Raw genomic sequence first — 68,900 nt, 5'->3', positions numbered from 1 at the left:
CAATGTTTTCCTCATTCCTCTTATTTCTGTAGGGTAATTATGTCGTGGTGAATGTTTTATTTTACCTCATTCATTTCGAAAAATCGATCTAAGTTTAATGGACACATAAAATACCAAACTTAATAGAAAGCTTACGCTAAATTAACAATTAGACCGCTAGACACACCGACACAATGTTATGGAATGTTAAGCTCCATGAGAGTGGCAAAAATACCCCCTTCTACCGCGCATACTAATCGAACATGTTAAGTACCTTCTAACGACAAAGAAAAACTTCCTCTGCATATCCAAACTTTTTAGCTCGAAGTTCTCGATTCTAACTAGACTCTAAAATCACAACCTCTCGCTCGACTTTGAGTCGAAGCCTTACATTTATCGGGGGTCCAACCTCCTCCAAGGAAGGAAAAATTGACAGGCTTGCATCTCGACGATTATCTATTTCTCAACGTGAATTAGTTAAGCAAAAACGCGAAGATAGCTATGTAATAAACGTGGTTGCAGCAACCGCCGTTCTGCTCATAAGCCGCTCCAGTTTCTCGTTCAGCTAAGAGACTCGGGCCGCATTAAGTCGATCTTGTTACCGAAGTGCTAACTTGATTCGGGTCTCTTGACGCAAGAACGGTTTATACGTAGCAAGGTTATGCAATCGATGTACCGATTGAAGGATTCAGAATGCCTTCCGATTCACTTTTTTTTTTTTTTAAATACTCAATAGATGAGCCCGCTTTAAATTTTCAATTGTGGAGGAAAAAAGGGCAATATATATATTTTCTCAAAGATGATGATGAACTGAAAAGCTGAGAGGCATTTATACTTAGCATCCAAGCATTGGTTTCATAGCACTTGCAGCTTTTTTTTTTTTGGGCAGGGACAAATGAACGCCTGGGTTTCTTATCAGCAATGATTAGAGAATTCGACATGATTGATGGGGGCAGTAGCTTTTTCCCTCCCTCTCTCCCTTAGCAAGCAATCTATCTCATTACGGCCTCACGTGCTTCCTGGATAAAGATAAAAAAAAAAAAAACAAGAAAGGGGGGGACGTCATCATTAAGGGGCAGTTTCGGTATTTGCGCTTCCCCCTTTTTCTTTTTTTAGTAATTTTTTTTTGTTGGATTAGATATTTGTTTACCTTAGCCCCATGCCTCAATCGACTGCACACTTGTTGCAGTGGAAGTAGATAAGGTTTGCCGGCTGCGTCTTCGACATCAATGTGGAATCCCCTAATTGCCCTCCTTCCTCAATGACGGTTCTCGTGCGCTGGTGTGAATTCAGATTATTAATCCTTGCTCTTAATTAGAAAATTGTCCCTCTTTTGAAAAACAACGGGGACCAATTTGAAAGCAGACTTGCGGTTCACTCTTTCTTTGTCCAATCAGGTACACCATCGAACACGTTGCGAGGCTGGAAACATAGTACAGTAAATAAATGTGGTGGGACTTGGGAGTTTCTTTGATGTAAGTATACGCAACTTCTCATTCTAGTCGATACGTATGTATTTCGATTCACTCATGCTTCCTACAAAATGACATTCTTGATCTCCGAAATGCGAATGCGTCTTTAGGCTCCGTTCGTGATCCATTCTTTTCTCGAATTCAAATATCACCGAAATAGGAGAATTGAGGAAAAAGAAGGGGAGGAATGTTACGCGGACTAGGACCCCTCCACATGCAAAAAAAAAAAATCCCAATTCCAAAAGGAAAGAAAAAAATAAAAAAATCAAACTTTGAGAGAAATTTCCTACATGCTTTCGTCATATTTTCTCAGAGTCAAAACAGAGGAAAGAGACGTTAGGTTAGGAGATCGATTAAACAAAAGTATGTCTCTTCAGATTCAAACACCGACAACCCCAATTTCTTATTCAAATCCATCCCTGGTTTTATCCTTTTCCTTGAGGGAAAAAAGCTCTTCCCACGAGAAGGTGGGGGGAGTCCGTCCGGCGTCCAATCTACTCGGCCCGAGGGGCCCGGGTCCGGGCCCATGGTTTGCGTCGTCTCGCGCTCATGTTTCGAATTACGACGAGCACCCCCCACCCCCACCTTCCCCGCGCTGCTCGGATAAAGTACGGCATCATCTGGCGCTGGCTTCAAGTGGGGGGAATCTTAGATTTTGATACCGGAGAGAAAGAGAACCGAACCGGGTTTGGGTTCCTAGGGCTCAGCAGTTCGGTCCATTTCGGAATCTTGGTTTCGATCCAAACAGGAAGGATGCCGCGGAAATGGGTCGAGCTCATCTTCCGCATTGAATGCGAAAAGAACCCCAGAAATCTCCCACCTTTTTTAATTTTTTTTAATTTTTTTTTTGGGTCGTGACCGCCTAGGAACCAGGGCTTTTCCTAGGATGAAGAACATCGGAAACCTCAGATTGATTTAAGGAGATAATTAAAGCTGTAGTTTTAGCTTGGTCGGTTTGATTCTTCTCTCTCTTTTCATGTGGGGTGCCACTGCTACTATTCAGAACGCGAGGTTTTTGTTTATTAGTTTTGCGGTGGTAGCTAGTCGATTAACTTATGTCCCATCCACACGGGCCACAAGGCCTTCTGCCTTTGTCTGTAATGCCGATGTTGTTTCTCTTTGTCAGGCTCGCGGTTAGAGGTTCGGGAGCTCTTCGGTCGCGGACCCGTTTTTCGCCTCGCCCGAGTTCAAAGAAACACGGTGCGAAAGATTCGGGGGAGGGGGAAGGGGAGGGGGACCATCCTGATGAGAATGTTATTAGATTCATACACGCTCCTGTAAACTATGATTTCTTCCATACTAATCAGAACTTATTCGAACTGCAATCCTCTCGAGATCAAGATGCGTGGGCCGATTTATCTTCGCGTGCTTTAAGCATAGCCGATTCGTGGGCATGGCTTCGTGATTTGTTTTCGCTGCCCTCGGTTTTTTGGTTCCACCTCGGTCGATGTTCCTGAATACGCATTCCAAAAAAAAGGAGAGGGCCTTGGTTCCCGATCTTTAAGGAGGTCGGACTACTAAACTTACTATAGCTAACTTCAAGGGATTGGCGTTTCAGTGTGGATTAGGATTAGGATTAGGATTAGGCACGGGCCCGGTATCTATAGATCGTGAGTCCTCGTGCTACCAAGTGCCGATCACCTCGGCCGCCCGCTCGTGCTTCGACTGGCTCCTTAAATGGCCATCGTTGTGGTCCTCAAGGTCGGTCGGATAGTTCGTGGGTCGAAACGTTGGTTAACCTCATCGCTGGGTCATGGGAATTGATTTGTGGCTGAAAATGGACTCGCGAGCAAAGAAAATATTCGGATCTGGGCCAACTCGGTCCACTCTCTTTGGGCCTCCAGGACGAGGCCCAATTTGACCCGAGGCTCCGCTCCTTAATAGCCGTTACAGAAATCGGTCTGGACACCTCAACGGTCAAAAATGGAGAGGGCTGTTTGGAATTCAAAAGAGGTCTGCACTATAAACAGTACCGCCCCGCTTCCCAACGGTCGAATTCTCCATCTTCAGCCCTTCTGCTATCTCCCTCCAATCCATCTTCATCCCTCCCGCTATCTCCCTCCAAAAAGAGAAGTAAATCAAGAAACTGAAGAAACTGAAAGTCTAACCGAAATTCGTCGGCATGGATGTCATCGAGAGTCCCTCCTCTTCTTCAGCTAAAAGATCTCCCAATGTGAAGCCCTCTGTTTCTGGTATGTCTCTCTCTTTCTCTTTCTCTCTCTCTCTCTCTCTCTCCCTCTCTTTCCGAAATGCTTGATTGTTCTCTATGCACGTGAATGTTTATTTGCCGCCAAAGACAAATTGATCAAAGAGATTTTCAAGAAAAAGGAGGAGCTTATCATCAGTTTGTTGCTTAACGAGCTGAATCGTGTGTATGAATGATGCAGATGAGAAAGATCAAAGTCTTCATTTTCGGCAATTAGGGTTCTGCAACACGAAGAATCCTTCACCGAAGAAGAATCTGCCCTCTGGGGGAGCTTCAAAGGTTACTCCTCCAGAGAACAAGGTCTTAACAGAAAGAAACAGATCCAACCACCCAGTCGGAAACATCCCCATTTCCTATTCAGAGCCCGTCAAAGCGAGCCCCAGCACCAGCGGTTCCAAGATATCCCCATCCTCGTCGGCCGATGGGCACGGCAAGGAATCTTTGCTTCCTTACGGACAGTACACGAATTACCTATCTCCGCGGCCCCAGTTCCTCCGGTACAAGCCAGATAGGCAGCGAGAGTTCGCGCTTCGCCTGGAGAAAGAGAAAGAGGTGGGGAAAGGAAAGGAGGGATCAAGTTTGGGCGGGAGTCCTAACGAGACGGGAAATGTCAATGGAGAGGGAGCTGGCTCGGTTAGCTCCTGTGACATTCTGAAGCTAGAAGGGGAAGAAGATCATGGGGATAGTGATGATGAAGTTGAAGAGGAGGAGGGAGAAGAAGAGCAGAGAAGCTCAATTTGCCAAGAGCTACTCAAGACCTTGCTTTTGCTTGTAGTGCTGGTATTTCCAGCCTCATCATATATGTCCGACATGAACTCAGCTTCGTCAATTTCACACGAAGTTGGGGTCAGTGAAGATGGGTACTGGAGAATCGAGAATTTTACATATGAAGAAACTGCTTTACATGGGAGAGCTCTTGGGCTTGGATGTGGCTCAAACCTCATGAATCATGCACGTGAATCTGAAAATGAAGTCGGTTTTTTGGTGAAGAACGTGGACAGTATTGATGAGCTTGAAGATCAAGAGGAGGTGGTTGAATTCGGGCTAGGAGCTATTGAAAATAGTAATGACGACGGAAATGAGGAGGGATTGGCTGTGGTCGATGTCGGGGAGGAACCGGAGCTGAGTTTGGAGGACAGTTCTCATACTGATCAGGGAATTGTTAAACCAGATGAGGTTTCTGATCAACTGACTGAAGGTTTTGAGTTGCAGCAGAGCAAAAATGCAGAGAACTTGGACTTTGAAATTCCTACTGCCTTGGATATGCAAGCCACTCTGCCATGGGAACCAGAAACTCAGACATCGGTGCGAATTGAAGTCGAGAAAGAATGGGGAAGAACTGATGAGGAAAGTGGAGTAAATTTCCCCATCGGAAAGCCTGAAGCAGAATTGAACAATGAAGTGCTTATGGTTCGCATTGGAACTGAGTCGATTTACAATGCTATAATTGGTTTATTAGCTGTGTCATTGGCGATTTCCGCAGCTTTCCTCTTCCGCCTGTTCTCGAAAGGCAAAAGGAATCCAGCCAATCCTGTTTGTTCTTCTCCTTTGAAGAAACAACTGTGTCCTGAACCTGTGGCTGAAGAAAAGCACGAGCCGCAATTCCAGAAGAAAGAACAGGACTGCACCGAGCCACTTGTTCCAAATTCAATTAAAGATCCATCTCCCATTTATGCACCGGAGGAAGCCAGTGCACAGTCTAACCAAAGTCGAGCACCGAAAATCGAGCTGCTCGGAGAATTCGTGGTCGGAGAGCTGAGCAGCTCGCACAGGAGCAGAGAAGTGAAAAGCAAGATGATTGGCAAAGTCGAAGAGAGCACAAATTCTGTGTCCACGGATAAGTCACGTATCAAAGTCAATGTGACACAGCCGACTTTCTCGGGATTTTCTTCCATGGACTCCCCTTCACATGGAAGCTTCACTGCTGACAGGAACTTTAAGAAGCCACAGGTTTGTGTCAATCCTGGAGGGAATTGCTCAATTGTGCTTCTAGCCATTTCAGATCTATCGCTGAGTCGCAGTTCCATTCATTTTAATTCACTTTACTGAACCCTTTTATACGCTCTGAATCGAGGAACTTTATCAGAAAGAGAGTGAATAGGGAGCGAATCAGCGGGAACTTTAGATATAGGACACCAATGAAAGTAAATGAAAGAAAATCATAGTCTGTTCTGAACACCAAGAATTGAGTATTCTTAATTAATTAACACGAATGCTTTCAATTGCTCAAGCAGGAGGATGGAACAGGAGAATCGAGGACGGCTGTTGCAACGTCTGCCAGGAGATCTAGCCGAATTCAGAACACTCCGGTGAGGCGATCTAGCCGGATCCGGAACCTAGCGATTCAATCTCCATAAATCTCATTGCTCTCAAATCAGACTAGAACAGCAACCTCTGTTGCTTCATTTTAGTACTTCGGAAAATCAAAAGCTCGACAGCTCCAGCATTCTTTGTTGTTCTTAGGACTTTCATTTAGCTTTTGTACGTTCTTAGAACTTTCATTTAGCTCTGTATGGCAGTAATATGTATCCGTGCTACTTGTTCTGCTCTGCAAATTAACCAAAACTTCAATGCCTTGGTTCAATCAAGTTATCAATGTTTGAGGAAGGAGCAAAGTGGATTCTGCAAACTTAGCACAGATCGTCCAAAATTTCAATCCTTTGGCCCAAACTCTGTCAGTGCTGCTTGGTTAGATCTCTCTTTGCAACTCTAAAAGTCCTCAACTTTTTAAAGAAAACCTTTCTTGCACATTTCACTGATCTGCGCTCACAAAAGATAAGAAAAAGAAAGGGTTCTAAAAAATCCCAAAACAGCAAAATCAAATTTTCCGACCGAAGCGTTGGAGAAAAGATCAACCACTTCCGATGCAGTGACCCTAAGTGAAAAATGACAAAACTTTGGACGTATCATGCAAAAAAGACGACTGAAGACGGAAAGAAGGAATGTGGGGAAGATGATTGTTGAAGAGCTCAATGGAAAGTTGAGCTCCAACTGCCCACCTTCCCCTTCTCGATTTCGCAGAGATCACCTTTCGGCGATTGGCGCACCTTCGTCGCGCCACGCCGATACACATTCTCTGCTAATTATCCAAAAACCACAAGAGAAAGAATCCCAAAATCTATTACGAAAACAATCGAATCGTCAGTCGCAAACAAACAGCATGCTCATTTCACACGAGACACGGAGAGAGAAGGAGACAGAGAAGGGAGAGAGAGATTTGGTCTCGGGTAAGGCCGGGAGACGGCCAATTTAAAAGGATGGAGGAGGAGGAAGCAGCAGGGTTTTGGGAGCGGCGGCCGAAGAAGAAAGAAGAAGAATCCGCCGTTACCAGGCCTTATAGCATTTCTCCAAAACCCTAAATTTTGGGCCGGGCCCAGGGAAAAAAGGCCTTTTAAGTCATCGAAACGGCCCATGAGCCATATACCTGATTTCTTGCTTGTTTTAACTTCTTTAGCGGTTTGACCCAAAAAAAAAAGAAAAAAAATTCTTCAGCGGAGAAAAAGAACCCGGCATGTGTACATAGATATATTTTTACCTACGTAAGTACGTATGTATGTATCTCTTTAGGTAACTTGCGCAACACGGAAGAAATGAAACCACTGTAAAGTTCCATGAACTCAGAGAATCAGTCAAGGGCACACTGAAGATTGCGCAAATGCTGCGGAAAATGGATGCAGAACAAGAAATTTAAGAGCCCAACAAAGCAATTTAGAAACTTAAAGTGATTCGAAAATGTGGAGTGCGGTCATAGCATTGGCGACTAGGAACATTTGATGAACTCTAGCACAACCCTTGATTAAGGCCAGAAGGAATTGGCAGAAATTTGTGAGGTCCCCAAGGAGGGGGGACTGGGTCATCCGACAGATGCAAGCTAAAATGAGCTCGAACCATGTCCTCCATACGAGGAATGTCAAAATCTAAGAGAGAGACGTTCGATAAAAAAGAATCGCATAAACGATGCTGCTGGCCGACTTGCTGCTGCATGGAACATCGTATATACAGGCCATCTTCTTCTTGAATGCAAAAAAGCCGGGCAAATGCCAACTGCCAAGTTAGGATTCCTTGAGCTTGGATGTGCATATTAGTATAATCGAGAAGGGCCGGCCGAAACACGTTGAAAGAGTAACTAAAAAATGCCTTCATCTGCAACGAAAGAACAGTCAGAAAATCAGAGACAGGAAACAGGATATCTGGTTTGGCACATCTCAACGAGTGTATTCCAAAGCATCGTGGTTATCCATCCTGTGTTAGCAGGACTCACCGTCATTGTCATCTGCCATGTTGAAATCGTCTTCATCATCATCGAAGTCTACATTCTGTAACATCAGATGAAATCCATTACTGGTAAAGTTCTTTAATACAAGAAAAAACGCATGCTCTCGTATTTTATCCTTTCTTACCAAGCAAAGAAACATAGAAACAAACTAAAGGAATCTATCAAATCACAGCAAGAGTTCATTAGTGAAATTGCAAGTCCATCCACTAGCCACTGAATGCTTTCGTTTTAACTGTATCTAAATGTCTCTCTACATGATCTCACATAGAGGCTGGTTGTCTACCAACCAACCAGCATGATAAGTTAGAAATTTATAATTTTAGAGTTTGCCCATCCAAACAAGTCTATGTTGATAGAATCTATTAGCCAATATTATCTTCTTCTGGCTAGCAATCTCTGTCGCAAATATGAATGGACCGATTCCCATTGTGAAAGGAAAATAAGCATGAACATCAGATCTGTGGTTCATCTCCAGAGTTTTGTTCATAGTATTTGGGACCTTTGGTGACAAAAAGGAACTCAATTCCAGGGGATTATTTCTTGATCAATGAGCAGAAGCAGATGTATTCATGAATTGCAGTTTTTATTGTTAAGTCATACGAAATCAATACTTGCTAATATATTCACGTTAATTCTGAACGAACCTGGTTGTAATCCCCATCATCACTAAATTCTTCATCAGCCTCCTCCACTTCATCATCTTGCTCTTCTTCTTCGCCTTCTTTCTTTTCCTTTTCACCTTTCTCTTCTTGGCCCTACAAACAGGGACAAACTATCAAGTTAGGCTACCAGATAGGATGCAAAAAGGTCAGAGAAGGCCTTGAATGCTAAAATTGTGTATGTTTGAAGAAGACAAAGAAAAGGGGTAAACAGAGGGATCCCTGCATAGTAAAAGTTTTTACCTGATACTTCTGCTCAAGCTTCTCAAAGAGATCTAGCTTCTGCAAGCCTGCAAAAGGACATTCATGTTTCATCAAAATCAGTTCTGACGGACCTAATTTAGGAAAGATGGAGACCAGACTTTACTAGCAAAGAGTAATGGTATATTGCCAAAAAACAGATGTCATTCACCATGACCCCAGGAACTCTCAGTAAATAAAGACAATCTTAGCATGAGCACTAAGAAGCACGAGCTGTTCCGCTGATACAAGAAATAAAGCATTCAAATGCCATTCATCCTTAAAATTTGTGCGTGAAGTATATACGCAAATCTATGCATCTGCTCACCACCTTCAAGGCTGCACAAATTTTGCAGAATCCCAGAAATTTGTAGTTTTTTGGCCTCAAAACACAATTTATGAGATTCTCCTTAAAACTATAATTAATTACATTGATGTGCTTAGTAGCGACTAGAGAGAAACCATCATCAAGGCAAATAGCAGGGCAAACATTTGAAGCAATTTTCTCAGGAAACTGAAAACTCAGAATTGGCGAGATCATAATCAAGTGTCATTTATCATCAAACCTGACTCTGGGAAGCAGAATCTCAGAAATTTGTAGTTTTTTGGCCTCAAAACACAATCTATGAGATTCTCCTTAAAACTATAATAAATTACATTGAAGTGATTACTGATTAGTAGCGACTAGAGAGAAACCATCATCAAGGCAAATAGCAGGGCAAACATTTGAAGAAATTTTCTCAGGAAACTGAAAACTCAGAATTGGCGAGATCATAATCAAGTGTCATTTATCATCAAACCTGACTCTGGGTTCCACTGCACCTTTCTCCTCTTTCTCCTCTGTTCCTCTCGAGTATCTACTTATTGCATTAACAAACAAAAGTCAGAACGTGTTGACAAAACCAAATAAAGCAAGCAAAGTTAGACACTGTCGGGAAGAATAATCTTTCAGATTGCAAACCTGCTACAAGTTCCCTGGGGAAATTAGAAGCATTAGCATCTAGGAACTGCATGAATGAATCACGTGTCGGCTTGGCCTTTATCTTTTCCCGGTCAGAGAATCTCTCTATATCGGTGCTTTGGCTTGCTAAAAACACACACGTACAACGTGATAGACGTGGAAGAGCCACTAGAATTTTAATTCGAGGGGCATCAAATTATTCAAATAACTGTCTTGAAATGATGAAACGGTAGATGCAGCCGAAGTATACTTGAAGTAAAAACAGTCAACGAGAGAAGGCTAGATCTATGTAAAACAACCAACTTCGTTCAAGAAAATGAGTGCCAACATCACTCAAAGCCAAATTTATGCGAAAGTTACTCTCTCATTTAAACAAATCTAAAGCAAGCAACTCTGAAGAAAAACTGCTCACCGCTTGAAATGGTCTCTTCAAGGTAATAAGGAGACGATTTCCAGAAATTTTGTAGCCTTGAACTCCAAACTACAAGTGCCCTTTCCTCCTTAGACACATCTCGCACTGCAGGTAAATCGACATCCTGCAATTACACACAAAAGAACTTCACCGTATATATAAAGAACACTCTTAACCTTCAAAGGAAACTTCAACTGCTGCAAGACGAAGGGGAACGGCAATCCCAGTAAACAAGAACAAGATATAACTCACCGGGAAAAGAACAAAAGGCTCTTGCTTGGCAAAGGAGGTGCCGCCACCACCGCCAAATCTCCCTCGGCCGCGGCCGCGACCTCTAAAAGCCATGGATACCCTGAGAAAAAGACAGTCAGATGCTTATGATCATAATACACGTGAACCAAGTGAAGCGTTCGTTCTGATCAGCCGCATGAAGAAGTACGTGTCAACCGCTTCCGCGACCCCTCAAAATCCAGTCGCAAAGTTCAGAACCCTGTAGCTAACCGCTTCAGCTTCGTCCAGTGCCGGAACAATTCCACGCGTAATCCAAAGAATCAACAAAGCATTGTCAGAGGCATTTCATCGAACACCTGCCGTGACAAACGGTCCTCTGATCAGGATTAATCCCATCAAAGGAGAAAGTGGACGCTGCTACAACTAGTCACCATACACGAAGGATTCGTTGTGGATGGGGTGATATGTTGAGTGTACACCATATGTGCGTGTCGAAAATCTACTGGGTGTGATTGTACGAGAGACTGTAATGGTGTCTGAGCGGGAGGGAAGGGGGAGGGAGAAAGATGCAGTTTTTTCGAGGGTTAATGGCGCGGAAACGCAAACTGATACACGGAGACAAATTTATCCCAAATGCAGTTTTTGGAGATCCGGATCGCTTAACATTTTCGTGATATGCATAACATTACTCAAATCAGGCCGTGCAAATAGAAATGAACTATAAAAAATGTGTTGATATTGTGGAAACGCAAATTAGCACGCAGTGATAAATTTATTTTAAATTAATTTTTTCACTATAAAAATTTTTAAATTAATGCATCGTGGTAAATTTTATTTCAAACTAATTTTTTAATCCATAAAAACTTTAAATTTATAGACCTATGACAAACTAAACCTCGATTAGTTTCCATTAAATTGAATTTATATCACAAAAAACTCTAATATAGTAAATATGTGAAAAACGGAGGATAAAAATCTCAAACTAATATTTATGTCAATTGTCATGTGTCATGTAACTCAAAAAATTAACTGTAGAGTTTAATAAAAATTAACAGAGAGTAAATTTATTACAGGTGTATTGGTTCTTTATTTTTAGTGGTCAAAAAATTAATTTGAGGTAATTTATAGCAGACGTAGTAGTTTGAGTTTTTCGTGATATTAACATTTTTTTAATTTACATTGGGACTACTTTTTTTGGGGGGTAAAAAAACACGGTTCAAGTATTTTAGATTAAAAAAACACTTGTTTTTCTTCTTATGTGTATTTTCATGTCATTACTTAACCATTTTTTTTTTTTGCATGTACGCAACACAGCAATTCATCACACGGCACAGCAAGTGTGTATGCTGCGCATATAAATACGAAATTTAGTTTGTATAAATTTTAACACATAATTAAGTGCACGAACTATCACAATTATTAACTATTTAGCTACAAATGCGTTCCTTTGTTATTGGTAATGAGTTAAAATATGGACACCTAACCCTATTTGTAAAATTTGCGCAGCTATTCTTAACCTTGCATTCTTTTATTAAAAAATTTTCAAATAAAGGTCCGAAATGCTCTCACTTTCTCAATAAGAGCTCCAAGTGAATTTTATTTCAAATAAGGTCCCAAAGTGGCCATGAAGTCTCGAAAAAAGGACATGATTTCAAAGACATCTTCGTCATTTTTTTTTCTTTTTTATTAGTCTTTTCCTTTTTATGTTTTATTAAAAATTAAAAAAGGAACACACACACAGCGGAAGGGTTGCCATTAGGGGTGTCAAAACTAAACTGAAAACTGAACCAAAACCTAAACTGAACTGAACCGAATCGAAATTTCACACATTTCCAGTTCAGTTCGGTTTCGGTTCGGTTAATAGTAAAAAAAATTGGATAGTTTCACAAGTCAATTTGGTTCAGACCAATTCAATTCAGATCACAGTTTCTTTTTCCTTTCCTTTGTGCGTGCTCTCTCTCCTCTCTCACTGTGCACTCTCTCTCCCCTTTTTCTACTTTATTCTCTCTCTTCCTGTCTTTGTGCTCTCTTTCTCTCTCCTACTTTTTTCTGCTTTAATCTCTCTCTCCCTCTATCTTTGCGATCTCTCTCCCCTTTTTTGCGTACTTCCCCTTCCCCCCCTTTTTCTTCTTCTCTCTCATCAGCGTAGTGGACGGCTTCTTTCCTCTTCTTCTCTCTCCCCCTTTTCATCTTCGTGCTCTCTCTCATCAGAGCAGTGGATAGTTTCTCTCTCCCCTCTCTCTCATCGGAGCAGTGGACGATTTCTCTTGCCACTTTCTCATCTTCCACACGATTCGGCAAAACCCGGCTCTTTCAATCCATGGATATTCTGTGGAGTAGTGGAAGAAGAGACCAGCTTCAGCCATGGATGAGTTCCGACCAAATCCAATCCCTTGGCGACAGATCTGGAAGTGAGGCACCGGGCGGAGGAGACGGCCAAGCTGGAGAAATGTGGCGCTGCGACTCCAGTGGCAATGGCAGAACGAAGCGTTGAGGTTGGGCTCGTGGTTGCTGACGAAGGGAAGGCTGGCTTTCATCTTAACCATCATTAGCATTTTTTTCTTGGAGAAATCGAACCAACGCACAAAAGCAATAGAGATCACAAACAAAAGAAAAGAAACGAAAAGAAGAAAAAGGGAAAAATATAAAAATAAAAATCAGAAATTCGAACTGAAAACCTAACTGCACCGAACCGAACCGAACTGAGTTTTTCAGTTCAGTTTGGTTCAGTTCAGAACAAGTTTTGGTTCAGCTTAAGCAAATTTCTTAATGGTTCGGTTCAGTTCGGTTTTCTAAAAAACCGAACCGAACCGAACCACTGACACCCCTAGTTGCCATCACCCCACCGCCACGGGAGAGAGGGGGGGGCACGAAGGCCTGAACCTCGCCAACCAGAGCAATACAATATAATATCAAATGAATTATATCGCTTTAACATAAAGGTATAAATATTAGAAATATTCATTTAATCAACAAATATCATAACAAACATCAATAGTCGATCCATTGATCAATCTCCATCATGGCAAACGTCAATAGTCTATTCCATCGACCAATATAATGCTCGACATCACTCCATCGACTACTATAGTACTTGACATCTAACTATGCGGTCACATTTAACGTTGTAATAAAGGCAACCAAGTTTGCCTTTTTGGATAGGTCTACCACCTATATCGCTCAGTGGTCTGGCATAGAAGAACATCTTGACAGTTTCCATACTTCCCCTCAACGAGTTCTAATCACACCGACATGAGCATAATCCATCAACCTCAACTTCCACTAATTCACAACCAAAACTAGACAACCATCTCAAGATTTAATTTCAATGGCGTGAACATGTAACTTTTCACGATTCAATTAGTAAAAAATAATACCTTTATAAGCCATATTGAAAGTCAAGGACTTTTTGTAATTCTTTTACAAAAGGTTTCGCAAACAATCTGCAAGCAATCAATCTATACTATAATCTGCAGATAAGTTTCTATATCAATTATACAAACAACAATAAATGCAAGATCATATTTATGCAAGAGTATTGTCGCGACCTAAAAATCAGGTTTCTAGGTTAATGAATTATCGAGTTAATTGTTTAACTAACCTAACTCGGACTCTCTTAAGTCCATACCACATCGCAACTTAACATGCAAAGATATTTGAATTGGAGTCGCCACTAATCATTTTTAGTAGGTCGATTAGAAATCTAAGTATATTAGCGGGAGAACTAAATTACTTATACAAACCGGAGATTCTAAGTCCAAGGACTTGATTACGCTAGATTACTCTAACGCCATTTCGGTACCATTTTATTTCATGAAAATTTTTTGTTAGGCAACATTAATTGATTTTAACATAAGTCACTAACAAAGGTTATCATACGATTGCACAATCAATTAATTGAGCATCCAGGTAATTGCGGGAAGCATACGCAAAGATAAATAGTTCTCACTTTTGAATTTTCGCTTTTTAGTGGGATAAAGACTAACCTGTTTGTAATGCATGATTTAATCTAAGATGCAAATGAATTAAATTAAATGCAAGGAAATCCTAAGCATGCATATGAAATTAATTTAACTACATGACTAACCTAGATGACATGCAATTAAATGAAACTAATGTACAAATGATGTTACGGTCTAATTAAATTGACTATATGACTTACGAATTAATTGAAGACCTAAACATGCAAATTCTATATGATCTAAACCTAGCATGCAAATGGCATGGCAAGCTTGTTTTAATTTTGTATTTTTGGATTAATGAACGACCCTAAATGAAACTATGTCTAAGGATAATTATCTTACATATTTTAGGGTTTAAGTTTGCCTAATCCCCAACATATTAAAGATAAATTATTTTAGAAATGAAAATCTACTCAAATACGTGGATTCTATCCTAGAATGCAAATCTAAATTAACTTATTCTGAAATTAAATTAAACGTGCAAATATCTAAATGATTTTAATTTAAGGATGCGAATTTATCTAAAATGCAATGCAATATCTTTTAGAATTTTAAATATCATGCAAGAGAATATTCATTCTAAAGATATTATACCAATCAAATCAATCAAGAAAGTGGATATCTCAATCGATTTTTTAAAACATTTCGCAAATATTTGAGTCAATCTTTAATTCGTAATCTTACGATTAAAGATTGAACTCAAATCCTTGCTCGCGTGGCAAGTTGCGGATTAGGAGATTTTCCCAATCAATCACATTTTGAATGATTTTTGATATCATGAGTATCTTCAAGGAATTTTCAAAAAAAGATTTTGAAATTTTCAGATTTTATTCCAATCAAATCTTTCAAACTAGGCAAATCATATATTGCACAACAAAAATCCCAAAATATTCAATTTAGACACGCCATCCATCAATTCAGGTGATTAGATCTAAATCAAGCAACGGAATTTTAATATATGCAATCTAACATTCAATCCATGCAAAGTAGGCAAAACAATATTTAACACATTCAAATTAGGAAATATACCTAAAACTGCAAGGATGTTCTCCAATTTGAATTTACTCCGAAAAATTGCGATCCAAAACTTGGACTGATCGGCTCGGTACGGAGGCTCATGAGATTCGGTGACTGCAAAGAATCGCTTTGCTTGAAAGTTCGTGGGCTTGGTGCTAGTGCGAAGGAACTTGCGGAGCCTAATCTTCCAAGGATGCTGTTTCCAAATTTGAATCTTTCCAACTTGCGGATCAGGTTCGAGGATGGAATCGATTCGGCGGGGCTTGCACAATCACGAACAACTTGTGGTCTGGTGACCGGCTAGGGTGGTGCTTCGAGTTTGATCGAGGACTGCTTGCAGTGGAGACTCAATTATGCGCCTGTTGGTCCCAGAACACCTGGGCGCACCAGAAGTTCACAAAGGCGCTAGGAACTCGTTGGGACTATACTGCAATTCGATCGAGGAAAACTCCCTGATGTTTCACCAATGGACGTGGAGTCTCGTGTGTGAAGCCCCTCCACACATGGACGTTTTCCTTGGCTTGCTCCTTTGTGAGTCTTCCACCAAGAAGAGAAAAGAAAAAAGAGAATGATGCTCTCTCTCTTTCTTTTTCTTTTCTTTAGCTTCTTCTGCATGTCAGGTGGAGAACATGGATGAAGATGAAGGGATGATGGGCGTAGGGTCTTCACAGTGGCCAAGAATTGCTTCTCTCAACCTCACTGTTTCTCATACGTTTCTCCCTCTCAATTTTCTCTCTCAACGTGGCTGTGCGAAACAATTGTGTGGCCTCCACCTTTTGAACGTGCTAAGGTGTCCTGTTTATAGGCACAAGAAACCCTGAAAATAATCGCTGAGATAACGATCGTATCTTTTCAGTTTTGCAACATATCCTGACTATCAATTCTGGTTTCTATGTGATCTCTTTTCAAACCAACAAATCTGATCAAAACCCCTTCTCTAACTACCTCAGCCCATTTCCTCTTGATTCACGCCCCCAAGAACCATGCCTATGTGACAAAAAATCTCAATAATAAATTGTTTCGAATTTCAATCAATAATTTAGGCCATTTAAGAAAATAATAGACATCTCCAAATCCTCTTTCTCCGCGCACTTAGCCCTATCCGTTTTATCTCGTCCATCGTCGGTCGAATGCAACTATATGCATGCTATAAAAATAAAATAAAATGAACTAAGTGCAAACTATATACAAGATGATTTAATTATCTGTTTGTAAGGACCAAAGTAAATTCCTAAATTTTATGCAAAAGTTAATCACTAAAAAGGATGGCCAAAATTTAGGTGTCAATAAGTATGTTTTTTCTTAACTCATAACATGTATAATCCATTTCGTTTTCTAGACATGAGTTTACAAACTCAAAGAAAAGACAGATATACTGGCTTGGAAAAATCGAAAACCAACCTACGACGAAGCATTCAAATGCCTAACAATTAATCAAAAAAGCATTATAAAAGATCAAGTAAAACAATATTCTAATGAACGGCTTGGTTAAACTAAGTCTATTTATCGATAAAACGATACTTTCGCGCCACCAAAAAGCTTGCCCCATTGTTGTCCGCTATGCGTAGCTTGCGCGCTAAATTTGTTTGCTCTATAACTTTCTACGTGAATTCTGTTTCATGCGAATTCATAGTAAGCACAAAGCCTTTTCAAAGTATTACAATACCTCCGTCTTGGCCAACAAAATTTAGCTCCGAAAGTCATTGTTCAGCATGTACGGCTAACTTCAAAAATTCGTTTCAAATAAATCGTAAGCTCAAATCAAGTTCTGTAAAATTCGTGTTGTACCTTCACAACACCCTAAACCATCATCTCTACGTACATATGTAACCCGACAACTTGTCAATTGGACCCTGCAGCTCAAGATCAACATAGTTTCGAATTTTGTGCCTTAACTTCGGAAATTATTCCGAATAAACGTATAATACGCTTGATGCTTAGCCGACATTGCAATTTGTAGTTGATTTGATTTCGGCTCGTGAACGCGCGAAGATTTTTCCTCTCTCTCTCTCTCTTTCCCTTTTTCCCTCTCGTGGCCGAGTAACTGCTTCTTTTTCTTCGTTTTCTCCGCTGGTCGTGCTTTTTCAACGAAGCCGTTCGAAGGTAATTAAAGAGTGGGTTACTGGGCCGAGCTTTACCAGCAAAATAATGGCCTTGGGCTAGGCTATGGGCCCATGTATTACTGTTTCAATGTCTGAGTGCCTAAGAAAGGTTTTGTGCTATGTCATCGCTGTTTAAATCCCTCGGACCGAGGCAAAATAACATTAGTACGCGAATTATAATATACTGTTTCTCCATTTCTACAGAACAAGTTGAAACAAAAATATATTTGGTAACATAAATTCATTTTTCTATTTCTAAAACAAAAATTTGTTCCAAATATAGATTCGAAACAAAATTGAAAAATTAATTTTCAGCTTTTCTGTTTCCAAAATAGAAACGAGAAAGAGAGAAAAACATCAAAAGTGTCAAAAAATATGTACGGCACTCACTTTAATACCAAAAGTTTCCGCCGTATCACTTAAATGCTTCCAGCTATATATTCCGGTCAAAATTAATATATAACATTTATAATTAAATTTTTAATATAAAATGATATTATTTTTAAAAAAATTAAGTCCACATGGACTTCTCAACTTTAAAATAAAATAAAATAAAATTAATTAATATTTAAAAATTTTCTAAAAACAAAATTAAAAAACAAAAAATTTTAATTACATTTTAAAATAAGCTTAAAAATTTAACAAAAAAATTAATAAAATTTTAAAAGGGGAAAATTAATTTTTTTAAAAAAATTAAAATTTTTAAAAGATGGAAGAAATTTAAAAATTAAATATTAAAAGGGGAGGAAATTAAAAAAAATATTTAAAAAAAATTTTCAAACGAAATTTGAAAAATCTAAAAAAATTAAAAAGATGAAAACTTTAAAAAATTATCCTAGTTCTTCCCCAACCCCCCTTTTTAAAGTTTTTTATGTTAAATTTTTAAGCCTATTTATAAATTTAATGTAAATAAAATTTGTATTTACAAAAATATCTTCTAGCAATTTTTTAAATCTAATTTTAATTTTTTATACTTTTTTTAAAAAAAATTTTGCTTTTTATAAAAAATTTGCTTTTTATTTTTTATTACTTCTTTTTTCTACTTTTATCTTTTTTTTTATTGCTAACTGGGCCTCCGGTGAGCTATGTTAGCTTCAACTATTAATAAAAAAAATACCACATCAAATTTCCAGCTGAGTAGATTGGAGTTGGCACTTAAGTGATTATTTAAAAAAAATTGGCACTTAAATGATCGGGTTAATATCACGAAAAACCTCAAACTGATACACTTATGACAAATTTATCCCAAATTATTTTTTTGATTATAAAAAATCATAAATTAATACACATGTGACAAATCTATCCCAAACAATTTTTTGACCACAAAAAATCATAAACTAATATATCTGTGATAAATCTACCATAAACTAATTTTTTTTATTGCCAAAAATCCTAAACTGGTACACCCGCGACTAATTTACCTTTCGTTAAATCGGGTTAATACCTTGAAAAATCCCAAATTGTTACACCCATTACAAATATAGGATAAAAACCCTAAACTGATATACTTGTGAACTGTCACGTGTCTTCGACTCGAGAATTTGACGGTTAGATTTAACAAAAACTAATGGAAGGTAAATTTATCACGGACGTACCAATTTGGGGTAAAATTTTCATAAGTGTATCAATTTAAGGTTTTTTCTGGTAAAAAAATTGTTTGGGGGTAGATTTGTCATGGTTATACCAGTTTGGGATCTTTCGTGGTATTAACCCAAAATAATGCAAGGGAAGTTTTCTGCACTAAAGTGAGCACGTGCACAACTTTTGGCGCTCCCGATGTTCTTTGTGCTAAATCATTGTTGTGTAAATCTCTCGGACCGAGGCAAAAGAACATTAGTGGGGCAAATGATAACCATGTTGTTTCTCTATTTCTATTTCAAACCTATTTATAGAATAAGTTTGGAATAGAAATCTATTTAGCAATGTAATTTCATTTTTCTATTTCTAAAACTAAAATTTATTCCGGAAATATATTTGAAACAGAAATGAGAAGTTAATTTTCAGCTTCTCTATTTACGTAACAAAAACGATAAATAATAATTCTTCTCATCGTTCACTCTTTCTCTCTCCGTCTTGGTCGCCGATCGCCGATCTACCATTCGTTGGCCACCGATCGCTAATCCATCGTTCATCGGCCTTCAATTGTTGGTTTGCCGTTAGATTGTTTGCACGTTCGCCATCCACCAAATGCCGATCGTCGGTCCACTAATCCGCCGGCCTCGGTCACTAGTCCGCCCTTCATCGGTTTGCAAATCGCTAGTTTGCTGGTGACGTCTCTCTCGCATTGGGGTTGTCGGTTTGCCGATCACCGGCCACTAGTCCGCCGTCCATTGGTTGCTGGTCCACGATCCGCAGGTAGCAGTCCGCTAGCCGCTTGTTCAAGGGTCCGCCAATTGTCAGCAAACCTAGAAATTTTATGCATTTATCAAACGAATTTCTATTTCAGGAACATAAAGTTAGTGTCATTATCAAACATGTTTACTTGCTTAGAAACTTGTCCAGAAACTAGAAATAAAAAATCCTTTTCTCGTCAAAAATTGATTCCAGAAATAGAACGATTATCATTTACGCCTCAAAAGTGCCAAAATTGTTGTACGGCGATCACTTTAGTATCAATTTTTTTTCGATTCACTTAAGTGCCAACGTTTTTTAAAAACGATCATTTTAAGTGCCAACTCCAATCTGGTTGGTTGAAAATCTTATGTGATATTTTTCATTAATAATTTAATCATACGTGACTCTTTGGAGGATCTAGTCATCAATAAAAAAGCCAAAAGTTAAAAATAATATTAAAAAATAAAGATAAAAATTTTAAAAAAAGAAAGGAAAGGGCTTGTATCGGCGAGAGCTTGCAAAATTTTATTTTAGTTTTACTTTTAGCTTATTTTTAAATTAAATTTGATTTTTTAATAAAAAAAAGTAGCTCATTTTTAGGTTTAGAAGTCTACGAGGACTGAATACTTCACAAAATTTACCATGGACTGTTTTTTTTTTTAAAATTGCCACATAATTTTAAAAATTTAATAATAAATATCACGTAACGAGTTTGGCTGTAATTTATCCAATTTTGCACTTAAATGATCATTTTTTTTTCGATTTGACACTTAAGTGAGCCGGTGAAAAACTTTAGTATTAAAGTAATTGATGTACACAAATTTTGATACTGCTGACATTCTTTTGCCCTCGAATTGGAGTGATCACTATAAAGTGGTGGATTTGTATTTCATTGATTTCCCTTTACAATATGCTAAAGCTCTTGAAGAATGCCCCCGAAACCCTTCTTAGCATGATGCTTGGAGAACTCAATTTTCTCGGCCGTTTGCCTAAAAGAGTAAAGAGTCTAAAGACCAAGAAGAGAAGGCTAGTGAGTCCGGCCGACAGCAAATTCGGCATTTCAACGAGGATGCAACTTTCGACAAAAAAAAATGGTTAATATTATGAAAAATTTCAAATTGATACACCCGTGATAAATTTATCATAAATTATCTTTTTGACCATAAAAAGCTCAAACTGGTACATTTATAATAAATTTACCCCAAATTGATACGCATATGATAAATTTATCCTTAGTTAGTTTTTCTTAAATTTAAGCGTCAAATTACCGAGTTGAATGTCACATAACAGTTCACGAGTGTGCCATTTTGGGATTTTTACCCTCTATTTGTCACAAGTGTATCAATTTTGGATTTTTCGTTGTATTGACCCAATTTAATGAAGTATAAATTTATCACGGGCGTATCGATTTAGGTTTTTCGTGATAAAAAAATTTAATTTTAGGTAGATTTGTCATAGATGTGCCGGTTTAGGTTTTTCGGTGGTCTAAAAAAAATTTTGGGTAAATTTACTACAGGTGTACCGATTTGGATTTTTCGTGGTTAAAAAATAGTTTGAGATAAATTTATTACGGATGCATCGGTTTAAGATTTTTCGTGATATTAATTTTAAAAAAAAAAACAAGGGTGCAACTGTAAACACTGGGCACACAACCCGAGAACCGAAAATAAAAACAACCAAATGGGGAATTGCAGAAATATGCGAATCCACAGGGACCGAAGTGCAAATAGAACCTTCTAACAGACCTGCTGCTCTCGCTCTTGCGTCGCCATCTTCAGCGCCTTGCTTCCTGAAACGTCATAAACGCACTCACCGTTTCCCTCTCAAGCTAAAGCCCTAACTCTCTCTCGCTCTCTCGCCCATGGCAGAACTCAGTGAGCTGACTCGTCACATTGAATCATACGTTGACACTTCTCGCTCTCCGAGTGAGCAGGTTAGTTGCTCTGTCTCTCTAGCTTCGTTCAGTTGGATTCCGGTTCATTGATCTGTTGTCCGTGCCCTGTGGATGCCGATTAGGAAAGATACAGAAAGTTTAATAGTTGTAGTGAGGTGCAAAACCATGTAAAGTTTCCAAATTGAGTGTAGACTGTCTAAGACTCGCTTCTTTGGCATAATTAGTTCACTAAGGCGAGTGAGTACGGATTTTACGAGTCTAATTGCTCTTGTAAATAAATGTACCATGCAAGAGGATTAAAAGTTTGAAAATTTATTGGCAATTATGTACAGTGAGCCGGCCCGAGGACTGACTTTTAGTGTGGCGACAAGGGATTTTGATGGGAACTGGGAGTTCTTAGACGTTTGCTTTGTTTTGTAGTTTGTGATTGCTGTCAGAGAAATAATTTATGTCTCCTTGAGCACCTATATTTTCGTTTTTGGATTGAGAAATTGGGTCTGGTTTGTTTTGGGAAATAATTTCTTCCTAAACTTGTTGGTTGCTGGTTTTCTAGATAAATGCAGAATAACAGTGCTCGGTTTTAAATATTGTGTTATAAATGAGAAGAAGAATGAGAGTTCATGAATGGCTTTAACATTCAAAATTCAGCAACAAAAGGAGAGCATACATATAGACGTGAAGACAATGTCCAAAACTTATTTGTAACAATAGAGTAGAACTTGAATGAATAATATGTTTCACAGTGAAAGAAAGCAAAAATAAAAGCTGGAAAACCTGTCTAGACTCTACGTCTGAATTCCCCTGACAGTTTCAATGAACTGTGTGATGAATCCTCTATAAGAAATGAAAAGAAAGAAAAAAATGGAGATATCATGGAGTATATTTGTCCATACAGTTTTCTTTATGCTTTTTCCTTCTGTTAGTTTTCTTATTATCCTGCAACAGGTGGCAAGTTTACGGGCAATCACTTCCCTTTTGAAGAAGAATCTCCTACCTATAGAGATACTGGTAACCTCCCTTTCAGATTCTCTCCATAAAGGAGAAACGCAAGTTACTCTATAACCTGAATCCTTTTACCTTTTTTGGTTTGTTTGGCTAATGCTCTCCATTTTTCCTGTTATAGGTCAGAGAAATGGGCTTGTATTTGACAAGTACAGATAGTGTTATTCGCTGTAGAGGTATATTTCAGTGACTTTAACATGATAAATTGCTAACATAATTGTTTTCTTTCTTATTCCTGGGTTATTCTTGTCAATTTTTACAATTTTGTGTAAGCTTGTGCATAAAAAGTGGATCAGCATGCAAGTTGGTGGTGAATTTAGTCATTTGAAGCGTTTTGACTCCTTTTGCAAATCTCATCGCTGAGCGAACTAGTGCATCATTATTTTTTGTATTTCATTTCACATCCAAATTTGAAACAAGCTATCTTAAGCGCGGTCTCGATCTTCAGGTATCCTTCTCCTAGCGGAATCGCTGGACTGTCTCTCATCGAAGCCTTTGGACACATCCACTATCCATAGCTTGATAATATTCTTTGCAGATAGACTGGTGAGCAAAGGACTTTCTTGTATACAGGAAATACTGAAGAATGTCGTTGTGATACTTTTACTTAGGATCATATTTCATCTTTGTTTATCAGAATCCATTTTGTTTTCTTCCCTTTCTCCTTATTTCCAACTTTTATTCTGCTTTGGAAGTGGGTTCTGGAAAATCAAAGATGTAACAGGCAAGGTTTGCATGGATCTTTCATCATCGTTCCACTTTAGTAACGCCTGAATGTGCATTGTTCCCTGTAATTTGGATCAATAGAGATTGATTGAAGAAATTGTTGGAGGTTTAACTGGAGCAAATTGTAATAACTCTTTTTAGCAAAATGGATTAATTAATAGTTTGCCGGACATTTCTTTTTTGGTTGTTTGTTCCAGAGGAACTTTTGCTGAAAGAAAGTCAGATTTTTGAAAAGAACAGATCATAAATTTAGTTGTTGTTTAGATATTGTCATCTTATACTTGAGATGACGAGATCAACTGTACAACATATTTGTCATTCTTGACTGACAACTTCAGACTGGCTCGAGTTACCTAGTTGGATTGGCTGAAATAGGATTTGCTTGGTGGTTTAGTCTGGTTAATCGGGTGAGCTGAGTTCAGTGTTGACTTCATCTTGTTTAATCACTGGTCTGACCAGTTTGGAATTGGATCAGCCCAGTTTTAAGTTTGGGGTTTGTCATTTTGGCTTTTCATGGAGATGGGGGTGAGATAGGTATGACGCCTCTAACCTTGATTTTTGATGTATTTGGAGATTCTACATTGGTTGGAGTTCTGCTTTGCAATTGCCTTGCATATCTGCAACGGGCAACAAAACAATCAAACTAGGCTGCATGGGCTAGTTGGTGGAATCGTAACTGGGACGCATTGGTCATAATAAGTGTGCTGGCAAGACCACTGGGCTAATATGTTGGGCACATCACTGTATGGCATATCTTATGTGTAAAATAACTAGTCTGATGTCACAAAAATTTAACCATAGTCTGACTGATTGGACTACCAAGAGGTGATCTGACTGTTGGTACGACCTGTTTAACTTAACTTCCGATTCCAATTGGACACGAGACTAGTCTAGTTTAAAGAAAAAGATTTACACTACTAGATTGATGTCTATATTGATTAACTTGTTTGAATGGCTATGCCACATAAAAAGAGTTGCTGATTCATAGTGAGAGGATGCTTGGGAAAGCCTTCGTTCTCTCCTTCTTCTTCTTCTTCTTTTTGTTTTTTTTTGGTGAAAGGGAGGGGGAGGGCTGGGGGGAGGGCGGAGAGGCGGAAGGTGTAGGAGCTTGTAAAAAATCCATTGAATATGCTATATTGCAGGACTTGGTTGAAAATTGTGGTAAATTTACTGAATGTGAGTTTTTGGAATGCGTGGGGTCAAATATTAGTATCAATTATATTATCTCATTTCTTTAAGTTTTAGTAGCACAAAGCTTCGCTAGATGTGTTGTTCTAAAAGCTGGTGGCATTAATATAGTGTGGGAGAGAGATAAAAAGATTGCTGTCCATAAACCATAGGAAGCATGGTTGTCCAAAATTTGCATTTCTGGTGGCATTGGGATCATAGAGGGAGAACTAAAGGACATATTCATGCTTAGTTTTGGAAATGCCAATCGTGGTCTGTGGTTGTTTTCCTATTCTCTTTTGGCTGTTTATATATGTTTCTCTTATTTCTGTATAAAACAATTTGTAGTCAGAAGAAAAGTAAATCATACTTGTATCAGGCGGATTGGAAAGCTTTGCGAGGTGCACTTGTTGGTTGCTTGGCTTTGATGCGGAGAAAGGATGGAGTGGGCATAGTAACAATTTCTGATGCATTGGCTGTTACGAAGTCATATGTGCATAATCTACATGTCCAGTCCTTGGCACAGCATGATAGAATGGTGGGTGTTCACGTCTAATTGTTTGAACATCTGAAAATTCTTGGCCAAATAAAAGTAGTAAAGCATTTTCTTTCTCAATGTTCAGCTTTTTTCTGGAGTCTTGCTTACTTGGTTTTACGTATCTATATTGCAGCTTTGCTTTGAACTTCTGGAGTGCCTGCTGGAAAATTATCCAGATGCCATTGTTTCAGTGGTATCATTCTCATCCAAGTTTCCTCAAACAATTCTCTGTAACATACGGTTGGTTCATAGTATCTGTGCATTTTTTCCATCTTCATTTATTGATGAAGAAGCTAAGAGGTAAAATACCTGCAAATATTTTTGTCCAAGCGGTATATAATCATCTCAATGATGACCAAAAGTAGGCCTTTCATCTTGAACTTAATTGAGTTCAGTATGATATAAGGCGAAGTGAACTTGAATACTTGACAATAATCTCTGTTGGTCCATCAGAACCTTTATAAATCAACATTTTTCAGGACCGCTGGAATCTTGTCATTGTGTGATTCGGGTTGAAATGCCTGGTTTGGTGTTTCTTGTCTTAAAAGTTTAGATGTTATAGGTGCCCAACTAGTGACATCAATTCTTTTACCTCTCTTTTGCTATGCCATGAGTTACGGGGATTACATTTATAAGCAAACCTATTCTGTTTCATTTGATGTTACAAAATGTTGTTTCTTATGCAACGCCGCCTAGATAATACAATTTAATATTATTCCACATTGCGTCGTGTTGCAAGCTGTATAGAGCTTACATATGTAATAATGAAGACGCATTTCCTTTCTTTTCCAAAAAGATTCCTTCTTACAAACATTTGCTTCTTTTATTGGGTGTACCAATCCCAACTTATGGGCTATTATACTTTAGGACATAAACTTCATTATGATGCTATTTCAGTAATGAGAAATGCCAAAGGTGCTAAATCTTATATTAAAAGCTGTTTACTACCATCTATCTGATGCGTTTTTGAAAAACTAAACTAACACTGGTTTATGATGCAATGTCATTAGATAAACAATTTTAGTGAATTGGTGTACACTATTATTGACAATTATTTCCTGAGGCTTATTGCAGCTTCTGTGTGTGCGCTTATGTGCTTTTGGCATCTTCTAATTGTGTATGCATAAATCTGCCTGTTTTGTTCTAGTGCATTAATGCCATATTGATTGATCTCTCCTATGTACATCCGTTCCTTACATTTTAGTTGGGTTTTTAATGTCCTTGATATATAATCCTGTCGTATCAGTCACTCGTATTCTGTTTGCAATCTAGGGCAATGAAATCTTTTATGCAATATGTGAAGCTGTTGATTATGAAAAGGACCCTCAATGCTTACTAGTGGCATTTCATATTGTTGAACTTGCGATGCGCCTATTTCCAGATTTATATGGTCCTTCTGATGGCATAGTTGGGGAGATATTTGACACATTGGGCCGCTACTTCCCAATCCATTTCACACATGTAAGTTTTATGTCGACTGTGCTTAGGATATTAGTTTACTTGAAGATTCTTGGCTTTATTTTGAAAGGTGCCTCATATCCTTTAATTCATTATCAATCTGAAACATCCTTCTAGTTGAACCCTTGCATTTTGCTTTAGTGTATATGTTTTTATGTTTTGACGGTTGGTGAATTGAGGATTTAAGGTTTTGTTTTGGTCAATTGAGGAATTAAGGTATTGAAAAAGTGACAATCAGGTCTCGAGCTCGATATTGGTGGAATTTAGGCATCGGAATTAACACATGGCAAATGACCAAATTTTTGCGGGAGCTACGCGGACGCCTGAATTCCACCGATGGTGAGCTTGAGAGAATTGGGGGTTTTTTTAGGACCTTAAATGCTCAATTGACTTTAATAAAACCTTTAAGTCCTTATTTGATCAACAGCCAAAATCTTAAGTCCTGGTTCTGCACTCATCATATATATTTTTATCCAACAATTTCCAAAAAGGAATGGGCTTTAATACAGTTCACTCATAGCTGATTTCTAGCTAAAAGCATGTGGATTTTTTGTGTGTAGATAAATGGCCAATGGACGTCTTTGTTTTCATGCATAGAGATACGCACTTTTCATATTGTCTGATTGAACACCAAATCTGCATGTAACTTAGTAGTATCAGCTAAACTAAGAGGAACCATGTACATATTTGGCTCTGTAATTTACTGTTTAGTTAATATAGGATAATCATATAATAATCTGAGCCGTGGAGCAGATTAAACTTCATTAATCATTGCAAAAAACTATTTCCAGTGTACTTTCATTCTTTCTACCCGAGCAATTCCCCTGGCATAGCAAGCTTGGCACCACTACACCAACCTTCCATTGGTCACTGAGTTTAGAGAACTCGATATGAAATTTTAGGCGCTATAGACTGTTCTCTGCAGAATAGAATTTGCTTGGTCATCTTGACGATTTCTTCTTTTAACTTCACTGTGAAATTGGCTTTTTTTTATTTTTTCAATGAGATTGTGATCATAGGTTGGCTGTTCACGTTGTATCAGGTTGATTAATGTAGCTTATTCTAGGTTGACCTGGTAAATACTGTACGTGGCTCTAATTGGTTAACAGTAAACTTTGTCAAGCATGAGAGGAAACATACTTAGGGTGGGTTTTGTTCAGCTTTTCCAAAGCCCATTGGAATCCCAAGGCCACTTGGAGAAAATGCGGGGCGTTTGGCATCCGTTCTCAAGGGGCTTTGGGATGAAAATTGGCCTTGAAATGCTGAGCTATGATTTTTTTTTTCCAAACCTATCCTCATTTATTTTTTCAAATTCCAATTTTGCCTCTCATATTGTTTATATTATTTTTTAAATAAAAAAATCCAAACCCTACGTTATGGCCATTGGCCAGCCCGGTTTGTGGCCAGAGGCCGCCAAGGGTGGGGCAACCCCCAGCGGCCGTCGGTTGGGGTCCCGCGACGCCCGGCGACCGTTACACGGGTCGCGCGACCACGGTGATGTCTCCAGGCTTGCGCCACCCGGGTGACGTCTCCAGGGTCGTGCGACCCAAGTGACGGCCGCGGGGCATTGTGGGACCCCAGGTGATGGCTTTAGGGGTGGGCCAACCCTAGGGCAGCCCTCGCCGGGCGCATGACCCTCGGCCGTGAGCCCGGGTAACGGTTGTTGGTGGTCGCGCGACCACGGGTGGCCCTCACCGGGGTTCACTCGACCCACGGCGGCCTCGGCCTACGGCCATCAGCCGGATCCGGCTTGGCTCAACCATAACTGTGGGGTTTGGATTTTCTTTTTTTCTGTTATCTTGTGTTGAGAGTATTTGGCCTATGGGGCATATTTGTCTATTTTCTTTATTATTTTCTGAATAACAGCAATAAGGACAATATTGTAATTCTTGTCCTTTTGGCTTTATTATAAATAGATAACTTGGGGTGACATTGACCTAATCAAGCAAGGGTTGAACTGAAACCTTAACCCTAATTTCTTCTCTATGCAAGCGTTCTTTTCTCTCTTCTGGCCTTCGCCCTCTCTCACCGCAGTTCCTTCTCATCTACTTCTTTGCTCTCTTTCACAACGTAGGGCAGCACTTATGAGGTGATTCTTTGAATTTAGTGTCTGCCCTAAATCTCACCTCTATGAGATAAATTACAGCTTCATTGTAATTTGCGATTGGTGGTTCATCCTCTTCTGCGATTTTTTGGATCTTATTTGAAATTGTTTCTACCGTGCCGCCGGCCTACAATTATCTTGTTGTGAAGACCAAAGTATTGCGGTTCGTGGACTATCATATTTTTTCAGATTCCGTGGGAAAAATCAGAATTATCGATTCCTTTTTCTGGTTTTCAAAACCCTGAAAAAAATCGATTTTTTGCCTTCCCTTGATCCGATTTGGTTGATTTTTGGAGGACAAATTCAGACTACTACCAGAGGACTTCGTTCCAAGTTTTTGTCCTTTTCTCGAAAGTTTTTGGTAGTTTGATTATTCCTTTCAAACTTTTCGAGTCGACTTCTAAGACACAATGTCTTAGCATTCGGGCTCTACACCTCTTGGAGATGGTTGTATAGATTATATTACTTTTGCTGTGATTCTTGTGAAGCTTGGCGGCGCAAATTATTTGATATGGTCTCGATCGACATTCTTGACCATTGTAGGCCGCGGGCCTGCGGGACATATCAACGGCACTTCTGCGATCTTGAGGTACTACTTAGGAAAAGTGGATCTCGAATGACTCTTTGATAATGTCCATTTTGCTTAACTTGGTGCAGCCACATATTCCCAAAGGATATTTGCTTCTTGATACTGCAACACAAATTTGGACAGTTGCAAGGGATACTTATGGTCAACTCGGGAATGATGCACGGGTGTATGAACTTTGGAAAAGGGTTCATGACACCACTCAGAAGAAGATGACTATATCTCAATATTATCTTGAGCTTTGGAGTTTGTGGCAAGAGCTAGATCATTATTCTGGATATCACCCAACCAATGATGCGGACGTTGTTGCCTACAAGAGGCATGTGGACAAGATCAGAGTTTATGATTTCTTGGCGGGATTAAATGTTGAATATGATTAGATACGTGTTCAAGTCCTTAGCCGGTCTCCATTCCCTACTCTAGAACAGTCCTATGCCCTAGTTCACTTTGAAGTAAGCCGTAGGACAACAATGCTTCATCCCTTTGTTGATCGATCTGCTCTACAAACCAAGATCGGCTCTATTGCCAAATCTAGTTCACCCTTTCATTATGATGATGCCTCTTAAGGAGGTGGTCAAGTGTGAACATTGTCATAGGCAGTATCATACTAGGGCTACCTGCTGGAAATTACATGGAGAACCTGCGGATTTTGAGGCAAAAAGAGCACAAAGAAAGGCAAAAAACAAGGAAAATCATATTGAAATTGTTCCCGCTGCACCTACTACGATATCGGTTTATCCCGGGGAAGAAATTCAGGCATTTTGACGTCTACCGAAAGCTTCTAATGCTACTGCCTCCTCCACGGTTGCTAATTCATCTTGTCCTTTTACTTCAAACCTAGCCACTTTAGGTATCTTATTTGGGGGGTTTAATACATCTGTTGTTTCTAGCCCATGGATTATTGATACAAGGGCTTCAAATCACATGACAGGTTCTTCTAGTCTCTTTCTTCAATATACCCCTATTTTCGGTAGAGACAAGGTTACGTAGCTTTGGACCAAAAAAAAAGGTTACGTAGGCGATGGAACCCTTTCTTCCATTGCTGGAAAAAGGGGTTATCAATTGTTCCTCCACTCTTTGCTTGTCTTCTGTTTTACATAGTCCATCATTCTCTACAAATCTCCTTTTTATCGGTAGTTTGACTCGAGACGTAAATTGTAAAGTAACCTTTTTTCCTCCTTATTGTGTTTTCCAGGATCCGGTGACGGAGGAGATTGGACATGGTAGATCGGATGGTGGTCTTTATCTGCTCAAGGGTAGTGGGGTTTCTACTTCAACTTTGTCTTCTACGCCTCATCAAGTTAATTCAGCATTGACATATCTTCATCAATGGCATTGCAGATTAGGCCATCCCCCTTTAAGAACTTTGGAAAAAGTTTTTCCTTGTCTCGTTTCAACTTGTAATAAAGATGAGTTTTTTTGTGAAGCTTGTGTTTTGGCTAAACAAACTCGTTCAACATATTCATCTTCAAATAATAAAAGTCGTTTCCCTTTTCATGTGATTCATACTGATGTGTGGGGTCCTTCCCAGCATACTTTTATTTCCGGTCACCGAATGTTTGTCACTTTTATCTATTGTCATTCTTGTACAACTTGGGTTTATTTGTTGAAATATAAGACTAACGTTTTTTTTCTGTTTTCAAAATTTTCACAAAATGGTCCAGACTCGGTTCAATGTCACTTTGAAAATTCTTCGCGGTGACAATGGCGCTAAATACATTGAGGGCCAGTTTCAATGATATCTATCCGATCATGGCATTGTTCATCGACCCGGTTGTGTTGAGACCCTTGCATAAAATGGGGTTGCTGAAAGAAAGAATCGACATTTGTTAGAGGTCGCTAGGTCTCTTATGTTTGCCCGCCATGTCTTAGCTCAATATTGGAGCGATGGTATCTTAACCGCTGCCTTTTTAATAAATCGAATGCCTACGAGAATTCTTGATTTTCGCACACCTATTGATGTTTCTTTGGGATCATCAACTTTTATTCTTGCGCCAAAAATTTTTGGTTGTGTTTGTTATACTCGTAACATCACCTCTAAGAGTAAGTTGGAATCCCGTAGTCTCCGCTGCAGTTTTCTTGGGTATTCACCTACTCGGAAGAGTTATAAGTGTTATCATCCTTCTTCTAGGCACACCATTGTATCTATGGATGTGGTTTTTCACGAGTCTAATTCCTATTATTCAGCTCCACCTCTTCGGAGGGAGTGTCCCAGTGTAGAGGTGTTCCCTACTCTAGATGTTCCTATGGATATTACTTACCCTACTTCTCCGATAGTCTCTGATGGTTCTCCTCCTTTACGAGAGGAGAACAATGCAACATGAGAAGAGGATAGTACGATACCATAAGGGGAGATAACAAATCAACCACTTCAGGGGGAGTGTACTCCTCCTCCCGTTAGGCAAATTATGGATAGTATCAAGACATTGAAGACATATCATCGTAGGAAGCCCACTACCAACAAGCAGGTTAAGACCACCGATACATTGCCTGTTCAATCATCATCTCCGAATTCGGATTCTATTACTCCCGGTATGGTTTCTTTTTTTGATCTTCCTATTGCACTTCGAAAGGGTACTATAACTTGTACTCAACATTCTATATCCCAATTTGTCTCATATGACTCTTTGTCTAGCTCTTATCGTACTTTTGTGTCTTCTCTATCTTCCGTTTCTATTTCACAAAATTGGCGGGAAGCTTTTGTAGATGAGAAGTGGAAGGCAGCAATGGTGGAAGAGATGTATGCCTTGAAGAAAAATGACATGTGGGATCTTGTTGTTCTTCCTCTTGGGAAACAATCGGTAGGATGTAAGTGGGTGTTTGTAGTCAAACAAAAGATGGATGGTATTGTGGATAGATATAAAGCATGGTTAGTGGCAAAGGGATTTACTTAGACTTTTGGGATTGACTATCAAGAAACCTTTGCTCCTGTTGCCAAGTTGAATATTGTTCGAGTATTGCTTTCATGTGTTGTTAACTAGGGATGGGATCTTCAGCAGTTAGATGTGAAGAATGCCTTTTTTCATGGAGAGTTAGAAGAGGAGGTGTATATGGAGATTCTTCCGGGTTTTTCTTGTGACAAAACTCAAGGTAAAATGTGCAAGCTGAAACGTGCACTTTATGGTTTAAAGTAGTCACCTCGAGCCTGGTTTGGTAGGTTTCAGAGAGCTATGTTTTCTATTGGGTATAAATAGAGCAATGTTGATCACACTTTGTTTGTGAAGAAATCAGGTGCTAAAATTACTATTCTCATTGTCTATGTAGATGATATTGTTGTCACAGGGAATGATAGTGATGAGATCAACTGATTGAAGAAGTTTTTCGGACAAAAGTTAGAGATAAAAGATCTTGGAAAGCTTCGGTACTTTCTTGGGATTGAAGTTGCCCGATCTTCAAAGGGTATCTTTCTATCCCAAAGTAAGTATGTCCTTGATCTTTTGACAAAAGTTGGGTTATTGGGATGTCACCCCTCCGATACGCCTATTGAGGCCAATACTCGTTTTCGAGAAAAACATGGTGATCCAAAGGACAAGGGTTGTTATCAACGGTTAGTGGACAAGCTGATTTATTTGTCCCACACCCGACCCGATATTGCTTTTGTTGTGAGCTTGGCGAGTCAATTTATGCATGATCATACTCTACTTATATGAATGTTCTTTGGATCCTTCGGTATTTGAAATCTGCTCCTGGGAAAGGGATTCTTTTATCTCTTCATGATGGCTTGAAGGTTGAAGCTTATATAGATGCTAATTGGGTTGGATCTCCAGATCGAAAGTCTATTTCCGGGTATTGTACTTTCTTAGGAGGGAATCTTATGACTTGACGCAACAAAAAGTAGAATGTGGTTTCTTGGTCTAGTGCTTGAAGCGAGTTTCGTGTGGAGGCACAAGGAGTTTGTGAGCTATTATGGCTTAAAGGATTACTTGAAGATCTTGGTGTATCCGTTCATCTTCCTATGATGTTATATTGTGATAACAAAGCCGCCATTAGTATTGCTCATAATCCCGTACAACATGACCGTACAAAACATGTGAAGATTAACAAATACATTATCAAGGAGAAGTTGGAGAGTGGATTAATTTGCATACCCTTTGTTTAGTCCGGTGACCAACTTACTGATGTGTTCACTAAAGGACTAGGGAGTAAATCGTTTCATCCTGTTTTAGTCAAGTTGGGCATGTGTGATATTTATGCTCTAACTTTAGGGTGTGTTGAGAGTATTTGGTTGATGGGGGCATATTTGTCTATTTTCTTTATTATTTCTGAATAATAGCAATAATGGTAATATTGTAATTCTTGGCCTTTTGGCTTTATTATAAATAGATGACTTGGGGTCACATTGACCTAACCAAACATTCAGTTCAGTTTTTTTCTCTTAACATCTTGTTATTTAAATAAATATGGTAGAAAGTACCTTTGCAAATTTGTTTTGCCAAATAGTAGTTGGCTCAAAGCTGTTTTTCAAAGGATTTTTTTATCAAATGCCATTTGCATTTCCCCAAAGCCCCTTAAGCTAAAGGTATTTGTATTTCTCCAAAGCCCATTTCCAAAGTTGAACCAAATTGGCATTCGCAATTTGAGGAAGAATTTATTCTTTTGTGGTTCATTTGGCTTACAACTAATTTGATGAATCTAATTGACCGTATCCTCTTGTCTTGAGTCGGATGAGCACTAACCTCATTTTGAGCTTTATTAGCGGTAGAAAGGAGCAAAGAATATGCTAGCTGTTGCATATTCTCCATACCGTTGTGCCATGGGGATATCACATGAATAACATGCCGTCATTGTTCGTGAGAGGGAAAGCGACTTTTAGTCTGTCTAACACTTAATGCATTGTAATGTTTCAAAGCAATAGTCTGTGTAACACTTAATGCATTGTAATATTTCCAAGCAATTTGCATGTTACTTGGCTGATGCATAGATTCTTCTCGTGTTTTCCCAAATCCAGCCAAAAGGCGAGGACGTAGATGTCACGAGGGATGAGCTTTCCCGGGCATTAATGGTACGCACTACATTGCATACTCTTTTCTGCCATTCCATAAACGTGAAATTTGATTTGTTTCAAGAGTCTATCAGTGCTATAATGAGTTATTGCTTGTAGAGCTATGAGTTATCTTGTCCTCTCTCTCCCTACATGCACAGATGCAGTAACAACTAGGTAGCGCCTTCAGTGTAAAATCATTGATGACATTATGGCAATCCTGGCATTACATTGCTTTGCTGAAACCAATGATTTCATGCCTTGGATGGTCGGGAGAATCTTTAAATCCTGAGCAAATTCAAGTTAAAGTTATTTGGGCCTGACAACATTGGCCATGTTCAGTTTGTCTTGAAATTGTTAGCATGCGTCCCTTCTCTTATCTTTTTTATTTTTGGCTTTGTATATTTACTTGAGTGAGTATTTAAACATGAAGAAAAGAACCTGGAAGGATAGCCAGAGACAATATAAGCACTATCATTAAATTTTGTTTTCATCTGCCAGTTGATTATTCACTCATTTTCATGAATAGCAACCTCAGAGTTTTGTCCACTGTGCCTATGAGTTGCTAGTGGCCAGGTGATTAGTCTTTGAGACTTTGTGCACCTTGAAGTATATTCGGTAGGGGAATCATGACCATGATGATTTCCTTATATTTTTACCTGTTTTATGTTGTTCGTCTTGAATTTATGCCCACACTTCATGAGAATGATTTCCATCAGATGCTTGGTTTTGGGCTTTAAATTACAATGTGGACTTGTCGCAGTCCCAGCATGGCAGGGCAATGTTGCTATATGCCATTGTAAAGCTCTTCGAAGAGAAATGCATCCATAAAAATTTCAATAAAGAGGAGCTGCTGCGCAATATCGTGATAATATTTGTAAAGAGGGGAAACAATGTTAGGATGCACTACAAACTACCATAAAAGGTGATTGGTTGAAGTTCTAATGTGCATGATCTGCGTATTTAGTTTTTCAAACCGAAATGCCTACTCGAATAGATAGAATTGTCTAACATATAAGTTTGTGGACTGGAAAAAGTGACTGTTGTGGTTGAGGTAGTATTTTGAGCACCTTTGGAAGCTATATTTCTACCTATGTCTTGCTGTTGGTTGATATCAGTGTCAATGAAAAGTGGTCATGCATCAAATACCGAGCATCTTCGAGATTTTTAATTAAAAAGAATGATCCTATGAAAGGTGGATGAGCCCACAGTATTACTAGATGATTTCTTATGTTTGGAACGTGGTCACTCAATGAGTAGCCGTGACTATAGTATTTATAGACTAACTTTTAATGACCCTATACTAAAGTTTTGCAGAGACATGTTGTGAAATTAGGAGGCATCTTGATCAAAATTTGCAGGTGTTTGGCTATTTGGGTTACGAATTGAAAATATTTAATTGTATTAGGGGATTCTACAATGTTTCTTTGTGACTTTCTTATGACATTGAGCTTTGCCAGGGCATCGCACTTAAATATATGTTTGAATTTTAGTGAAGTGAATTATATAAATCATGTGAAGTGATGGAAATTTACCACTCAATCTAGTATGAGATTTGATATACTCTGGAGAGAAGGTCAATAAATTCAAATAATTTGTAAAGTTCCATTATAATGCATTTAATGAAGCACAATAGAGACTAACCACATCCTATTGTCACTAAAGGTGTAGAACCAATGCAGAGAACTTATGAGACTTGCGAAAACAATGATAGATCTTGAGAATATAAACGGGAAAAGGTCTTTTCCATTAGAACATAAGGTATCTTTCTTGATGCTCATTTTTACTGTGGGACTAGAGGATTTGAGTAACCTTTGCAGAGTACGATCGAACTATTGACATTTAGTTGCAAGCATACATCCTACCATTGCTTTGGCAAAATTAAATAGGTGAAGCATCTGATGGAGAGAGAGGATTTGATTGTTAAACAAAGTTAATGGTCAATCTTTGACATGTGCTGTGTATTCTTAAAACTAGCTGAGTCTTGCTTAGAGCACTTAGACCACGTTAGGTATCCGAACCTACGCAGCATTTCAGAAGGTGGCATATAATCTGTTAAAGTATTGTGGTGGATTAATTAAGCTTCTCAGACACTTGTATGTTTAGTATGTTCTCTAACATCTATATTAACTTGTTTTTACTATACAGTTTGCATTCACTTCTACACCACTTTTTGAGCCATTTGCAATACCATTGCTTCTCGAAAAACTTTCTTCTTCTCTTCCACTGGCGAAGGTTAGAACCTCTCGATCTTGTTATAACAATTTATCCAGCAATGGAGCTATTTTATGATTGTGCCTATTTTCTTAGTCTTTACTGTGGTCACTGTGTAAAATTTGAACTCCATTTGCTTGCAGATTGATGCTTTAAAGTATCTCAGCCATTGTACGTTAAAGTATGGTGCAGACAGGATGGAAAAACACGCTGTGGCAATCTGGTCATCATTGAGAAATATTGTCTTTTCTTCATCTCAAGAGCCTGTTTTAAGCTTTGACTGTGAATCTGTTGATGGCATTGGATTTTCAGATGATGACATTGCAAAAGAGGCTTTAACAGTTCTGGAGAAGCTTTTTATGCAAAACAGTGTCCTATTCTTAAATTTGATTGTTAATGATGAGGATATAAATCTGATTTTCGACAACATCAATAGCTATATGAACTTCAGTAATATTTCCTTGCAAAGTAAGCGGAAAATACATGGAGTTGGTTGCATCTTGGCTACTGCTGCAAGAAGTACTGTTTTCTCATGCAACCGGATATTTGAAAGTTTCTTTCCCTGTCTGATGAATACTCTGGGGATTTCCATCCTCAAGCCCTCTGACAATATGTCTCCCAGTGGCAAGCATGCAGTTTCCGGAACACTTAATTTTGGGGCTCTTTACCTCAGTGTCATAGTTCTTGAGGCATGCAGAGACTTGACTGTGGGCTCTGCTCAAGTGGCATCTTTTCCAACACACGAAACATTTTGCTGCATGCTTGAGAGGTTTTCAGCTTCACTAGCTAGAGATTTTATTTCTTACGTGGGGAGGGGCAATGAGACATCCATGGCAGACGTTTTCCTTGGAGGTAAATATTTTATTCGGTACACTATTGTCCTCTCTATTAGAATTTTCTTGGTCTTTCTGCCATTTGAGAAAAATGACATCTTCCTTCTAAGTTTTAGTTAAGTTTCGATGCTGTGGGCTGCAAAGTTAACCTTCTCATTCGAAACAAAATATTCCTTGTTACAAATATTTGATGGCATGAACATATGAGGCAAATCTTGCTCTCATGGATCACAAAACGGATCTATTCGAATCTCATGATCCTTGTGATGGATTGACTCGATTTTATGGAAGCTTGTCAAAACTCTGCCAGAGAATTCTGATTTCTGGTTTTTTCTTCTATTCCTTAAACACCTTAAAACTGTGGTAAGTATTCCAGAACAGAGATGGAGTATCTAATGTGAACATACAAGGGTATTGTCGGTCATGGTTTATTATTTGCTTCATTGTTGCCCTCTCTGGTGGGATCTATTTGAATCTTCTCTTGGTCCCCATTTTTGCTGATTTTAGGTATTCATGGACTTCAAGTTTTTGACTCTTATGAATTAGTGCTGCCTTATCAATTATTTTTTCTTCTTTTTGTATGTTCCTAATGTACATGAACATCGTTCTCTATTAATGAATATGTATCTGTAAAAAAAAAGACCATTAATTACTTTCACTGTGTTTCTTTTCTAATTCCAATGGTTTATGCAGTTAAAGGCTTGCAAATTTTGGCCACATTCCCTGGAAGTTTTCTATCCATGCCAGAGTCCTTGTTGGAGTACATTTTGACAGCACTCGTCTCAATTATCACTGAGAATTTCCAGGGCACTCTTTCATGGAACCTGGCTTTGAAGGCACTTGTCAATGTTGGCTCATACATAGAGAAATACCACGAGTCCAAGAAAGAGATATCCTATATGGTTGTTGTTGAGAAGATTGGTTCATTATTGACTGCAGCTAAATGTATGATGCCTTACTCTCGCAAACTGGAGGCTGTTTCTGAGGTTGGCATGAGTGGAAGAAACTATATGCTAAAAGTTGTTCCAAGACTAGAAGAAGCCATATTCACTAATTTATCAGATCTTTATGTGAGTATTCATCTGATCATCATTTAGTAGACAGATGATTCTTGAATAAAGAAGGTCTTTAAGTTTCTTCCGTGAAGTTATGGATATGTGTCTAGTGATTGGGTAGTTGTCAATGCTAAGATGGACTGCTGTAGATTGTGGTTTTCTGCTAATAGTCGTAGTCTTTTAGTGAGCATCTGGAAAAGTCTAACATATTCGTCAGGGTTGGAATCCAATTACTCTTGCAACTAAAGAAGTGTCTCTCTTTGCTGTTGTTTTTATCTTCCAATTGATGGTTAAATGCCTGCCTAGCAAGTATACTTTAAGTTAATTGAACATTCGGTTTGGGCAGGTCAATGGATACATGGGGCCAGCTGAAAACACAGTTCGGCTTTTGGAATGCTACACCAATAAGGTTCTTCCATGGTACACAACGTACTCTTACGTATGCTACTTAATGAAGTTTCTCTATCTGTTAGAATTCCTGTCCCTTTTAAAAGTTTCTAGTGTCGTCAAATATTCCTACTCTCTTTGAACTAGCTGTCTACTGTCTCCTGCTCTTCTATTCTCCTTCCCTTGGATAAAATTACGGTTCCCTTTTCCGAATAGATTTGTTGGTGGTTGATACTTATCAGTTCCTTTAACCTGCTTCCATCAATCAAACTGCTGACCCGAGCATGGCTTCAGTCACCTCTTTCCTTTAACTCCTTATGCACTTTCTGATGCCCGCAATCTATCGACTTTAGGATAAACAACTCAGAAGGTTTTGATGAAGTTCTTCATCTGTTTGTGATCAATATATGGAACCAAATAGAATGCTGCAAGCATTTCAGTACAAGGACGGAAGAAAAGGTAAGCTGTATATTGTTTTCTTAATCTGCAATCTTATCCCCTCTGGCTTGTTTTCTTATAGAGTTATTGAAGCAAAAGCATCTGCAAGTATCTTCCGAATGCCAGACTGTTGACTGTGGCTGCTGTACACTGGTTTTGAGAGTTTTTTGTTGCAAAATTGAGACTAATCTGCTGCATTTGTTTAGGATATTTTTGAGGCAACCATGAAAACTATGAAGTTTGCCGTTTCAAATTGCTCAGAGACAAGCCATAATGCAATTGTCCAGAAGGCTTACGCAGTTGTTTCATCATGCCATTTCTTTTCATGGAATGAATCTGCTGTCAATCACGTTGAAATGAGGGGGTTGGATATTTCTCATGAGCTAAAACTATCTATCAGAGACAGATGGGTTCTCTCTCTATTTGCATCCGTAATAATGGCAATACATCCCCAGACTCGCCTTCCTGATGTGAGAGCTACACTGTGGCTATTCATGGAAATGCTCCTCAAGGGGCATGTTCCATCAGCACAGGCACTGGGCTCTTTGGTGAACAAATTCGGTTCAAAAGCCAATGGCCAAAGTACTTTGGATGAGGCAATGGATATAATTTTCAACACAAGTATTAGCCATGCGGATAGCGCTTATGGAATCTCTATGGGTATAGGGGATAAAAGCACAATGAATTTAGCAGATTTGTGTTTTGGTGCTTCAAACAGTAGACTGCTTCAAATAAATGCCATTGTTGGATTAGCATGGATAGGAAAAGGTTTGTTGATGCGTGGTCATGAAAAGGTTAAAGATATTGTTATGATACTTCTGGAGTGTTTGTCGTCCAAAGGTGGGAGACACTTAAGACAAGATTCTGGACAGGAAAATTGTGAGCAGGATGTATCTTCTTCTGTCATGACCTATGTTGCAGATGCATTTCATATCATGATGAGTGATTCAGAAGTTTGTTTAAGTCGAAGATACCATGCAAATATACGACCTCTCTACAAGCAGCGGTTTTTCTCAACTATGATGCCCATGCTTCAAGCATTGATCATTAAATCTGATTCATTGTTTCAAAGGTACAATTTCCCTTCTCAATTTCCCCTTAAGTATTCTCATTTCCTAATTGTGTGATTCTTTCCTCCATCATTATCAAAATGGTGGAGGCCCTTCCATGTGCTTTCTTTCAGTGCCATAGCTTCTAGTTAGACAACGTTCACGAATCTTCCAGGGGCTATATTCACAAAAAAGCTCGAAGTTACAGATTGCCATGATGTGGCTTTGTCCTCACCATGTCTGTATTATTCTGGAGAGATCTGTGGCTCAATATGTACTTATTCAAGCCATGTCACCTGCCTTACTTTTTTCGAACGAGTAGCAAAAGCCTCCTATACTTTTGCATGCAAGATGCCCTTTTGGGTCCCTGTGTAATGTGTATTGAGCATCATTGAATAGCTACAGGACTGCTGCCATGTTACTATTCATATTACCTTGTCCCATAGTTGGTTTTGTTACGAAGCATTATATATTTCCTACTTTTATCATGGTCTTGCCGTTATCATTAGGTTGATTCATTTGATTAAACTGGCTGAGGCACTCTTTACTATTGAGACAGTCTACGATAATTATATGCTGAAAGTGAAACTCTTCCTAATACAGATCTGTACTTTGTCGGGCTCTGGCATATATAATGTCTGAGACTCCCCTAGTTGCTGTCCTGGGAGAAGCAAAAAAGGTTTATATCAAGGATCCCAGAGCTCTAGTTATTTCTTATGAGATTCATACATATAATAGTTATTTCAATGCTATACTATCATAAAACACAATCTGAAGCAAGAATATTTTTCTCCCTTTGGTAGCTCACTCCAGTTCTTCTAGATGCCTTACTGATGTTCAGCAAGGATAATCTGGACAAAGATACGATGTACAGTCTTCTGCTGCTCCTGTCTGGAATATTGACAGACAAAAGCAGTAAGTGAAACCTAATCTATCTTTGTAAGAGTTCTGACAATGTTCTGCTCTTTCATACTCTGAGAATAAAGAGAGGAAGTCCTGATTCTCGATGCCTTGTGTGGGCATATAACTAATGGGAAATGCTTTGTAGACAAACGGTTGATGTGTTATTTCAATGTCATATACAATATCCCGTGTATGTATTGCAGGATGAATATTGTTGATCAGGAAACTTGTTCACCTGCTGGATTTTGTACTGATTCATATAAGACCGTTCACATCATTATCTAGATTTCAGTGACTGGTATGGCGAAGTGCTTACTTCTTTGGATGTCATGATTGCCCTGAGTAGAAGAATAGCTGCACCCATCGCGTTCGTCTGGACTGGTTGGTGGAAGAGTTTTGTGAAGTGATGCTTTTGCTTCCCTTTCTGTAGATTGTCCTCATATGTTTCTAGTAGTAGTAATTTGGCAAAAAAGTTCCCGTGCCTGCCGGATTATTGGTTCTGTAGCTTTTTTCTTGAGTGGTAACACTTAGTTTAAATTCATGGATCATGATCCCGTTTTTATTGAGATGTCTCCGTCTATAATTTTCTTCCAATATCTCAAATCATTTCTTCAGCCTCCTGACTCCATTCCCCAACACAACCTAAAAGAAAAAAGAAATGCAAAAAAACAAAGTTGAGTGACTTAATTAGGTTTATGTCCACATTTGTTGCATATTTATTTCAAGGTTTTTACAATGAGGGAAAATGGGTGGATTCCTTGGCGGCCATGAAGTGGGATAGGTGAGTTGCATAGCTACTAAGCGAGTGACGCAGAATTGATGGTTCCATGAGGAAGGGCCTGTGCTGGCAGAAGATTGATGCTACAGGTGCTATGAAACAGCTATGACAAGACTAGAGATGTTTTCTCTTGTTGTGCTTCTCCATTCGATGCTGAAGCCAACTTTAAGATGGAAAAAGAAAGATATTATTGCATCTGGATTATCCTTGTTTATGATTATCATCATGTATACCATGTCCATAAGCCTGTATTTTGTGTTACTAGCTGCTAAAATATTGCCTAGGATTGAAATTCTAAACTTTTGCATTGCAGGCCAGGAGGTTGTCATTGAGAATGCCCATATCATTATTAATTGCCTCACCAGGATGGTTAGCTATCCCCATATGATGGTGTGTGATTCTTCCCCAAAGTTTAGAAATATTCAATGCTTGATTTTGCTTTAGGTTGGTTAGATTCTGTATTATATTTTCTTTCAGTTGAGATGACTCCCAGTAATGAGCAAAGGTTTTGACTTGTTCCTTTACTCATCCCATATTGTCTTTTCTACTTAAAAGTTAGTGACCGCCAGATGATCACACTATTGCTCTGCTTGCCTTGCATGTGTTAATAAAGAGCTCCACTGCCCGTTCTCTGTGCATGCATTTGCACTGTCTCTTTTAATCGCATTTAATGGCGGGTGAGGATGGGTGAGGTCACTTCTCACTCACCCTTGAACATTTTGCTTCTCCTTAGCAATAGGTGTTTCTAAAGTAATACGCCAAAAGGCTATGGAGCCTGAGGGTCATCCTGGTCAGTAGGGGCAAATCAGGCAGTGGGAAGACTTTAGTCTACTGATAGACGGAGACAGGTTTCGTAGATTGGTGAGGACATAGCACAAGGGGTTATAAGCTCATACACAGAAAGTAGATTCAGTCACTGAATCAAGAAAATAAAGTTATTCGAGTATCCGGGGAGATAGTGGAACTAACTGTAATCCAGTTGTAGTCCCCAGACGTGGATGTGCATATTGTTGAATTCTTGCTAGACATTTTCAGCTAGTGGTGATGCTTAGAAGACTGAACATTGAGTAGCAATTGCTGCAGTGACACTTATATGTTGTAACCTTTGGCTCTTAGGTAATTTTATTGTCATTTGTACTGTATTCAACATCATTCTCTGTATTGGTGCAAGTACTTTCTCATTGCTTCTTGTGAGTTTGAGCCTTCGCATATTGGTAAGGTTACCCACTTAGGATCAGAAACAACCTTCTTGCATAAAAAGGCAAGGGGAAGGCTGCAACCCCCTCTCTTTGCACAATGGAAAGGCTTGTGATTTTGCACCTAGACACCTTTGTCTGTACTGTTTCCATTTCCCTGTGGATAAGTAATTAGGTTAAAGCATCTGGTGTTCTGTACTGACCTTTTGCTACTGATAACTCCTATATATCTTCTGCATGCGTAGCTTGTTCGAGAGACGGCACTTCAATGTCTTGTTGCCATGTCAATGCTGCCGCATTCTAGGATTTACCCCTTGAGAACACAGGTGGGTTATGCTTGCTTCTTGTGAATGTCTGTCTAATGAGTATGTATATATTAATCTATCAGGTTTGTTTTACTCTAGGTATTGCAAGCTGTATCAAGGGCACTTGATGATCCAAAGAGGTCTGTGCGACTACAAGCCGTCAGATGTCGGCAAGCCTGGTCCGTGTCTTTTTACCCACTTGTCTAGCCAGACATTGGTATCAATGATATTTGCTTCATCAGGTTTTTAACTCCTTTTTTGACCGTCACAGGTCATCATCACCTGTAACAACTTAGTTTCTGGGAGTGCTCGATGCTGACAATCAGTTTTCCTAAATTTTTCCAACGACTGGACACATACCCCCTTATTGATAATTGGAAAGAATGTAAATATTTGCACATTTTTTAATTAGCATGTGTAGTTATTTGATTTTCCTTCTCAATTATTCCCTAAACGATGAGCGTCATTGTAATATTTGACAGTAGATTCTATTTAGATATCTTGAACCTTTCAGATGCATCAGGTACTCTTTTGTGGCGACTTAAGAGATGGAGTAACTGAAATTTACCATCTGGAGTTAAAGTCCAAGTTTGGCTATTTCCTTCTTAGAAGCTCTACGATTGCCAATACTGCTACGTGAAGGGGAAATTAAAATGAGAAAAAAAAATGCTAGAGATGTAGCTCACATTTGGGCCCTAACGTGAGGGAATTACAACGACTCAAGGCCTGGCCCAGAGGGGACTTTGGGTAAGAAAATGAGCTGATCTCAAGCCCAAGAGCACATCACTCGCCTACCCCAAATGATCACTATCGTCCACGAGAGTCGATCGCGGGCACGAACTCCTCTCGGTGAAGTGGATGGTGCCCGGTTCATAAAGCTAGTTTTTTTTTTTTTTGGTCCAAGGTCCACAAAGCAAGTTGATCCTAGGGGTGAGCATGGACCAAGTGGGTAGATTCCGGACTTAGATCCTAAAATCGATCATGTTATAATCGGTTTTAAATTTTTGGAACTTGGAACGTATCCTGTTTGTTTTGAAATCTATTTTGGAATCTGCCCTTTTTTGGGTTCGATTCCAAGATTTACCTGATAATATGTTTTTCTTTTTATTTATTTCATTTTTTCTAACAAAATAATGAGTAGAATGAAACGATTCAAAGTAAAAGAAGAACAATAAAACTCACTATCTATCATAAGCAACAATTCTTGATATGAGTAATAGAAATTGCAATCCACCCAAAACAGAGGAGGTAAAGCAAGTGAGACAAATTTTTTTTTTTTTTACCGTTGCTAAAAATCAGTTCCAAAATTGGTCTAGTTCTTAGGTACTTGGACCTGAGAACCAGCCCAATTTCAACCGGTTCTCAAAATTTAGAATTGGTTCTCGGATCGGTTTGAATGGGAATCGGTTCCCGGACCTATTTTTCGGATGGTCCGATTTGGATTCCAAGTAAATCCAATCCGATTGCACACCCTTTATGTTAGAATATGTCTCGAATTTGAGTTCACGAGCGAAGCCCCGGTACGAGATAAATTATGAGTTGTTGAGTTGAAATATGTGCTATGGATATTCATATTATCTGTTCAGTATGAGAATCAAATTGTTGGATTACGTGAACAGTGGAAATATCGAGCAAAAGATGATACCGCAACTTTCTGTTGGGATTTGGACTTATCTAAAGAAAATAACAAAAGAGAAAAGTCCAATCTTGGACTTCTTTTGTTGACCGAATGATGATAGAATTCGGTGAATGGAGTTTTCCTATTTCTATGTTGACTCTGCTGGAGGATTTCCCTTATCTTGCGTGGGTACTCAATATGGAATGTTTTATACTCTAAGAAAGGGCGCCGTTGTTGATGCGAGTCAAGAAGCATTGCTTACATGAGTGCTTGTGCGTGTGTTTTCGTGCCATTCATTCGACGAGTGAAGTTTTACTTCGTGAATTACATCCTAGAAGAATTTGTGTTCTAGCAAAGAGTGTAATTCTTTTGTGAGATTGAAAGATTATTTCGCTAGGAATTGAGGGCTAAGCACTGTGTGCATTATTGGATGTAATTGGGGCTTGGGAAACATTGAGAGAATATTTGAGTAACTCGAGTATGATCTGTAATTTTCGTGTATCGCTTGATTTATAATATAATTCGTTGTTGTTCTTCCCGTGGACGTAGGTCTTTACGATCAAACCACGTACATCCGATGTATAATTTATTTTCTTATTCTGTCTATTTATTGTTCGATTGCTTGGTTCCTTCCAACACTTTCATCCTACCAATTTTTCAAATTTATTGAGAGTAAAAATTTGTCAAAACAAGTATCTTCAAGTCTAGCACTCGTCTTCGACCAAAAGAAAAAAAGTTATCTTCAAAGTCTAGTACTCGTCAGACCAAAAAAAAAAAAAAAAAAAAAAAACAAGTCTAGTACTCGAGCCAAGCCTTCATAGTCATCGAGACTAGATGGGCAGAATCGGCTTTTCCCTTTGCGGGCGAATGCCAAAAGGGAGCTGCTAAAGCAACTTACACCGGTTACTGAAAAGTACTGATATCCACATCCCTTAGCTCGACATTATAAACATTGACGAAACCTCCAGTTTTTTTTTTATCTGGGTTGATCATTTACAGTTACTGCCTTCTAGCAAACCTTCCTCTGACTGCGCAGGAAGTGGCTTCATGTGGAAGGGGCATAGAAAGGCTTGAAACCCCGGACAGGCGGAGCCCTTAAAAAATGAAGATGAAAAGAAGACCCATTCGCCATTATGAAGATTGGCATTTGCTAACTACAATTTGCAAAGTAACATTATTGTATCTTTATCTTTTTGCACAGCTTCCCTCTAGCATTAGGGTAATCAAGGAAAAACCTATCTTAATGAAAAAGCAAACTCAGTACACTGTATGGAGCAGGGTGCTAAAACTGCACATTCGAAGGTTACTTCTGCCAGCCAGCCTGCTCACTCAGACATGTCATCTTCGGCTCCACTAGACCGCTCCATATGCTCGTCCTGTGTGACCCTCTCAGGTGATCCAAGATCGTCTTCATCGTCTTCGAAGGCCCCCAAGTTAGAAGTAGAAGCACTCTTCTTTGAATTTGAGTAGACCTGTAGGACACCAGACTAGGACCATGTTACCGAAAATTAAACATCAAAGAATTGGCAGCTTAAAAATCACTTGTGGCTATACCCCTGGTTCTTTCAACTCGATAGTAGCAGGTGTTGGTCTGCGCCTCACGGTAACACTAGCAGGTCTTGCAAAATGTTCGACTTCATCACCAGATCTTCCCTCTGCTCTCTTCTTCCTCAAATTCAGCTTTTTGGGAAGAGGCTGAATTGCGACGACCTCACATGAAGCTACTAAAATATGGTCGAAATTCTAAAAACCAAAGAAAAAGCATGCCGATATTTACCACATAGCGTGCTTCACCGTCATCAAATGACACCAGGTATGTGCTGGGCTCCTCTGCATCATTGCCACCTCGAACCTGTTGCACACAAGGTGGGAGATTGTATGTTAAACAACAGATATTGCAAGATGTACCATCAAGCATTACAGTAGGTTGTGTCACATACAAAATCCCATTGGTATTCCCGAAGCCAAGAGTAGCCAATTTCTTCGTCCTCATCATACATATCCTTCGATATCTGCCATCAAAACATAGAAAAAACCATTCCTTGTGACTAGCATAAACATCCACCAAGGTTAAATGGTATTCACTGATAGCCAGGAACAGAATCAATTGCGCAAGCCTTACTTCATCTGCAGAAGGGACCATGTAGGCCAAGAATTTTTCCGGTTTTGATGGATCAGAGCCTATGGCCTCATAACTTTTCATAATAGCCTGAAATGGACATGATGATAAGTTGCTTACCCCCTAAGTAATTGGCTATGGCACACAATTTAAAATGAACAAAAAAAAAAAAACCTAAGCTCAGGTAGAAGAAGGGCTACACCTCCCACAAAAGCAGAAAAGAGAGACTAAAGGAAAACAGCAGAGTACTTTTACCCAGTAATTATCGCGCTTTAGCATGTTTTTCTTGTGTAGCAAAATACTCCAAGCAACATATAACTGAAAAATATTCTTAACCTTTTTCCCATAACACCATCTACTAAACAGAACAATTCCTGACCATTTGTGCAATAGAACCTACAACTCACCTTTGCTTCATATTCATCGCGGGCAGATTGTTCCAACTTGCTGTAAATTTCTGAATCAGCTGTGGGATCATTATCAAATGATGCGACAATAAATTGATCATCGTACCTGCATCAAGCGTAATAGACGACACTAAATGGTCATCGTCACTCTCCTGTAATATGAGATCAGCTAGAAAGGAAATTAGAACCTATCAGCAACATTTTATTGTGGACTGGTAGTAATCATACGATGCCTCCAGTGAAAATCTAAATCCAAGCAGTCTCTGCTAATGCCTAATCAATGAACTGACATCAACATATCCCCACCTACAGATTGCTTACCACTGGCCAAACATGTCTGGTGCTCGGCCCAGACAATTCTAGATCAACCCATTTTACATGCAACAAAAAGCAACTCCTTATGTTCAACGAATCAGTAAATGCATACACATCAGATGATGAATTAAGAAAAATACAAGTTTTCCATAGCATATCAACTCACATGCAAGAGAAGCTATCAAGAAAAGCATAGATTGAGTACATACCGATTGAAATCAGGTAAAAGAGGCAGAACTTCAACTGGATATAAGTTCTTATTAGTTGCATGAACAGGGTCTAACTTAGCTGCCTCAAATGATGCCTCGATTTCCTTAATTCGTCTTTCCCTGGAATTAGATTACTCCTTTAGCAAAAAGAAAAGGACAAACAATACTACAATAAGGATATTTCCTGATAAATGATCAGAACAGAAAACCTGTCATTGAGATTCTCCAAAATGTTGCGACCTCCCTTCAATTCACGCAATTCTTTTGCTTGTTTCTCAGTTAAAGACTGCAATTCCAATGCAATTAACAATGACTAAACCAAGCAAAAATATTTGCTGAAAAAAGTTTCAAATCAGTAAAGCCATCAACCTGTTTTGCTGAATCCAAACTGAGAGGAGATATGTACTGTGTTTTAACTAGCCAAGAAACACCTTTATCGGTAGGTCGTTCTTTCCTTCTTATCCCATCTTTCTTTATTGGTGTCACCACTTCATCATCACGCAGTAATTCTTCGTCCTCTGGATCAAGGGGTTTGCGAATACTTGGAGGACTAGCGAAAAAGTGAAACAAAATCATATGACTGATGATATGAGACAATTGTAACACCATTTAAGAGATTAGTGTGGCCGCGAAAATACTTGTATATATTCAGGTCCAGCAGGTCGAGAGGTATGCCAAGATCAGGCTCAACATGAAGCTCGGGCTTCCAACTTTTCTCCAGAGATGTAATAGTGTATTTAGTAAAGCTGCAAAAAGGAAAAAATAGCAGGGTTTATCTTCAATGAGAGCATGTATCATGTAAAGCTCCAAAAAAAAATTTTCTTCATAAACTGTACTGGTAATGATCCAAAAAGTGAAATTTCAGCCTTCTGTTAGATTAACTTGACCGTCCAACCACTGTCATGAACTTTGCTGGAGAGTAATATTTCAGAAATCACTGTATAACTACAACCTTTTGCGCTTCTATACCGATCCTCTGAATGGTTTATACAGCCTCGATGAATTACTGCTCTTTCTGTAATTCTTTTGCCAGTTTCCTACTAATTTCCCAAATTCAACTATGCCGCACATCATGAGACATGCAATACTCTTGAAAGGGCAGGTGTAATTAGCTTAGTGATATGAAGGCAACATCACACATACATGCACCCAGGGAGAAAAATCAAATTCAGCAACACAATGACGTTACATACCGATCCTTGTCTTTCTTGAAAGCCATAAGTTTTGGTTGAGCACTTGGATCTGGAAGCTCATTACGAAACCTTTGATAAACAGAAAGCAAATTGAGGGTAAGCTGAAGATAACCATTTGTCATCATTAGGCAATCAATAAAGAGTTGCTCCTTATCTACAATGATTGAACTGTTCAAATGAAAATACTGAAACCAACAAAGTACAAGAGAAATTTTCAGCCAGAATTCGCAAAACAATATCAGTGTTTGCCATTCCATAAACTAAAAACAAATATGTCAATGCTATATCTTTCAGCCTTCAAAATGCTATTAGGACTCGGTAAGTTGCATTTCTAATCTCACAATCATGCATCATTTTAGCTAATCTAGTGAATTTAGAATACATGAACATTTGCCAAATAACATATCCTTAAACAAAAGAACGTCATCTAAAAAGACATGGCCACTTCGTGGTATTATTTCCGACTTAAGGATAGCAAAGGATTATACACATAGCCACCTCAAAATTAGCTACTAATTTGCAATCTTGTACCAGCAATAACATCAAATCTCGTAGTAGGAGATGCAGTGGGGACAGAAAACTTGCTTTTGCCAATATTTTTATGCTCCTTCATAAGCTGAGTTTATGGCATCATGAATGTTAGGAAAATAGAAGAGTCTCCACACGTGCTGCCAGCATAATGTTAGCAAGCAACTCAGGCTGAAGAAAATGTACACATTAAAACACTTACTTCAACTTGCACAAAAAAGTGGTCGGCTTCTTCAACCTATTCTCAGACCTCTCACCAGTCAAGAATGGCGTTGCTTTCCTATCCCCCATTCTAGAACCGACAATTGATCCGTGTCCCTTTCCTGAAGACAACATATGGGTCTTCTGTAATATCGAATTTTGTGACTCCTTCATCTGCTGCCTGTGTTTCTCCTCCTGCTTTTGCTTCTCATACTCCTTCTTCTTTCTCAACCTCCTATCTTCTTCAGTCTCCACCCTCCCCGAATTCCCATTCGGTTTTTTCACCATTGGGGTGGGGAGTTTATGTGGTTTAACAGAAAACACACGATCATATTTACCAGGTTCATGATCTCTCGAAGCACCTTGATTGCGCTCAAGGGATTTCCTATCAGAGCCTAAACTTTCTTTACTCTGAGGAGGAGGAGGAGGAGGAGGCGAACTTGGGGGTGGTGGTGGAATTGCAGAACTAGGAGGAGACGATGGGGGAGGCGGAGGCGGAGGCAGCGGTGGTTGCAATGATTGCATTGATGCAGGATTGTACTGAGTATATTGCGAAGATGATGGGTAGTATATAGGAGGCTGTTGTGGTTGTGGAGGAGGCTGTAAGCTCGCTGCATTCTGAGGAGGTGGTGGTGGCGGGGGCGGTGGATATGAAGAATCTGGCGGTGGAGGCGGTGGAGGTGGCTGGTAAGGGTAATGGGGAGGAGGGGGGTGTTGAGGTCTTGAAGGATTGTAAGGTTGGTGGGGATAATTAGAATTCGGGTGCATTTGGCTGTAGTTTTGAGGGAAAGCAGCGGAAGCAGCTGATGGCATAGGCACGTCACTACCACCTCCACCACCACCACCGTAACCCCAATTCTGTGAATATTGCGTACCTGCCTGCGGCTGGGAAATTGTTGGCGGTGGCGGCGGAAGTGGATTTTGGCTTGGTGGCGGACCAAATGAGGATTGTGGGGGAAAGGGCCTATACGAGGCCATGGCCGAGATTCAATCCAATCAAAGAAAACCCTAGAACAGAGGAATTTCACTACAGAGCATACTACAGAAGCTCCAATTCTGAGGTTCCAAGATCAGAAGAAATCAGGGAGAGAGCAACGTTTCGATTAGGGGCAGATCAAAAAGCTTGAACAAATAAAGAATAGACATCCCAAACGCTATCCTCTCCGTCTGTTCTAAGCAGAAACCTAAACCCTAAACCAGCCGGAACCAAAACAAATCCAGACGATTCCGTCTCTCAACGGACAGCAAGAGGAGAGGCGCGAGACTCAGACAGCTCCCGACCAAAACCCTACTTTGTCCAAACCTCAAATTCCAGATGACTAAACTAGAATTCGAACCAAAACTGATCTCAGAATGTACAGATCCTCCACGAACTACTGACAAGCCTCGATTGGTGATGCCAGCTGAAGATTAAACGAACACACCCGAGTGTATAATCGAAGCAGAGCGAGGGGAGGCAGCTTTCGGCTGACGACGACAACTCTCGTCAGCGACTGAACTTCACTGAAGCATCAACAGCCCCCGTATTTATATAGACAGAGGAGAGAGAGTGAGAGAGAGACGAGCGCTTAGATTTTGGTCCGGCTGCCAATTTAAACATGCCGGAAGATTTTCGAGAGAAGGCAGCGGCTCAGTGTCCTTTTTGCTTGCATGTCCTTTTTTTTTTTTTAATCTTCTAATTTTGGCAAATTGTATAATTTTTAATTTCCGAATATTTTTGTCATTTTTTTTAATCCAAAACTTTTGGGGACAAAAGGAGATTCTACCTGAGGAAAATTAGTCATTGACCTCCCTTGTCGTTACATAGGATTGTTCTCTAACAACTGCTTTTCGAATTTGATTACCCTTCGACCAAAAAATAATAATAATAATTATTATCTTAAGCAACGGAGAGAGTGATAATGCTAATTGTCGAAAACAACCCAAATGTTTGTCACGAGAATCAAACATGTTTGAGAGGTGCATGATAAACAAGTGGTGTCATAATCATACCCTACTGGCTGCTAGATAAGTCCAAATCTATTCGTAATAAAAAAAAGAGCTAGCCACAATCTCAAGCACATATCTATACCAAATCTATTAGGTAGTGGCTTCATACATGACAAGGGAAACTATTTGCAATTGAAGTTACCGAGAGGTCATGCGGATAAACAGGTAATATTTAATGATAATGCATGATAGACAGAATGACATTACATCGACTATTATATTTTAAAAATCGTATGAATCATACATTGGTTGGAGGGATTGAATTGCTGACAGATTGTGACCCGGTCTCTATGAGCATAGTCTCGGAAGACCTGCGAGCTCGATGGGTTTCCATGAGCCTCGTGGGGTCGAGGTTTTGTGATTCGTAGCTTCCCATAGCCACGAGTCTTGAACTCCGTTGGGGGAGAGACGGTGTGTTGTCGGGGTGAGGGGCTCGACGGTAAGGGACGCCGGGGGCAACGTCGGGTGGAATGGCGGCGAGGGGTGGAGAGAGAGAGGGAGAGAAAAGATACGGAATAGGGTTCGAGGGTAAATGTATTTTTTTTTTATTTAGATAAATGCGACTCTTAAGGGTTTTAAAAGTGAGCATGGTTTTAATACGCAAGTTTAAATTCGAAGATTTCTTTCCAAAAAGAAAAGAAAAGATAAGATAGGTAAGTCACTTGGGCCACTAGTGGGCCTACCTAGAAGAGAAGTTCAAATATCGGAAAATTGTTGACAGTAAAAATGCACGTTTAAAGTTAAAAAAGTGAATTTTCTAACCTGAAAATGAGAAAACGTTTTCCACTAAAGTTATAACCCCGAAAAGCATTTTCTTTTATCATTAAATCTTCCTCGAAACAAGCATCCCTTAATTATTTCAAAGCCCCATCACAGAAAAACCAAATTATTTTGGTGGCAACATTAGCCGCTCGTAACATAACAACACCAATTTTAAGCTCGACAAAAATGTAGTGACAATTTAAAAAAAAGGAAAATAAAGGACATAAATTGGCTAAAGGCTGCTAGGCACACTTTGTAATTTGGACAGTATAGAGGAGATTGGAACTTTGTTTGAAGGGGGGGGGGACTCATGCCACAATGGAAATCATCAAAGGGCCGATGAGGAGTTTGAAATTTGGATAAATGGGCCGCGCAGGGCCCACTCGAGGCGAGAATACGCTGCGGTGCGCTTCCGGAAATGCGAAAAAGAGACAAGAAAACGACGAGGGAAAATGATGGTCCGACTCCAATGGGCCCAAATCAAAAGCCCATCAATAGGCTAAAACACCAATTTTTCCACATTGTCGACTTTTTAAGCCTGAAAAAATAAAAATGTTCTCTAATAGTTATAGTACTTGTTATTGATGTGGTAAGGAAGGTGTCTTGCATCATCTAGATGCTGATTAATTTTGAGGAATCGAGAGTGAATCGCTTGTTCGACGGAGTCCACGATGAACACAGAGTTTTTGTTTGATAGAGTCAATGACGGGCATAGAGTTTCTGTTTGCTTGATTCGTGTTGTTTTGAGTTTTCAATGGAGTTGAATTGCAACGTTGAAAGCACAAAACGCGCCGAGCCGCGAGGTTTTATAAGTACAAGGGCCAAGAAAATCTATCTTGAATAGCTCTAATCTGAAAATGTGAGGCTCTAGTGACGTACCTTTGCTCTAACCTCGGAAGGAAGACGAGTTAGAGTTTCTCTACTTCCAGCAATTTAAATTTCGTCGAAACGAGTTTGTATTTATTGACGTCTTTCTTGACAGATTTCCTTATATACTTATAAGTAATCCAAATCGTCAAAGCCGCTTCTTCGATATTCAATTAATATGGTATCCGCATTTTAATTCGCTAGAAATGTGATAACCTACTCAATTAGATTCTCTTTGTTAAAGCCCTGACTGCTAATTCTTTTCACACAAGTTCCTCAATCATCCCAAAACACTGATCTAAGGATGGATATCTCCTAGATTCAATTGACACGATTGTTTCACCGATTACTACGCCAATAGTTGGACAATAAGTGCACCCTCCTGCCCCAAGAGGGGAAAGAGTCACGGTTTCTCGACTTCACCATTTTAGTTGCAAGGAAGCTCGACTCCTTCGTGCTCGCGCGTGTTCATCCCATGGATTAATTGAGTCACAAATTAAGGAAAACATATTGGATGGGTGATCATATAGCCAAGAAAGAGCTACTGTCTTTTTCTCATTACATATAAATATCGCAAGTCTCTAAACTTGAGAGTGCAAAGACACTTCTGTGAACATGGAAAAGCATAGAAACCCTAGTAAGATCTCCTTCTGAGTGTTCCTGGTACAAGGACACACCAGCTCACCAACCACTCACTCACTCTCATACATTGCAGCCTCCCGAGCCATTGCTTACTATTTTCAGCAGATTATTTTTCTGAAGCTAAGTCCCTAGCAGAAGCTATTATTAAAAGATTCTCTTTTTTCCTATGTGGAGCGAGAAGCTGTGTCTCTGGGCCCTGCTTGTCTTGCCAACTGTGGAGTAGAACTCAAAAAGTTATGCATCTTAAGGAAATTTTAATCAGACAAATGGGTTTCTGTCGTAGATGAAATGACGAATTAAATGAAAATAAACTTGTTAAAGCACCTGAAAGTAGGCCTCAAGTTTCTTCCTCAATGTTGCATATTCCCTCTTCACCTGCTGGAAAGTCCTAATGCATCTGTTTTTTTTTTTTTTGGGTAATGAGTTAAAACCACAATGTCTTAACAAACCATTAAAGAAACCTCTTAATGGGATCACATTAGTATGTATGCGAAGACAGGTATTTGTCGATTCTCACTAGTTTATACGGTTTCGACAGTACATAAATGGTGTTTCGTGATAGGTTGCAAACACCCCCACGAAGCAAAATTCAAGCAGTTGGAGGGTTGTTTATGGGTTTATATGGATTACCCTTCTCCATTTCCTGTCCTGCAATATTCCCTGAACTGCGAGCACTCAGCTTTGACTTTTCTGCCTCCAATGCTGTCACGAATCACGATAAATAGACAAGAAAAAGAAGAATTAGAAAGCTGTGAATATACCTCGCGATTCCTCTCCTGCATAGTATACTTTTATCGACTTTTCTCGTGGAACTTTTGCTAAAAAATTGAAAGATCAGTAGCTATGCATGTATGTACCTTGAGCTGCTTCCTTTGAACTGATGCATGTAGCTATCCAACCGGTTGAAATCAAGAGGTCTGTTGTCCCTGAATGAAGTAGGGTACAAGAGGAATGTAATTCGTAGATGTAAAACATATACCTAGGTACGAAGGTGAAAAAGCAATAACAAATGATAAATGAAAGAACAAACCAACAGGCGAAAAACTTGGCTTGTGACTCACAACGCCTGCTCTATGCTGGCGACTAGTCGAGCTGAATCACGGTAATACAATGTCACAACTTCCTCGACAAAATTAGGGTTCGTGTCGTCTTGTAGCTCTTCCAACTGAACAAATTGTTCATCAAGATATCCCTGTGTCGTGATGCCAAAACATGCGTTTTGTTTCATCAGTACTGAAATGAAAACTTATGTTTTCAAGTATATCAGTATAACTAAAGAACTCTGATTGCTTCGAGTTTTTGAAGAACCATGATATGCATTAATTCCCCAATTACACGTTCAGAGGCAAGTAGAACTAAAAGGACTGCAAAGTACTTTTATTTGTATTTTTTTCCCTTCTAAGTACAAGGGACTGATGAAGAAGCTTATTTGTTGACATGCAAGTTAGAGTTGTATCTACGACAATGAACAACAAAAACCAGTCGACTCTTTTTGCAATTTTCTTTTCACTTGTCATTGGCAAAAGGCTATTACATGCAAGAATGAAGGGAAAGAGATGATTATCATGAGCAAATCTGTTCGAAATCCAACGCTTTCATCATTCAACAAGACGACGAATCCAATGAACCTGATCAAAGAGGGATTGCCTCATGAGAGCAACTTGGCGGTGCAGCTGATTGTTCCTCTCCATCGGCGAAACAACTTCAGGAAGTACAACAGAAGGGGGGGTTTCGAAGTTCTTGTGTAAAGAGTTAAAAGGAGATGGAGAGAAGGATGATACACAATGGTGCAAGCTAGCGTTTAGTAGAGGCGTGATAGACCATGCAACGGTATGAGGTTCACGAAGGTTTTTGAAGGTTTTTATAGTAGTTCTAGGGAGGGGAGAGAGAGAGAGAGTTAAGGAATGCAGACGTGTCACTGTGAAGGAGAAAAGTTAAGAACTTGGGAATCCAGGCAATGGACATGTAATGGGGCTTTCTGGTTCTGTCTGCAAAATATAAAAATATCACATCAACTTGCTTTTGCTTATCATTATGTGTTTCAGATCCTGTGAGAGGACGGATGACAAGAAAACCTTGTAAAGGGTTTTGAGAATAACTCTTGTTTTTATAAGGATTGAAGCTCCATCTGTCATTTCTTGGTGTCCTATTATTATTCAGGTTAATATCTTTCGGGGGACTAAAATATTTTCGGGTGGGGGGGTGGGGTTAAAAGCTTGCCCCAGATGTTCGGAGCTTTTCTAGAACTCCTATTACAATTTTGAAAGTTCTTACTTTTAAAGCAGGAAAAGGAGAGGGAAGATTAATCAAATACTTTAAGATGCTATGCAAATATTCCTATGCCCTTATTAGCGAGATTAAGAAATGTGTGTGTATATGCCAAGCCAAAGAGACACTATAATCAATTTGGCATATGCTATTCGAGAGGCTGATATCATGTGAATTAGTGGTAACATATCGAACTCACCAAAGTACTGGTACATAAAATAAAAGAGAAAACTTTATTGTAAACACTTGGTATTTTTCGTGATGATCTTTAAACCTATGAAGTAATTAACTCTCCATCCTTTTAGGACCAGCAACTTCTGTTTTCCTCATCGGTCGAATTGATGGCTCTATTATTCCATTTAGTAAATGACATAAAATAACACGTGTCCTTGAAAATATCCACCATCTAGTTGCAAACATAACAAATAAAAGCTAAAAATAAAAGGGATAAATACAATAATGAAACACTTTTATCGTCAACTTGCAAAGAATGTTTTCTAACATGAGTTGGCAACCTGAGCAAGAGGACATGCAATTTTCCTTATCAAGTTTCCCTCTATTCTCTGTACAGAGTGTTAGAAATCGCACACCGATTTCAAAAAAATAATTCTAGCAAACATCCACATTAGCAAAATATAATAATAAAAAGAATAGAATTAGAATAACACATCAAAGAATTTGTTATCGAAGTTCACCTAAACTTGGGCTATGTTTCCACGTAGAGGCACTTTGCGAATCCACTAGTTTTCAAGAAAATAAGAATACAATTGCTGATCTTCTCACAAGATCGGGGCAAAAAAAAATTGGGAACACTCAAGAATGCCGTCACGGCCTTTTTTTTTCTCTCTCTATTCGCTACTTTGCGCTTCTCTCTCTCTCTCTCTCTCATAGCAAAAAAGGATAAAAGACAAAAAACCCCTTAATGAAATATTTTTGCTTCACACACCAACAATCTCTCACTTGAAGACAAATATATCCGATGCACCAAACAACTTTGCATCCATCTTTTCAAAAACTAGGAACTTGTGCCTTTGCGATACTCCTCATCAATTAACACGGAGTAATGCCAATAGTAGTAGTACATAAAGTATGCTTCTCTCTGTCTACTACCTTGGTAAACATGTCAGCTAAATTCTTTGAGCCATCAATCTTCCGTAGCTTTAACTTGTTATCTTTCAATGCTGACCTTATGAAGTGATAACGCTTCTTGATATGTCTAATACTTGAGTGATAAGCTACATTTTTTGCTAAGTGCACTGCATTTTAACTATCACTCCATAGTGTGCTCACCGGCTGCTTTTGATATAGTAATCTTGTAACCACATGATTTCTTTAGAGGCTTTTGTGATTGCCACGTACTCTGCTTCTGCCGTCGATAGAGCCACTATTTTCTGTAGTTGAGATACCCAACTCACTATTGTACCTGCAATCGTAAAGACATATCCAGTGGTACTCTTACCACTATCTCAATCACCCGAGTGATTTACATTCACATAACCTTGCAATTCTAGAGATTTACCTCTATAACAAAGAGAATAATTTGATGTACCCGCTATATATCTCAATATCTATTTTACTACATGCCAATGCTCTTTGCCCGGATTCTGCAAATATGGACTCACAACTCCTACTGCCTGTGCAATGTCTAATCTCGAACTCACCATGGTATACGTTAAACTTCCCACTGTTGATGTGTATGGAACTACCGCCATTTCATCTTTCAAAGCTTGAGTACTCGGACGCATATCCTTAGAAAATTTGAAGTGACTCGCTAGAGTAGTCATAACCGGTTTTGCTTTATCCATGTTGAATCTCTCCAATACCTTGTTCACATAATTTTCCTGGGACAACCGTAATTTCTTATCTTTCCCGTCCCTAATGATTTTCATGCCTAAAATCTTCTTGGCCTCTCCCAAGTCTTTCATAGCAAATTGCGATGTTAATATTTTATTTACTTTTGCAATTCTCTTTATATTAGAACTAGCTACTAGCATATCATCAACATATAAAGAGAGATATACAATATCACTATCTCTATACTTTCGAAAATAAATAAAATGATCAACTTCAAAGTGTCCAAATCATTTTTCTTTCATAAAACCATCAAACTTTAAGTACTATTGTTGCGGGGCTTGCTTCAAGCCATATAAGCTTTTCTTCATGCGACACACCATGTGTTCTTTACCTTTGACCTCAAAACCTTTAGGTTGCGCCATGTATAACTCTTCATCTAGATCACCATGTAAAAACGTTGTTTTTACATCTAATTGCTCGAGATGAAGATCCTCCACTACAACTATACTCAGCAAAATTTTGATTGATGTCATCTTCACCGTTGGTGAAAATATCTCGGAGTAGTCGATCTTTTTTTTATTATAGAAAAACCATTTACTACAAGTCTCGCCTTGTATCCGATACTACCATTAGCTTCATTTTTGATCCTGTACAACCATTTGTTTAAATAAGCTATTTTTACCGGTGGGTAACTTGGTCAACTCTCAAGTTTTGTTACGAAGTAACGAGCTCATCTCATCTTTCATAGCATGCTCCCACCGCATGTGAGATGTGTCTTTCTTTGCCTCATCATAAGTCTCCGGCTCTCCCGAATATGTATATAAGACATGACTCATAATAGTATTAGTTGATGGATCAAAAATTACCTTTGGCTTTCTCACATGTGTAGATCTCCTCAAAACAGATACATCGGGGTCGTTAGTACGTTTCGGATCACCGCATTCCGCTTGAGCTGCCTGCTCATTGATAATATGTTCATCTCGAACCTCCCCTTTAAGTGCACTCTAATATGCTGGAATCATCTTCACGGGAATTGTGTCTAGCTCAACATATTCTGGTTCTACTGTAGTCTCATGCTCTGTTTAACGATCTTTGTATATATTTTCTTCATGGAAAACCACATTCCATTGCGACATAACTTTGTTATTCTTATAATCCTAAAGCCTATATCCTTATTTATCGTTGCCATATCCAATAAAGACGCACTTCCGGGACTTAGCATCAAGCTTCTTCATATCATCTTTGTCAATCAAAGCATATGCAATACAACAAAAAACTTTTAGATATGAAAATTGACTTTTTTACCTAACCATTGTTCTTGCGGTATTCTTCCATTTAGAGCACTAGATGGACTACTGTTAATCAAATATACAATTACATCAACTGTAGTAGCCCATAAGTGTAATGGAAGACCTGCATGTAGTCTTATACATCTTGCACGCTCCAAAATGCTGGGAGTGCGTAGTAGAAGTCCGATCCCTTCATCGAGGGAGCCCAAATCCGAGCCCGTCAACATATCCAGTTGAATCAACATTCACTCAAAAGCTTAAGCTAATAAGTTATGAGCCAACATGAATATATTAACTGCTCTACACCACTTCAATTCTCCGATATGAGATTTCTTTAATACAATTCACTCATATGTGTTTCCTAACACAAAATAGTCATGTTCATCCTCTCACCTATACCTTTCTCTTGAGAAGTTCTAGGAATAGTCTTCAACTTGTGTATGCCTTTTCGGCTCAAATATTCTGCAAATTCTTTACTCATGTATTCACCACCGTTATCGGACTTCAAAGCTTTAATCTGATAACCTGTCTCTTTTTCTACCATGATCATTCATATTTTGAAAACCCCGAATACTTTTGATTTTTCTTTGAGAGCATAGACCCAAGTCTTTCTTGTTGCATCATCAATGAAAGTGACAAAATACCTCTTACCACCAAAAGAGAGTTCTTGAGCTAGTCCCCACACATTAGTATGGATCAACTCTAGCTTTTGGCCTTTATTCTGTCTTTCATTTAATTGAAAACTAATCGCTTTTTGTTTTCCATAAATGCAACCCTCATAGAAATCTAACTCAACTTTCTGCAAATCTAGAAGCAATTTTCTTGAGTGTAACTGCTTTGCACCTTTTTTCACCAAGATATCCCAAGCGATAATGCCAAAGAGTAAACAAATTACTTATAACTATTGTAGTTGCAACCATATCACTGATATTGTTTCCCTAAAGAAGGTAAAATGTACTTGTACGCTTTCCCTTTACTAATACTTTGCTCTTGAGCTTATTTTCCACTCTCCGCATCCAAAAGTTGTTGCAATGCCTTCATGGTCAAGTTTACTAGTTGAAATCAGATTTTTTTAAACTCGGGAATAAGTTTGATTTCACGCAAAATTAGACGTCCTCCACTTGAGATATTTACAATCACAGTTCTTTTTCCTACAATCGGACACATGTGGCTGTTTTCCACGACCACTTGTCGAAAATCTCTAATGGCATAATCAGCAAATATATCTCTTTATGAGGTGCAATGAAAAGAAGCACTAGAGTCAAGAAATCACTTATTTGTCATCAAGTTAAACCCTGTAGACAAACACAAGTTTTCTAGTAAAGGTTCATTGCTTACCACATTAGCTCCTTGATTCTCATTTTGCTGCTTATTTTTGTAGGCTTCACACTGAAATCTACGATGTCCTGTCTGGTGACAAAACCAGTACTCATCTTTTATAGTCTCTCTCTTCCCTCTTGATTGTGACCTACCACGCCTGCTGAATTTTTCTTTGCTTTTACTTCTCCCATGGTTCTCCACTACTAGTGTTGTTGAAGATGCAGATACCGAAAACTTATCTACACTTGACACTTTCCTTCACATTTCTTCATCCATGATACTATTCACAGCATCATCCAGAGTCAAATCATCCTTCATGGTGCTCGACATTCCCTGTTAGCAAAAATATCTAATTTGATGTTTGACGGTTTCTTATAGATATTTGTTAGAATATCCATGGCTTCTTTTGCGGTCTTCGCTTTCGCTACGTGATACCCTGTCTTTTTCGTTAGCCTTAGACGAATCGCACCTAACACCTTTCGATCAAGAATTTTCCATCCCGATTTTGCTGTTGGATCCACTTCCGCGAGTTCGGGTTTCTAACCTTCAAGTGGTGCATAAAGATCTTTCTGATAAAGATAGTCCCAAAACATTGTTCATTTTCTCTGTGTTGGTGTATGAAGCCAGAATATTATTCATTTTCACAAAGAGTTTTGAGAAAAGAGTACACAAGTTTTGCACTTTTGAGTATAAACGGCCAAAGATTTTTGCGATAATAATCCCGTGGAAGATAAACGGCCATATTATAACTGTCTCATTCGCTCTTTTTCATTGCCCAAAAGTGTTTTAAATGGTGCACAACCTGTGTACTCTTTTATACTACGAAATCCACTGCTATCATCATTGATCGGGATAGTTATAGTTTAAAAATTGATCAATCGTCAGAATAGAAGCGAGAACAAAGTACAGCGATGCCTCGATCTTTAGCAGCATAGAAAGAAACAAAAGAATGAAGAATACAATTCCTTAGCCCATTGTCCTACTCTGACCAGACCCTTCTTTTCTGACGTCCCGTCCCCCACCGTTGTGAGATTAATTTCACATCTGAGCAAGAGTTTTGACATGACCTGATCTTGCCCCTGTTCTGCAGTTGCAGACCTCAAGCTTCCACGCACCCAATAACACAAAGTCAACTTGCTCTCTCCCCACACTTTTTTTTTAGATTCACTCTTTGATAACTCGAGCCGGTCTGAGTTTGCATGTGTCTCCGGTCATCCACACACTTTCATTTTCTTTGGTTTCTTCACGTCGATAATACAATATTTATGTGAAGTATTATCTCGTTTAAGAGAGCTTTTTTTTTTTTATTTGTTCTTTCATGTTCTGACATTTCCTCTCATGTTGTATGCGCAACAGCACTGATTTTAAATTATTTATAGAAAGAATTTTCCACCTAAGAAATGGATCAAATGTGATTGATTTGAAATGATATTTATGTTCTAGTTAAGGCTAATTTTAGAACAAAAACAGGGTTTTTGCTTCCTTCAATCATAATATGGCTGTAATAGAATAAGATGTGATGCGTTTAAGGTGGAAGCAAAACCCCAGTTGCCACTGAGCTGGTTACTATTGGATTTGCAGCTCAAAAACGTGGCTTGAATACACTTGGCGTGCCTTAACAATAACCTACGGTCGTTCTTGCTTGTGGAGAACAACTGCGATGTTGGAGAATCATCCAGTAACCAAAAGAGGAAAACACCACTTAAGATGGGAAGGAAGTAAGGAAAACAAAAATCCCACACAACCAGCAGAGGTCAGTGGTCCTTGTCATGTCTCAAAGTCTGTCTCTATCTCATTCTCCCAAAACTCCCTCTAAAGGTGCCATTTTTGCAAAGATGTTAGAAAAAGGAAGCAGGAGTGTCCAGGAAGAGATTCTTCCTTTATTCCTCTGCCACACTGAAGAGAGAGAGAGGAGTCTCTAGCAATGATGAAATTTGCAGCTCCTCTCTCTCTCTCTCTCTGGCCAGTGTGTGGGCACATCTCTTGCTTTGTTAAAGGGCTGAGAATGTGTGTGGGTGGAGTGGGATCAGAATATGTTTTCTTGTCCTCCTCCTCCTCCTGTGTTTTCTTGTGGCACACAGATTGTCATTCTTTTTCCCCCCACCTCCTTCCCATCACTGTCTCCTGTGTTGATAAGAATCCCACCCTGGACAACTGATCATCTCTGTTTGGCTTGGAACTGGGCTACTGCACTGATGTGCTGACATTGTATCAGCTCACAATCATTCCAAAGCATGGATGTTGTATTCTTTCGCAATCATTTCAAAGTAATTGGGTCCTGTTTCTCTCTGACCTTGTAGAAGAGGCTGCTCCATTATCCCCAGAATTTGTTCATCTCAGATTTTTATTGGGGCCTTATGAGTTATATGAAGCTGCAAAGCACCCTTTGTAGTTCCAACGCATCTTTCAGCACGCCTTCAGTCCTTATCATCGTTCAAAATCGGATTTTGGACACCATTAGTTTTCGAACTTCCACTGAATAACAACATGTCCCTAAACTATGAATTTATTTGTTTTGTTCATATTGATTATTGAGTTAAAACATGAATAAAGCACCAACATGAGCCACCACATCAACATTGACTAGATGGAAAGAACCAAACAACAAAAACCCTGGGGGAGGGACAGAAGGGGGCAGTTGCCGGGCTTAGCACAAGGTCTAGCGACCCTCACCGTGATCAAGCAAGGTCAGGTGCAACCATTGTTTTCCAGCTAGAGAGTGACAGATAGAGGCAGAGAAAGAGGGGCACGGGTGATGGTGCCCGCCTACCCTGCTCTTGGCGAGGGTCATCACCCGCTCACCGACCCCGGTGGTGGCAATTGACTTCAGCATTTTATTGATTCTTTTAATTCGAATAATCAAGATGAACAGAACAATTTAATCAGGAGTTCAAATGCATTTGCAATTGATCAAAGATCAGTGGTTTTTAATGACATCAGAATAAGTCGTTTCACAGCTTTAATAAGCCAAATATCATGATCAAATCTGTCCAAAATCTAAATTCTTTGCTCGAGAATCGAACTACCAACTTTTTCAGTACATTCTGGACCTAACAGACTCTATGCAAAGCACATACATCTCTTGCTACAACGCACATTAGATTTCCAGAGACTCAAAGTTGCTGGAGATCTTTTGCGCCTTTTTCTGGCTTAAGCAAGAAACAGGGAAACGGTTTTGGCGGTCGTTTATGCTGTAAATCTCCGCAATTACAAATGATGTACCCCCTTTTTCGGTGCAGCACCATGTGACATTGGGTTTCAGCCTGCACCACTTTTTCCCTGCATGAAGCAAAACACTCAAACACCACTGGCTAGGGGTGTTACAAATGGGGATCTAATGGTTTATAGAGCAGATGATGTGCTCCAGTGGACATAAACACAAATTGTTATCGACAAAAGCCACTTGGTTCTGATTCTCGGTGACCCACTCTGCTTTATCAAGTCTACATCTGTAATTTGTTTCAATCTCCCCTTGAAGGGTTTCGGTTCAAACAAAATTTATTTTAAAAGCCCTTTCTAGGTCGAGTTTTCGAATGTAACCTGGATAATAGTTTGAACCAAAAGGAAGAACAAGTATTTGCACAAGATACTTATAAACATACAATCTACCAAATTCTAAAGAGTTGCACATATTCTGATCTCTGATGTAATAACCTACTTCAAAGAGATAGTGGCCAGAATTTATGTATTTACTCAAGTTCTAGCAAAGTTTCTCGTCATGAAGTAAAACATAGAATTGTTTCCAACCCAGAATGATCTTTTTTTTTCCTTCATAAAAGAAGAAAAGACTAGGTAGGAGAGATTCTTTGACAAGAAAGTGAAATGGGTTTTCAAGTTTCAAGGGGAAAAGAAGGCTGGGGTTACGGAATCAAAGAGTTGGTCTTACTGTTACTCGGCTGCTTTTGACCTTCTCGAAAGAACAAACAAAATTGCCACTTTTTCCTCCCTCCTTCACCAGGAATCTGCTCGTCATGCGAACAAATAATTATAACAATCCAAAGAAAATGTGGGCATCGATGCAGAAGTCAGATTATATTTAAGGTTGCTTTATTGTTTGTCTATTTTCCTGTAGATATTCCCCTCTTTGCAGCATCAATTCTGCTCATCCTGTATGCAACCATCCAACGGTTGGCATACACATAATTGCAAAAGAATCTCACATCCGCTCCCACTATGAGCAGCTTTTTTGCTTCCTCTGCTAAAGTTTTATCCATATGGGAGATAGAGACAAGATCCCTCGCAGCACATACATCTGCACCATAAAAGAGCAATGCGAACATAAATAGCCTCTGTAAACTGTTAAGAATAGAAAACTTTGGGGCTAAAAAGGGAGAAAAACTTTAGTTTCGTGAAGGATTGACATGGAAAAAGCAAAAGCTGAGGTTCACCTTGATGCCCCAGGCGGTTCCTTGAACTGTTGTAACCCATTCATTTAAGGAGAGAACTCATTCTTGAGGTTTTTTGCATGCCTGAAAGAGTAAAAGGTCCACACTCGTAGCGAGAGCGGGCATAACACTTCTTAGTAGAGACTGCTAACATGTACCCTCTTAAAATGGATCCAGATCTATTATATACACAGCCCTGAGCAAAATTAATCACATAGGAAAGCAAAACATCGAGCACAAGTCTCAGGTTGCTCTCAAATGAATTAACTTCGAAAACTGCAACAACATGACACGGAATTGAAAATGGAAAATGCGATTGCTTTGTCAAGATAAGCCGCAGCTATGCCCCTAATCATGCTTCTCTTTGGAGGGAATCCATCTTTCCTCAGTAAGTTTTTTGCGGATAAATCTTTCCACAGAAACAAGGAAAAGGTGGGTAGAACCCTAGATCCCTTGCTTCAAAGGGAGCAGAGGAGACCTAAAGAAATTCAAGAAATGCGTCCAAGAAAACATAAATGGAATCGTCTCCATATTTAACATGCAAGCTCCTCGGTCAGGTATTAGCACTGCATTGTTAACTAGGACATAAAAGGAACCACATGTTTCTAAAGCAACAGCTTGCAAAGATAATCAATGCTTCCGAGGAGCTTATGATTCTTATTTTACTCAAGCTTGATTTGCTTCTGGTTCTTTGTGTGGCTTCTTCCTTCTCCTGGGCGCAATGAGGTCGATAATAATAACAGAAATGTTGTCACCACCCCCTTTCTTAATAGCTCTTGCAACGAGACTCTTAGCAACAGCTTTTGCAGGACGATCACGACCAAGCACTGCCAACCTTTGCAAGCCTTCTGAGTGCCAGCCTTGCAAATGCAACTGCCTCCTCATTAGTCATGACATTCCACAGCCCATCACTTGCCATAATAAGAAATTTACATCTTCAGATCGAGTCATGAAAGTAACCTCAGGTACTGAGATTACCGAGGGTTTTAGAAAGTGATCACCTGAAGATCCATGTATCAAGTAAATATGCTCAGTGTAATAATAAGGTGCAGTATTACTCGTAGATCAATTAGATAAGTGGACAATAAAAACAATATAAGCAAAATAATAGGCATTTTCCAAAAAGATCTTAGTACCATGTTAAGATTTTCAAGAGGTTCACTACAAAGAAAATCCATCTTCAAACTCTGGGAGGACATTATCCATTTTATGTCGAGGAATATATTTAGTAACTCCCAATGTAGCAATAAAAGCAAGACATATTGGTGGATCGGCTCATCAAGTTCCTACTCAAATAGGATCCACACAAGGATAAACACTTCCTATTTAGTAAGTTATTAGGGCATCCTAGAAAATTTGTTGGAGATTACTAGATGGAAGGGGAAATCTAACTCCAAATAACTCCGCGGCATATGAAATTATCCTACAAATTCAGACAAGCTCGGCTGCTTGTGGTGGCGATGGCACCAATCCATGTCCCATCAGAGAGGCATTACATTAAAAATTGTCAGATAACATCTCAAGTAAAAAGAGGATATAATAATGCCTGCACTTCTATTCATCCTTTGATTTTGATAAGTTTGCTTCGTATGTTTCCCGTAGACAAAGGGAATTACTTGACAGGCCACCAGGTTGTTTCTCTCTTCGTCTTCTTCTTCTCCTCTCTCTCTCTCTCCATTTTTTTTGGGGATCAGTGCTTTTATGCTGACCTAAAAAAGAATCACCTATTGGGATTTGCACAGACAACTCACTTTATTAAAATAAAATATATTAGTCTGAATAGACTTTCAAATAAGGTAAGGAGATCAAACCAAACTTCTGGCCTCCAAATTAATTGGATAAACAGAGCAAGTGGTCTTCAACCACATACGCTTCAGCCACATCACTTGGGTGAACAGATATATTAGAAAAGAAGAAAATAAAGTCAATGATACAAGTGAGATGAATGCTGACAGTCTAGAAATGATAAACGGACACTACAAGAGATGCACCCACCTATTGCTCTTGTCATAGAAAGAACTCCCTCTACTCTCTCACAGTCAGTTTACAGAATTTTGCCTCCTGCATAGGTGATCCTCTTCAGCTCACCTTCCCTATTAGGCTGCAAACAGAAATAGAGTAAAATCTCTACCAGGTGAACCAATAATTCAAACAAATCCACCCAGGGAGCACTGAAATGAGTAGCTTAGTCAATGTAGAGAAAAATGGTCAATGAGTTTAAAAAGAAACAGCGGCTTACTGAATCAAGATACACAGATTAGCTGAGTCACAAATACATGCATAAAAGCAACAGCAATTGAAAATGTATTGGCATAACTGATAAACAATTCAAGCTCTCTCAAATTACCTTCCCCTTTCTGTTAAGGTAATGATTTCTAAGTTATTCCTCCACGCTTCCAATTGAATTCCAGAAGGCATCATGTACCACAAACTGTGGCTCCTAAGGAATATCGACAAGGGACAATTCCGGGAATGTGTGTATGATGAAATAAAGAGTATATCTGCACTGACGATTGTCCTACTAATAGGTAAATAGAGATTTCCAAGGAGAAAACTAAGAATAAGCAGTAACACCAGTGCTACTGAACTAATACATGGTTTTCTACAAAAATACAAGGAAAACCTCGCATAAAATCAAGCCGCAAAATCTTCTCCATGCCTAGATTTTATGAACAACTAGTACAATGTCCAGCCATAACTTATGTAGGCTATGTTCTTCAATGAAGACTGAGACCGGTTTAATAGAAGGAGGACATAAAAGTAAACTCTCTAGGGCACACAGCTCAAGACTTTTTATACAAAGCCTCTAACTTCTTCACACAGAGAGGCAATGCACCGGTACTTGATTCATATTCCAAACTTTCATTCCTCCATTGTGACAAAAACTTCTGCCCAAATGCAATAGAGAAAACAGCTTGAAGAAGAGGCAGAGAGGCAATGCACCAGGTACTTGATTCATATTCCAAACTTTCATTCCTCCATTGTGACAAAAACTTCTGCCCAAACGCAATAGAGAAAACTGCTTGAAGAAGAGGCAGAGAGGCAATGCACCAGGTACTTGATTCATATTCCAAACTTTCATTCCTCCATTGTGACAAAAACTTCTGCCCAAACGCAATAGAGAAAACTGCTTGAAGAAGAGGCAGAGAACTTTAAGAAAACATAGTAACGAAAGGAACCAAACAGAGAAAGAAGAGGAGCTATGGACAAGTAGTTGAGGACCAAAATAAAACTCTCAGGCAAGTTAGGAAAAGCCATCCATAATATTTGATTTTGTTTGACTTGCCAATTAGCAGTTGCAAAAGTTGGACCATTCTACCCATGGTTTTTACTATTGAGACCATCCATAACAGTCATTAGATAAAAAATAAACCAGAGAATATGCAAACTCCTTCCAGATACCCTAAAACTTCCTCCTCAGTTTACCTCGATTTTCCATCGAATTGCAGAGCTCTTCAAGCCAAGCCAAAATAAATTACACTAGAATGCTTTCTTCTGATTTAGCCAACCATTTCAGTCAAGAAACTGA

The 68,900-nt window shown here is 39.1% G+C and overlaps 5 protein-coding genes, 1 non-coding gene and 1 pseudogene across 13 annotated transcripts; 2 read left to right on the top strand and 5 right to left on the bottom strand.

Moving 5' to 3' along the window:
* Positions 1-3,038: 3,038 nt before the first annotated feature.
* LOC115737544 lies at positions 3,039-6,162 on the top strand. The gene is made up of 3 exons (XM_030669714.2): positions 3,039-3,643; positions 3,839-5,607; positions 5,892-6,162. The coding sequence occupies exons 1-3, from the start codon at positions 3,574-3,576 to the stop codon at positions 6,012-6,014; spliced, it is 1,962 nt and encodes a 653-aa protein (XP_030525574.2). The 5' UTR covers positions 3,039-3,573; the 3' UTR covers positions 6,015-6,162.
* A 435-nt stretch (positions 6,163-6,597) lies between these two features.
* Positions 6,598-6,740, bottom strand: LOC115737613. Its single transcript, XR_004015039.1, has one exon. It is a non-coding gene; the product is annotated as a small nucleolar RNA snoR135 (small nucleolar RNA).
* Positions 6,741-7,368: 628 nt separating this feature from the next.
* On the bottom strand, positions 7,369-10,972 carry LOC115733199 (DNA-directed RNA polymerase III subunit RPC7-like). Of its 5 annotated transcripts, XM_048274049.1 has the most exons (10): positions 10,943-10,972; positions 10,707-10,793; positions 10,458-10,557; positions 10,206-10,329; positions 9,794-9,919; positions 9,633-9,692; positions 8,836-8,882; positions 8,578-8,688; positions 7,919-7,973; positions 7,676-7,800 (listed from the first exon to the last, which is right to left on the bottom strand). In XM_048274049.1, exons 3-10 carry the CDS (start codon positions 10,548-10,550, stop codon positions 7,784-7,786), a joined length of 633 nt encoding a protein of 210 aa, XP_048130006.1. In that variant the 5' UTR covers positions 10,551-10,557; positions 10,707-10,793; positions 10,943-10,972; the 3' UTR covers positions 7,676-7,783. The 5 variants fall into 5 exon arrangements, with proteins under 5 accessions (XP_048130007.1, XP_048130008.1, XP_048130006.1 ...); XM_048274050.1 differs by lacking the exon at positions 10,943-10,972 and having other exon boundaries at positions 7,369-7,800; positions 10,644-10,935; XM_048274051.1 differs by lacking the exon at positions 10,943-10,972 and having other exon boundaries at positions 7,369-7,800; positions 10,695-10,935.
* Positions 10,973-21,615: 10,643 nt separating this feature from the next.
* Positions 21,616-43,984, top strand: LOC115737541 (MMS19 nucleotide excision repair protein homolog). Of its 4 annotated transcripts, XM_030669712.2 has the most exons (20): positions 21,616-21,784; positions 22,691-22,753; positions 22,869-22,923; positions 23,196-23,293; positions 25,020-25,178; positions 25,312-25,371; positions 26,451-26,639; positions 34,275-34,328; positions 36,456-36,542; positions 36,665-37,373; positions 38,048-38,424; positions 38,756-38,829; positions 39,150-39,255; positions 39,441-40,306; positions 40,887-40,962; positions 41,087-41,198; positions 42,278-42,354; positions 43,406-43,486; positions 43,565-43,644; positions 43,737-43,984. In XM_030669712.2, exons 1-20 carry the CDS (start codon positions 21,713-21,715, stop codon positions 43,759-43,761), a joined length of 3,420 nt encoding a protein of 1,139 aa, XP_030525572.1. In that variant the 5' UTR covers positions 21,616-21,712; the 3' UTR covers positions 43,762-43,984. The 4 variants fall into 4 exon arrangements, 3 of the variants coding, with proteins under 3 accessions (XP_030525572.1, XP_048129952.1, XP_048129953.1); XR_007197379.1 differs by lacking the exons at positions 43,406-43,486; positions 43,565-43,644; positions 43,737-43,984 and having other exon boundaries at positions 41,097-41,198; positions 42,278-42,299; XM_048273995.1 differs by lacking the exons at positions 42,278-42,354; positions 43,406-43,486; positions 43,565-43,644; positions 43,737-43,984 and adding an exon at positions 41,913-42,271.
* A 2,202-nt stretch (positions 43,985-46,186) lies between these two features.
* LOC115737543 (protein PAF1 homolog) lies at positions 46,187-51,658 on the bottom strand. The gene is made up of 12 exons (XM_030669713.2): positions 50,057-51,658; positions 49,327-49,395; positions 48,772-48,879; positions 48,503-48,683; positions 48,343-48,419; positions 48,134-48,253; positions 47,610-47,715; positions 47,206-47,292; positions 47,024-47,095; positions 46,861-46,935; positions 46,638-46,778; positions 46,187-46,555 (listed from the first exon to the last, which is right to left on the bottom strand). The coding sequence occupies exons 1-12, from the start codon at positions 51,031-51,033 to the stop codon at positions 46,409-46,411; spliced, it is 2,160 nt and encodes a 719-aa protein (XP_030525573.1). The 5' UTR covers positions 51,034-51,658; the 3' UTR covers positions 46,187-46,408.
* A 2,699-nt stretch (positions 51,659-54,357) lies between these two features.
* LOC115737546 (histidine-containing phosphotransfer protein 4) lies at positions 54,358-56,142 on the bottom strand. Its single transcript, XM_030669718.2, has 7 exons — positions 55,944-56,142; positions 55,377-55,507; positions 55,173-55,241; positions 54,946-55,017; positions 54,640-54,712; positions 54,461-54,527; positions 54,358-54,425 (listed from the first exon to the last, which is right to left on the bottom strand). The coding sequence occupies exons 1-6, from the start codon at positions 56,004-56,006 to the stop codon at positions 54,480-54,482; spliced, it is 456 nt and encodes a 151-aa protein (XP_030525578.2). The 5' UTR covers positions 56,007-56,142; the 3' UTR covers positions 54,358-54,425; positions 54,461-54,479.
* Positions 56,143-65,883: 9,741 nt separating this feature from the next.
* LOC115737432 overlaps positions 65,884-68,900 on the bottom strand; it is a 4,117-nt pseudogene continuing 1,100 nt past the window's right edge.

Source organism: Rhodamnia argentea, chromosome 2 (genome assembly GCF_020921035.1).
Source record: "Rhodamnia argentea isolate NSW1041297 chromosome 2, ASM2092103v1, whole genome shotgun sequence".
Lineage (NCBI taxonomy): Eukaryota > Viridiplantae > Streptophyta > Magnoliopsida > Myrtales > Myrtaceae > Rhodamnia > Rhodamnia argentea.
The sequence above is the reverse complement of the archived record's forward strand: the minus strand, read 5'-3'. Positions and strand labels throughout refer to the sequence as shown.

What these genes read in the sequence shown, in the direction of transcription:
- LOC115737544 (XM_030669714.2), top strand. Translation starts at nt 3,574, where the DNA reads ATGGATGTCATCGAGAGTCCCTCCTCTTCTTCAGCTAAAAGATCTCCC. An exon ending in TGTGAAGCCCTCTGTTTCTG is followed by an intron (nt 3,644 to 3,838) that starts GTATGTCTCTCT and finishes TGAATGATGCAG; the next exon opens with ATGAGAAAGATCAAAGTCTT. An exon ending in GGAACTTTAAGAAGCCACAG is followed by an intron (nt 5,608 to 5,891) that starts GTTTGTGTCAAT and finishes TTGCTCAAGCAG; the next exon opens with GAGGATGGAACAGGAGAATC.
- LOC115733199 (XM_048274049.1), bottom strand. Translation starts at nt 10,550, where the DNA reads ATGGCTTTTAGAGGTCGCGGCCGCGGCCGAGGGAGATTTGGCGGTGGT. An exon ending in TGAAGAGACCATTTCAAGCG is followed by an intron (nt 9,920 to 10,205) that starts GTGAGCAGTTTT and finishes GTGTGTTTTTAG; the next exon opens with CAAGCCAAAGCACCGATATA. An exon ending in AGCTTGAGCAGAAGTATCAG is followed by an intron (nt 8,689 to 8,835) that starts GTAAAAACTTTT and finishes CCCTGTTTGTAG; the next exon opens with GGCCAAGAAGAGAAAGGTGA.
- LOC115737541 (XM_030669712.2), top strand. Translation starts at nt 21,713, where the DNA reads ATGGCAGAACTCAGTGAGCTGACTCGTCACATTGAATCATACGTTGAC. An exon ending in GGCAGACGTTTTCCTTGGAG is followed by an intron (nt 37,374 to 38,047) that starts GTAAATATTTTA and finishes TGGTTTATGCAG; the next exon opens with TTAAAGGCTTGCAAATTTTG. An exon ending in TTAGCTATCCCCATATGATG is followed by an intron (nt 42,355 to 43,405) that starts GTGTGTGATTCT and finishes CTGCATGCGTAG; the next exon opens with CTTGTTCGAGAGACGGCACT.
- LOC115737543 (XM_030669713.2), bottom strand. Translation starts at nt 51,033, where the DNA reads ATGGCCTCGTATAGGCCCTTTCCCCCACAATCCTCATTTGGTCCGCCA. An exon ending in CTTTTACCTGATTTCAATCG is followed by an intron (nt 47,716 to 48,133) that starts GTATGTACTCAA and finishes CGCTTGATGCAG; the next exon opens with GTACGATGATCAATTTATTG. An exon ending in GGGAATACCAATGGGATTTT is followed by an intron (nt 46,936 to 47,023) that starts GTATGTGACACA and finishes TGTGTGCAACAG; the next exon opens with GTTCGAGGTGGCAATGATGC.
- LOC115737546 (XM_030669718.2), bottom strand. Translation starts at nt 56,006, where the DNA reads ATGGAGAGGAACAATCAGCTGCACCGCCAAGTTGCTCTCATGAGGCAA. An exon ending in GGCAATCCCTCTTTGATCAG is followed by an intron (nt 55,508 to 55,943) that starts GTTCATTGGATT and finishes ATCACGACACAG; the next exon opens with GGATATCTTGATGAACAATT. An exon ending in AACTTGAGGCCTACTTTCAG is followed by an intron (nt 54,528 to 54,639) that starts GTGCTTTAACAA and finishes TCTACTCCACAG; the next exon opens with TTGGCAAGACAAGCAGGGCC.